The 71,683-nt window shown below is 46.8% G+C and overlaps 2 protein-coding genes and 2 non-coding genes across 4 annotated transcripts; 1 reads left to right on the forward strand and 3 right to left on the reverse strand.

Moving 5' to 3' along the window:
• Positions 1-9,690: 9,690 nt before the first annotated feature.
• Positions 9,691-11,291, forward strand: NANOS1 (nanos C2HC-type zinc finger 1). The gene has a single exon (XM_075534403.1). It carries the CDS (start codon positions 9,946-9,948, stop codon positions 10,723-10,725), a length of 780 nt encoding a protein of 259 aa, XP_075390518.1. The 5' UTR covers positions 9,691-9,945; the 3' UTR covers positions 10,726-11,291.
• A 2,338-nt stretch (positions 11,292-13,629) lies between these two features.
• EIF3A (eukaryotic translation initiation factor 3 subunit A) lies at positions 13,630-53,177 on the reverse strand. Its single transcript, XM_075534174.1, has 22 exons — positions 52,976-53,177; positions 45,818-46,008; positions 45,515-45,651; positions 44,873-45,036; positions 41,990-42,189; positions 40,838-41,046; positions 39,339-39,510; positions 35,999-36,103; positions 35,408-35,506; positions 34,027-34,143; positions 33,640-33,825; positions 32,511-32,858; positions 32,016-32,120; positions 25,191-25,304; positions 23,545-23,667; positions 22,219-22,372; positions 21,654-21,838; positions 20,522-20,604; positions 18,824-19,689; positions 17,465-17,666; positions 16,655-16,848; positions 13,630-14,879 (listed from the first exon to the last, which is right to left on the reverse strand). The coding sequence occupies exons 1-22, from the start codon at positions 53,022-53,024 to the stop codon at positions 14,647-14,649; spliced, it is 4,236 nt and encodes a 1,411-aa protein (XP_075390289.1). The 5' UTR covers positions 53,025-53,177; the 3' UTR covers positions 13,630-14,646.
• On the reverse strand, positions 34,463-34,592 carry LOC142430088 (small nucleolar RNA SNORA19). Its single transcript, XR_012780562.1, has one exon. It is a non-coding gene; the product is annotated as a small nucleolar RNA SNORA19 (small nucleolar RNA).
• LOC142430089 (small nucleolar RNA SNORA19) lies at positions 35,662-35,790 on the reverse strand. The gene has a single exon (XR_012780563.1). It is a non-coding gene; the product is annotated as a small nucleolar RNA SNORA19 (small nucleolar RNA).
• Positions 53,178-71,683: the final 18,506 nt, after the last annotated feature.

Raw genomic sequence — 71,683 nt, forward strand, 5'->3', positions numbered from 1 at the left:
TGGGCTGCCTGCTGCTTCCTGGCGGCCAGTAGTTGAAGGAAATCACTCCAGGCCAATCGGAACCCTGCAAGCCCGGAGGACAGTGCTTCAGTCAGGGAAGGGCACAAGACCTAAGACAGATCGAGACGGTTCAACCTTGCGCCTTGTGCTGAAACTGTCCGGAAAGTGACACGATCGCTGGGCTCCAAGGATGACCGCCTGGAAGCTTCGATATGTAGTGGCCATCTCTGCTGGTGGTGAGGGGCCTTGCCTGAGAAGGACGGTCGCTCAGGGGACAGCAGCCCAGATAAATGGAACAGGCAGCCAAGTCCTAGTGACCTTCTTCAAAGCTCTGGATCCAGCTACGTCTGCGGTCAGTGCCACTCTTGAGTTTCCAGTTTCATCAACCAAGCCCCTTGTTGGGTAATCTGAGGTGGTCCTCTGTCACCTGCCACTAAGAGTCATAGCTAGGTCACATCTGGCTATGGCTAGGTCAGCACTCCGGAGCCAGGGGACCAGCCAGTAAGCTAAAGGCAGATTGATGACAGATAACTGCCCCACCTTGGAATAGAGTCTGGATGTGGATTTGCCCTTGCTGGCTGGGCTTCTCACCACCAGATGTTGAAGAGCCTGCCTCCGGCTTAGACTCCGGGTGCCCCACGTGTCCCGCAGCAGGACTGTCAGCGCTGCACAGGGCTTTTAGGGGCTGTTACCTTTCAGATATCAGCTCCCAGGAGACTTCTGGATGGATTCAGACTCCCACCCTTTCTGTCCCAACTGGGCACGAAGCAGCCCCCAGCACCCAGCATGCTATTTTCCAGGACTTACTGGAAAAACCACAATATTCATTAGTAACAATGGATGTATAGGTATGGACTGTGATAAGAGTTGTACGAGCCCCAATAAAATGATCACCAAAAAATGCAGGAAAGGATGAGTTCCAGAAATCAAAATAAAATATGGGCAAACCATAGAATGCCTAGTTTATCTTCCTAAACTTCTGGTCTACCAAGGGGTTTTTTTTCTGGAGCCCAGCAGATGCCAGGTTTTGGAGAATTCTTCTTCTCAAGAATTCTCTCCCACCACATTGAATTACAAAAGATTAGCTAGGAGGAAACATGTTCTAATTTATGAAAGGAAAACATCTCTTCAACTGTCTGCCAAGCTTTCTACAAGGTGCAACCCTGAAAATATGTTGATGCTTTAAGCCATGTTTTGTAAAAAGCCACCGTAACATCTATTCTGGCAGTCACACTGAAAAAGTGCTTATGCCCCAGAATTACATCACACCAAATAAACCCAGCCACTCCCCACGATGGCGGGGGAGGGTGGGGAGTGCAGTTGTGTCTTGCGATCAGAAAGGCGGCATTGGAAAGCAGATGGGTGCAGATGGCCTTGCGTTAAAATTGAGCACTTTACCACGAGCCCTCCCTTTGGACTTATTGCTTTCTGCTTTCTTTTGGACTGAGGCTTGTCTGTGTTGTATTTTGTTATGGTGGTATTGGTGGTGTTTTTGTTTTGTATCATTTTCTTTATATGAAATCCAACACAGGTAAACCTATAGGGGCAGTAAGGGATTGCGGGTTTCTTAGGGTCAAGGCAGGGGCGTGTTGGGGGGTGGGGAATGGACAAAGAATAATAATTGGCACAAGAATGAAGGAAATGTTCTAAAATTGATTGTGGTGATGATCATACAACTCTTTTTAAGACATTTAAACCATTGGATTGTATGGTACGTGGATTGTAGATTGATAAAATGGTTAAAATTTTATTTTTATTTTTAAATCCCAGGCAGGAAGTCAGCTCTGCATCCATTCCAGACCCCTTTTCCTGACTCGTGGTTAGCTCCTGGCTGCCCTTCTAGGGGCAGGGCACAGTCAGGATGCCAGTTTGGCCCCAGCAGGTGCCAGTGCTGTGACTTTGGACTCTCCTGTTACTTGGCAATGGTCTGTCTGTCCTTTCAGCCTGTGGCAGGTCAGAACCGGAGCATCAAGGCACTGCCCAAGCCCAGTGTCCCCCCTGCAGCAGGAATGTTGGCCAGGGGGACAAACACTGTTTGTTTCCTTGACGGGCTCCCTGAGAGCTAAGTGCAGACCCAGTTATCCTGGCGCAAAAGTAGCCTTAGCAGCTGCAGAGAGGGGCTCGACATGACCCCAGTCAGTCATCCCCACTTCCCACCCCCCGCCCCAGCTTGGTTTGCTCAATCACCCTTCACTCGCAGGTGTGTGGGGTCTCCAAGAAGGGGACCCTGCTGAGGAGGAAGGCAGTTGCAAGCAGCTTCAACATGACATTGGCAGACGGCATCGAGTCTGTTCCAACTCATCTCGACCCCATGCACAGAATGAGGTGGCCCCCGGTCCTGCACTCACCTCACAATGGCTCTCAGCCCCCGTGTCGGTCCTTCTCAACACAGCATGGCTATGGAAACAAGAGTTAGTAACTCCAAAGAGGTGCAGGGTCGGGGATGCTAGGACACAGAAGGCATGCTGGTCAGGCTCCTTTCAGGCACAAATAAAAGAATCCTAAACAAAATCAGCACTGACAAATGGGGGGTTCTTGGCTCATCCCTGAACCAATCTCTGTGGGCAGAATAGGATCCTCCGATTGGTCAGCCTGTATCACATGCCCACCCAAGCCTGGGCAGAGCCCATGGCAGACAGTCTTAGCAGGACCACGGGGAGTGAGGGTGGAGTTTCTTGTCCATACGCACATGCTCAGTGTCAGAATCATGCTTGGTAAAGTGGAGGGGCAGCACCAAAGAGGGAGATGCCCAACAAGATGGGCAGACCCCGGGGGCTGCAAGGATGGGCTCAAACTGAAGAACCGTACAAGGAGGGCACAGGGACGGGGCACAGGGCAGAACTGCTCCTGCTGGTGTCTGAGACGGTCGCTGTTCACAGGCGTAGAAAGCCCCAGCTCTCTCCCACGGAGCGGTGGGTGGTTTTGAACTGCTGACCTTGCAGGTAGCAGCCCAAGATGTACCCATTACACCACCGGGGCTACTTTGAGATCCTACAGCATGCAGTTCTTTTAGATTGGCTTCTTTCACTGAGCAGCATGCTCCAAACTCATCCTTTTTGGGTCTGCCCGCATGTCTCAATGAATTCCGCTGCAAGTAAAAGAACCCCCAACTCCCAGCCCAGCGGCTAGAACAACTGAATCCCTTCCAGTCCATCATTCTGTACCACCAAGTCATCGCGTCACCAAGAAATATGTCACTGAGGGCTGAACCACATGAGCATGGTGACTGCTACTGAGGGGGTGTGTGTGTGTGTGTGTGTGTGTGTGTGTGTGTGTGTGTGTGTGTAAAAGTAGTGGAAAAGGCAAGCCTTTTGTTGCCTAGAGCTCTGCCTAAAGTCACCAAAACTTCTTTTAAAAAAACCCTTTCTAATTGGTCAGATATTTTCATCTCTGAGTTGCCACTCCCGGGCTACCGCCATTTCAAACACTGCTCAGGGCCAGGAGGAGGTGAAGGTGCCCCGATCTTCTTTTTCAAAAAAGAAAGGAGCAAAGCCCTTCTCACCCATTCCCTTCACAGACATCTGTCCACTCCTCTCCCATTGGCCAGACGGTCTTGCCGGCCCTTAGCCCACCCAAGCATAGCCAGCGGAGACAGGGTGATCCTGGCCCAGGTCATGCCCAGGCCAGAGGGAGGGACTTACTTGGTACAAAATTACAAAAGCAAGAAAGGGATGATGGCTGCCTAGTGTCCCCGAACATGGTCTGTCACTTAACCTCAGGTCTGATGGGAAGGAGCCAGCGCCCAGAGAGGTGAAGCACCTTGTATTAGTCCAGGTTGACTAGAGAAACATTCATTGACACTCACATATGTGTGAGAGAGAACTTTATATTGGGAGGTAATTATGCATCAATAAAACAGCCCAGTCCAGATCAGGTCCATAAATCCAATATTAACCCATATGTCCGATACTAGTCCATGGATTCCTCTGCAGACTCACAGCATGTGCAATGGTGCTGAGTGCAGGAAGATCACGGACCCGTGGGTGGAAAGTCTCGTGGACCCAGTGGCAGTGGAAGCATCCCATGCAGCTCCTCCAGATTTCTGAGTGTCCAACCACAGGAAGGTGAGGCAGAGAGGTGACCCACCTCCGGGGAGAAAGGAGAGGCAGTTCCCAGAACCCTCAGGAGACAGCCACATGCACTGGGAGATGTCATCAGGCTGTGACCTGACTGAGAGGCTAGACTCCACCCCTTCACTCTCAATATCCTCAAGTTGACATGATATTATGTAACTACCACATACCTCATCCAAGGTCACATGTGACTTTGCAGAAGGACCAGGATGGAAACCAGGCCCTGAGAGTCCCCTCCCTATCACCGCTGGCTTCTCAGCTCTGGAAGACCCCAGCCCCAGGCTCTGAACTTGGCCTGCCAAGGACATAGCTGATATCCTGACACAAGATGGGCCCCTGAGCACCCACATAAACCACCCACTGCAGACCCCCAGCTGGAGAAGAACATATAGAGCTTGACAGGTGGGTCAGCAGGAAGCTTGCCTGGTAAACAGCATCTCTTGAGCTGCCTGGATGCCAGCCACACCACCTCATTCCCCAGGGCTGACCTCATGTTTAAGAAGCTCCCAAGAAACCTGAGGTCGGTGGAGGGGGGGGGTGGGAGGGGAGGTCGGGGGAAGGCCCTCCCGGGGTGCCAGCGGAGGAAGCAGCCAAGGCAAGGGCTGGTGCCCAGTGAGCAAACAGGTGGAGACTTGGCAAGAAAAGAGGGACACAGAGTCCTAGTCACCTCCCACTACCCCACCACCACCACCACCAAGCAGGCCCAGTCCTGGCCCAAGCCATCGGGGTCACTGCAGAAGAGACTGCCACACTGGGCAGTCCAGCCTGCTGTCTCCCCGCCTCCAGCAGCAGGAAGGGACCCTTGCAGAACCCTGTGCATGGTGGCTTTTCCGGATGCTCCGTCCAGGCTCCTGGAAAGAGAACCGAGGGCACTGAGACTTCATGTCTGAAGTCAGTTCCACCGCCTCAGAGGGCTGACGAGCTCAGGTGACCTGCAGTCAGTGCTCCGTGACAAAACACCTGTGTAGCTGGACCAGGCACCCACAGAATATTTCCATTGTGGCTGCCAGAAAGGACTTCCCCCATGGCTGGGCAAAACCCACCGGCCACCTCCACTTTTTCACCTCTTCCAGGCATCCTTCCCGAGTGAACCACGCACTCGGGTTCACAGCTGAGGCCAGGTGAGCTGCCCTGGGAAGCCACCCTTGGCTAGCCCCCTGCAGCTTCCTTCCAGAGCACCTCTGTGCCGCAACGGCCACCTGCACCCAGGCTGTAGCCTGACTCCCCTAAGGTCCCCGAGGGGTGGTGCAAACCGTTTAACTCAACCACTAACCTCAAGGTTGGCAGTTTGAACCCAGCCCACTGCATCTTGAAAGAAAAGCCTGGCAACACGCTTCTCTGATGATTTAACCAAACCAAACCAAACCAACCAAATAAACAAACCCTATTCCAACGCTTGGGAACCCTATAGGACAGAGCATGGAACTGACCCCAGGGCTCCCAAGGCTGCCACCTTCAGCACCTGTGCCATTAAGGCTCCTTCTGTGAAGGTCACAGCCGAGAAATTACCGCTGGGGAGCAGTTCCATCCTGCAGCACGGGTCCTCAGGGGTTGGAATCAACTTGGTGGCACCAGCAACGACACAGATCCGTAAAGATTCTGGATGAATGATCTCAAATTCCACTCTGCACTCAAGGTCGCTGGGTGGCACCATTTGCAAACCCTGGTGGGGTAGGGGGTTACGTCTTTGGCTGCTAACCAGAAGGCCAGCAGTTCAAAACTGCCAACTGCTCCTCAGGAGGGGTGGAGGGACAGAGAGAGAAAGAAAGAGAGAGAGAGAGAGAGAGAGAGAGAGAGAGAGGATGCTTTCTACTTCAATGAAGACTTACAGTCTTAGAAACCCATGGGGGCAGTTCTACCCTGTCCTTGTCCTCTCTGGTCACTATAAGTCACTTCTATAAAATATATAGGAAGCAGAGATGACAGTTACGAGGAGTGGGTGGGAGAGAAAAGAAGGTGTTTTTGTTGGGGGGACATAGTGTGTATGTTCAGGAGCATTCGGGGCAGAGTGGGTAAGCACAGCCTGAGAAAGGGAATCCCAGGTGTCAACGTGGCAGGTGCTTTAACATCAACACGTTCATCTCAGTTGTTTTTAAGAAGGTTCTCCACCGAGAGTAAAACCCTACAGGAGGGAAAGAAGAGCTGGGCCCCTTTGCTCCCTCCCTGGCCTGGCCCCAGGACTGGACAGCTGATGGCAGGGTCACTCTTCCCGTGCAGCAGCCTTGCTCGGCACGGGGGTGCCCACTCACCAGCCTAACCTTGAAAGCATGCCGGCACCAGTGCCGTGTGGACCGAGTGGAATTGTCCATTGATAGACGACTCCTCCTCAGCCCACTCACTCGTGTGAGAGCTCAGGGTTCAGTGTCAGCCAAGGTGCCAGGCTTCTGCAGAAGCCCGGGACATGCAGGTGCTAGTGGTGACCTTGGGTGGGGTGCAGGGAGGAAGCAGAGGAATAACTTTCCATTCAGGGGGCAACACAAACTTGAAAAGGGAACTGGGTTGGCAAGAGTATTCTCAATGCTTGGTTTTGGACTTAAGTCAACTCCTTGGGGGCAGGAAGTGAGAAGCGACTGGACAAGGTGTCTTCACCTCCTAACACCCAGAGAGATGGGCAGGACTGGCATCGCCTCAGTGCCACAGCCCATTCCTGTCCTGCATGCCCAGCCCTGGGTGGCTTCCAGGGGGCAGGACCCTCCAGCCAAAAGCCCTCGTTCCCATCTCCCCTACCCCCTTGTGCTAGCTTCCCCGTCTCTAACGTGTGACCCCTGCTGATGCAGACGCAGACTCCCAAGTCAGAAACACCTTCTGGGCCCATGAACCAGTGGCATGGCCACCAAGCCAGGAAGGATGGGTCACTGTGTGACCTTAAAGAAGCCACCTTGCCCGAGTGATCATGAGTTGTCGACGGAAAGAGGCATTAGAAGTTCAAAAACAACCTCATAGAAGTGAAGGAGAGGGGTCAAGGTAAAGACCCAGAGCCCATCAGGGATGGGGAAAAGACCCACCTGCCCTCCTGGTCTCGTTTTCCTCATTGGCAAAATAAGACCACACTGAATGTTCCCAAGGATTCCTGCCACTGCGAGCATGTCTACTTCCCTCACTCATTCCTTCCGATATTAACCAGTATGCTCTCTTTCCAGGCCTACGTCCTGGGCATGCCCAGCTGGGCACAGTCAGCCCCTAAGCAGGATGGGAGGCCCAACCAGAACGCCAAATCTCCTGTTAAGCCACAGCTGCCCAGCTCCTGCAGGAAAGCCCTACCCCATCCCACAAGAAGCCCATGCTACTGCCTGCAGGCCCAGTCACCAGGGAGGCCATTTCTGTAAGCCCAAGGTGACAAGCTTTCCTACTGTCTATGAAGAAAAATAATACTGCCTTCTGGCCTGGGGTGGATATAGCACCTCACCCTTTCAATGAAAACCCTTATTCTGACCTTGACTTTCCATTGTTTCTTACCACCAATCAAAAAGTATTCAAGGGGATTAATAGGGAGCTAATAATAATGGGTTCAAGAATGAACAGAATTCAATGGAAGAAAAGTCATAGGATGCCTAGTGAGGCGCAGTCAAGGGCAATGTAGCAGTGAGTAATTACTACACCCAAAGGAAGGCCAAACATGATGGTGGGACAAGAGGGAAGTAAAAAGGAAATAGAGGAAAGAACCAGGAGGCAAAGGACATTTATGGAGGCCTAAATACAGGCATGTACATATATATATATATATGTATATATATATATGGAGAATAGAACTATGTACACATATCTATATGTTAAGATTTAAGGTTGCAGATGGACATTGGGTCTCGACTCAAGTACTCCCTTAACACGAGAACACTTTGTTCTAACAACCCGGCACTCTGTGCTACTCACCTTCCCAATACAATCGCTGAAGACAAATCTGGTGAAGAAAGCTGATGGTGCCTGACTACCAAAAGATATAGCACCTGGGGTCTTAAAGGCTTGAAGATAAACAAGCAGCCATCTAGCTCAGAAGCAACAAAGCCCACATGGAAGAAGCGCACCAGCCTGTGTGATCATGAGGTGTCGATGGGATCTGGTATCGGGAATCTAAGACCCAGCATAAAACCATACCCAAGGTGAATGGATGGGGGGGCGGGCATGGAGTGGAGACTCAATGCCCATCTGTGGACAATTGGACATTCCCTCACAGAGAGGTGACAGGGAAGAGATGAGCCAGTCAGGGTGCAGTACACCACCAATGACACACACAACTTTCCTCTTGCTCTGTGGTGCTTTCTTCCCTCCACTATCATGACCTCAATTCTACTTTACAAATTGGATTAGACCAGAGCATGCACCCTGCTACAGATTAAGAGCCCTCAACACAGGGAATCCAGGATAGATAAACCCCTCTGGGCCAATGAGGAGAGTAGAGATACCAGGAGGATTAGGGGAGGGTGGTGGGGAGAAAGGGGAAATCGATCACAAGGATCAACCTAGAACCCCTTTTCAGGGGGACAAATAACGGAAAAGTGGGTGAGGGGAAACAGGACGATGTAAGATATGAAAAAATAATCTATAACTTATCAAGGGAGGGCAGGCAGGGGAGGGAGGGAGAGAGGGAGGAGAAGTGGGGAGCTGATATCAGGAGCTCAAGAGGGAAGAGAATGCTTTGAAAATGATGGTGGCATATGTGCAAAAGTGCTTGACACCTTGGAAGAATGTATGGATTGTGATAAGAGATGTAAGAGCCCCTAATGAAAGTATTTTTTAAAAAATGAACAGAATGTTCTAAAATTTATTATGGTGATAACTGCACACCTATTTTTAATATATTTAAATCATTGAATTGTGTGGTATGTGAATTATATACCAATAAAACTTTTTTTTAAAGGAAAAAAAAGTATTCAATAATGACACAATGTGGCTCTTTTCGTATTGCACATACGCCCCAGATTTCCAGATGGGGCTACAAACACACCCGTGGGTGCGTGCAAACACACGAGCCAGGGCACTCAGGGGCTGGTTTTCAGCACAGCACCCACCGGTTCCCTGTCACAGGTTGGCAGCCACCTAGCGTCCGTGTGCACACCTGTTGGAAGGCTGCCTGGGCCCGCGGGAAGTCCTGCGTCCCTCTGCCACGTACTGGCTGGAACCAGACCTCTGAGCCTCCAGGGCTGGCGAAAGCACTCCAAAGCGCTGGGCACGCGGACGTCACTGGAAGGCTGCGCAGCAGCAAGGTGAGGGCCTCGCCCAACCCACTCTTCCCCACCCCACCTCCAGCTTTCCTCACCGATGCTCAGAGATTGGCGGGGGCTGCTGAGAAGGCTGGTCCGGGACCCTTGCAGGCCAGGCTAGGGGGCAGAAGGCTCAGGCCAGCCCGGGCCGGCGCCCCTGCCCCGTCCACGGCGAGCCTCCCCACGGGCCTGGTCAACGCTGCAAGCCCCAGCCCAGCGTGAGCGTGAAGGCGCCTCGGCCCCGCCCGGCCCACCCAGCTGCTCGGGGACGACACGCCCCCTCCCCGAATACGCCAATCAGCGTCCGGAGCGGCGGCCGCGGCGCTGGGGGTCTGTGGTCAGTAGCCAATTGACGCCGGAGCCCGAGGCGGCGCCGCGCCCGCCCCCTCCCGGAATGGAAGCCGCCGGGCCGCGGGAGGAGCTGGCGCAGCGCGGGCGCCGGAGCCCCGCGGGCCGGAAAGAACGCGCGCACAGCTCGCCGCCCGGCGCGGCCGCCTCCGCTGCGCTCCGCCTCCGTCCCGGCGCGAGCGAGGTAGCCGGGGCGGGGAGGGCGGGGCCGGGAGCGCGGGCGGCCCCAGCGCAGGCCGGCCGGCCGAGGGCCGGGAGGGCAGGCGGGCCAGCGCGCGCCCTCCGTCCAGGCGCCGGCGGCAGGGAGGCGCGGCCCGCAGCCGTCCATGGAGGCGTTCCCCTGGGCGCCCCGCCGCGCCCCCCCGCCCACGGCGCTCGTGCCCGGCGCCCTCCTCGGGACCGCCACGGACCCGGCGCACCCGCAGCCCTTCAGCTCGTGGAACGACTACCTGGGGCTGGCCACACTCATCACCAAGGCGGTGGACGGCCGCCAGCGCGGCGGCGGCAGCTCCGCGCCCGCCTGCTCGCCGCACGCGGGCGCCGCGCCGGCCGCTCGAGCGCTGGAGCCGGAGGACGACGACGACAGCGAGGACCCGGGGCCCGGTGCCCGATATCTAGGCGGCGCGCTGGAGCTGCGGGCGCTGGAGCTGTGCGCCGGCCCCGCCGAGGTCAGGCTGCTGGAGGAGCGCTTCGCCGAGCTGAGCCCGTTCCCCGGCCGCGCCGCCGCCGTGCTGCTGGGCTGCGCGCCCGCCGCCACCGCCAGCACCCTGGCCACGGCCGAGGCGGCGCGGCGCGGGGAGCGGGGCCTGGCGTGGGCGGCCGAGCCCCGGCTGCACGCGGCCTCCGGGCCGGCCGCGCGGCTGCTCAAGCCCGAGCTGCAGGTGTGCGTGTTCTGCCGGAACAACAAGGAGGCCGTGGCGCTGTACACCACGCACATCCTCAAGGGCCCGGACGGGCGCGTGCTGTGCCCGGTACTGCGCCGCTACACCTGCCCCCTGTGCGGCGCCAGCGGCGACAACGCGCACACCATTAAGTACTGCCCGCTCTCCAAAGTGCCGCCGCCCCGCGGCGCCCGGGACGGCCTGCCCGGCAGGAAGCTGCGCTGACGACTGGGCGCCCTGCATCGATGGCATCTTGAACCGTCGCTAGAGAGCGGGGCCTGCTTTGCAAGTGGGACTTCGGGGCACTGTTTATTGTAGATGCGCCATCGCTCTGGAATTGTCCCGACCTAATCTTCAAGTGTTTGCCTGTACGAGCTGAGGCACTTTCCTAGGTCTACAATATTTTTTAAGAGCCTCTGAACTTGAGATGTCGGCAGTGACTTTTTGTTTGAAAGCAAGTCGTCTTTCTTCGTTGCTCTTCATCAGTTACTCTTAAATGCGGGTGGGGCCAGCCTGGCCCATCCCCGTGGAAGGTGGGGTTCCTGGCCACCCCAGCATTAGCCTGGGTGGTCATTTCTGTTCCCGTCCCAGCCGAAGGTGGTGTAAAGGCGAGTCCGTAGCAGGTGGCATACGGCTCGTTATCCTTTTATGTGCCAGGTCTTTTAGTACTGAAGTGGCTTAGCCTTTTCCACCTCTAAAGATTGTGCCAAGTTATCATCTTGTGTATATACTGGGAAATGGTGTTCAAGATTGTGTGTATTTATACAGTAACCATCTATGAATTCATTAATATAGCCTAGAACTTTCTACTTGGCCTTTTCTCTTACCACCAACCCCACGTGCAGTTCAAGAGACATTTGTGGAATTAAGACCCAAAGGGAAACAAGTGCATGACTGCGCTTCTAGGTTCCCAAGGAGCAAAGTAAACACCCATCCTCCTTGAAGATGCTCATAGGAAAATGGGAGCCCTTCAAGCCTGGGAGGTAGTGCAATAATCTTTCTTCTCTCCCCCCCCCTCACCCCAATTGGTCCCGCTGAGCAAGGGCAGCCGCCAGACCGGCACTGATCCAGGTAGTGAATTCACTGTGGAAGCTGGAGGCATTTGCTCCCTTCTGGTCTGGAAGAACCTTAGCCATCTCGTTTCTTGAATACTAGTTATCCATAAGATTTGGTCTCCCATTAAAATTCATGAATCTGCTAGATGCCACTCCCGCCCCTGGTGGTGGTTTGCACTTTAAGCCCACGTGGCTGCCATCAACACATTGGGGGTGACCTGGGTTGAAATGCAAGATTATCACTACCTAAAATGACTAAGAATCTACATAGGACTCCCAGCAGCAGGGTTCAGGTAGGGTATTGAGGTTACCCACCCCCAGCCACGAGCCCTATCCTGGACACATTCATTTTAAGGTAGCTGGGAGCTTTTGATTTTTAAAAGTAACCAGTTTGGGGGGGGAGGCACGCCCCGCACGTTCCAGGCCTATATGGATTCCCTCGGTGCTCCCTTCCCCCCCCCCCCCCCCGTCATCAAAAATTGGGGCACTTTGAAAGGACAGTGGTGGGTAGGGCAATCCCGATATTCAGTGGTGCCTTTTTTTTAAGAGTGCCTTACTCCGGTGTCCGCCATCTCCCCCAAAACCAATTAGCTTCCATCTTCGAGTTGAACTCCAGAAGGGTAAAATGACTTTGGTGGTGGGTAGTCTCCCAGTTTCCTGAGAGTTTGTGTCACTTAAATGTCACTTGTTTTCCCAATTTTTAAAAGTACAGAAAAGTTGATGGGGTGTTATCTTAAGAACCCCTTGCTAAGAAAACAGCACATGGACCCTTGTTCACCGGCTGTGGTGGCAGAATGCCACAACCTGGCTGGCTGCCTAGTGGGCGAGTCCAGATGCTTTGCCAGTGTTTTACTCCATTCTCCTACCAAATCCTTTTGGGAAGATGTGCAATGGTTAGAACAATTAAGCCAAAACTACACTCTAGAATATAAACTAATGTGTACTTCAAGCAAAAAGGGTCCATTGTCAGTCACAGCAGGATGGCTGATGCCTTCTCTAGTGGCCCGTGTGAAGTACATGTTCATAAATTTAAGCCTCTGGTAAAAACACAAGTCTCTACATGCAATCAGGACACAGAGGCCTGCCTCGCTGCTGGCCATAGAGGCATCGAACAGTCAGCTGGGTGGCTGGCTCCCCTTGGAAACACATGCAGAAACTGCACCCTTCTTCTCAAATGCAGAAAGCGCTTGACCATGTGCATTGTGGTTGACTTTCCTGTGATTGGCTCCCAAAGCAGGAGGGGGCTGGGAGGCATTGACTGGCTGCTGGTGAAAATGAGTTAACTCTTCCACCTGTACTCTGGATCCTGCACAAAACATGACTTAGGGCTAACAGCACAAATATGAGGAGTCCCCAAATTTAATGGAAAGCCAGGATTAAAACAATGGAATTTTGATGCCATTTGTAGACATGAAGGGTGGGTCTACTGACTTGGTCTGGAAACCTGTGGACCATGCACATACATGTATTTCATCCATTTGAGTGAGCCTTCATGCTGGGGCTCACCTGTGAGGTCTCAAGCTGGTGGGTTCTAGTACTTCAGTTACCCTCTCCTCCACCTAAGGTTTTTAACACCTCCCTCTATGTGAAATACCAGAGCGTTATTTGAAAAGCGGACCTTCAGCATCTGGTGATCCAACCGTGAAAGCGGCATCACTGCGCCCCCTCCTGGCTGTATGGTGGTGGCAGGAGTCCTCACTAGCCAGGCCCTCCATAGGCCTACTACAGCCACTCCACATGTTCCAGGCATTCTCTCAACGCAACCAGGGTTTTCCAATCACATGAATACACATGTTCGCATGGAAGCCAGCAGGCACAGGGCAGAGACACTGTGGGGGCCGCATCACAGGCACATCTGCTTCCTACAGCTGAGGCTTCACAGCGTGCGTGACAGTTCTTCCTCCTGCCAAGTCCCTTTCCCCACCTCCTTTCTGAAGGCCTCTTGCTTGTGATTATCTTCTGGCTGAGACATAAACCACTGGAAACCTCGAGAAACATGGGCCACAGGTGAGGCCAACATTGGCGCCACTGACCCAAAACCTGGGACCACAGCCGTAAGATCACCACCGAAACCAACTGTCTAAGTATTTTATTTATCACTGAAGAAAAACACAGCAGCGGGTTCTGTGTTGGCTTCAATAAGACCAGAGTTCATCTTTAACACAGCTACAACACCCCAAAATTGAAGTCAACACAGTCGTTACTACAAATTACTGGTTGAAAGAATCTATCCTGAAAAGAAAGAAAATTAGGAAAAAGAATTTAAACAATTCCTCCAAACCACACATTTATAAATATTGTCATATTTAAAATGCTTCAAAGGCATGAATTCTCCGTTAATGGAAAAGCAGTTTGCTATTGGCAACAGGAGAAAAAAAAAACCCTCAGTAATAGTTTACCATATGCTTTAAAATTTAAAAGCGATAGTTTGGGATTCACACTTTCGCAGTATTTCTTATTGTTATAATTTTTTCTGCAAATTGCTTTATACTCACCTTCACTCACTTAAAATCTATAGAAAGCCCACTGTATCCAGGTGTTGTAATGTTTACTGCACTTAAGTAAATCTAAAAAAGAATTTATATTTTTTTTAATTTAGTGAATAGTAAATACCTCAAAATACCTAAAGAGGTATTTCAACAGCTAATGGTGTGAAAACCGATCATTCCACCACTTTGGAGAGTCTTCAAATACATTTGTGTATTAACAGAACCTTACCTCATTCCAAATTAATATTAGATTATTTCAGAAGAAAAAAAAGAGCAGTTCTATACACCAAGATATAGGTGTTACTCAATACCTGAAGAGTTCACATTTTCAATTTTATTTTTTAGTTTGTCTGTTTTGTAAACAAATGATTGGTGAAATAATGCAACACCTTAAATTTCAGAAAATGGCATGGTTTCCAACCTTCTGTGGGTACTGTGCATGATCGATCTATTATATAGGATTAATACAAGTTCATGCTTTTCGTGTTATGGTGAAACATTAGTTATAGAATCCAATTTAGACGGGCTGAAGCACAAGTATAGAATCCTTGAATGTGATCAAACCTATGAGAGACACTAGTCTGACTCCAGCATTTTCAGACTTAGCGTCGGACTGTGGTCCATCCGTCTTCATCAGTCTCGTTCTTAGTACGACGAAGGGAGTCCTTCTCTTTCTCGGTCTTCCATGCGGCCTTCTCTTTGTCACCCTCTCTCTCTCTGTCTCGTTCTCGATCTCTGGAGAGAGCTGGGGGAGGAACACGACGAGGGGTGTCTCGCTCTTCGGTCCGGTCTTCTTTCCTGTCATCAGCGCGCCTCCAGGAGCTTGCTAAAGTTACTTTAAAAAACAAAACACATTTGTACTATTTTCTACTGGCTCAGACTACACAGGCTGAAATTAAGCTCAAACCACGGACACAAGAAGTCCAGTGAATGGAAGAAAAAGTTTAAATGAAAAGGCTTTTTGGGCTCTTATTGAAGAAACTTTAAGCCAATTAGCCGTAAAAGCTCAATGTTTATAGCTACAGCTATCAAGAGAAATAACATTACGATCGTAAAAGAAACATCGTTATGATCCAGCTGGGGCTGTGGGCAAAGCACTGACAAGGTCAGTCACTCCACAGGAAAAAGACGAAGCCTTTGCCCTGTAAAGATTTTAGTCACGGAAACCTTTATAAGGGAAAGCCTTATATTAGGTCGCTAGTGAGATGGTAGTGAATTCTAAAATACTAAAAGCTCACAAAAGGCGTTTCATATGCAGCCATTTTTAAAATTACATTTCAGCTGTTAACAGAACAAGAACACCAACACTGTGTTCTACGTCACCTACCAGGTCCTCACCCAGAAGTATTTAATGGTCATGGGTTTCGTATCTGTGCCACCACTGCCATGGGGGCGAGGGGGCTGACTCACAGGGACCGATGTGGGCTTCTTTATGACTGGCATGCAGCCTCCTGTGACTCCTGAAGTGCAGTCCGGCGCTTAGAGCGCTTACTCAACAGTGTGCCACCAGGGCTCCTCATTCGTCTACCGTGGCTGGTTTGATTTCATTTCAGTGATCCCATGAGACCAAATAGAGCTGCCTCGTAGGGTTTCTTGGGTTATAGGCTTTCTAGGGCCAGGACTGTCTCATGAAACTGAGCTCAAATCACCATGCTTTTGGATTAGGAGCAAAGTACAGTGAAACCTTAGTTGTCTAATTCAATTGGTTCCAAATTTACATTCAAACACTGAGAACTGAACATATTTTTCCCAGAAACCATTGATAACCAAAAAAATCAGTTTCTAGGCCCCAGTATCACACTTACTAAATTCACTTTTCCAGAACTCTACAGCACTACGGAGACCTTTAGGCTTCTCGCATGTCCCTGCCTCAGATACGCTATTGCCATTGAGTCGTTTCGATTTATCCAAACTCACAGCAACTCTTCAGCCTCCTTGATGGTCTGGATTCTGTTTCCTGGTTAGGATGTCACACCTTTTGCTCTATTAGCTGCTTTTATCACACCCCCCTCCACCAACCCCCCAAAAGGTGCTGATAGTGTTGACTTAGCCACGTTGTGTTCAGCGGCCAAGTCAGACAAGGGGCGGCATGAATCCAAGTTAGCAAATGGTCCCTTTCTTTGACTCTATTTTAGTTCTCGGTTTTCCTTAGCTTTACAGCTGGAACTCCTAATTCTTCTGGAGGTATGGTTACCCTGTCTTATGAAACTAAAGTGTCAAACAAGCACAATAAGGAATGTGTTAACACACTACCCAGCTATCTGGAGTCTGAGCGGACTGAAGGTCAGTCACCCCTTGTGTCTACGGAGATACGTGCCTGTGACTCGCTCTCGGGCGTACAGGCGTTCAAGTTGGCTTTTCGGTTCGACTATCGAACACGGGACAGTTCTGGCGTGGAGCCGGTCAACAACTGAGAGAGCACCCTCCTGTGCTCTAACGGCGAGATGAGCTTGTTTCACAGCTTAACCATCAAGTAGTTGTAAGGACCCAGGAGTTCATTCTAAACTGAATAAATCTCTAAAATCCTACTTGTGGCGTATATAAAATTACCAGATCATTTACAAACACCCCACACCGGGCCCATGATCCGCGTGGGGCCAGCCTCCCTACCTTCTTCGCGATCTGATCTGAGGGGAGGGCCCCTCCGCTCTCTGTCATCCCGCCGATCTCGTAGGTCCCTGAGATCACGGCGATCGTCTCTCTCGAGCCGGCGGCGGTCATCCCTGTCCCAATCATCCCGGCGGCTTGAATCTCGCCAGCTGGAAGACTCCTCAGCAGGTCCTTTTCTCCAGCCACCCTCTTCCCTGTGGCCATTTAAAATGACAGGGCAAGTTCTGTGGTTAGACACTGTGTGGATTCAGTCGAGTATGGCATACATAACCAAACTGGCACTGAGAATTCACAATGTGCACCTGTGAAGAACTGGAAAAAGCACCATATGTCCTCAAGAGCGCTACTCCCACGCCCGGGTGTTCAAGGGTGAAAGTGATTACTATCACGGGGGGCAGCGCAGAGGCAAACACGGCATCTGCACAGAAAGGTATGTGAGATGGCGCTACTCTGAACCGATCAGGATACAGCCGCGTGGTCAGAGGAGCAGGCTATGTCTGCTGCTGCTGCTAAGGCTGATAAAGCCTAAAGGATAAAGCAACAGACAGCTGGGTAGAGAGACCTGTTGGCTCCCTCTTCATTTTCATGCAGCCTGCAGAACTCCAGGGCCTAAACGAATCACATTTCTTTCTCACTTTGCTTAGAAGGAAGATCCAATTAGATGGTCTCAAAAATTTTTGGAAAAAATTACTTTGAACACGCTATTCCCAACAGAAGAATGGCGTCGAAGCATGGCTTGGTGCCCTTAGTAAAGCTCAGCACTCATGGCAGCCTCCCGGGCGTAACCCAACCACCGCTCAGGTGCCAGACCTTGGTCGTCGAAAGCGATCCTCTCGCTCCCCGTCTCGCTCCCGCTCTCGGTCTCGCTCTGGATCCTTGTCGTTCTCCTCTCGCTCTTGAGTATCTCTGTCCCTGTCTTTCTCTCTGTCCCATTCAGAGTCCTCTGAGGGTCTTGACTCCTGGCGTGGGCCCCAGCTGTTCTCTCGGGCTTTTTCTCTGTCTCGCCATCCACCTACATTGTAAAAAGTAACACAACAGTTTTTGTCCACTAAGCACACACAGGCTGGCCCTCAACGCTGATGTCACTCCCTCAGCATCCTAAAGGCTAATGCCACTGCTCCCAGTTTGCCTTACTCCACAGAATCACACTGCGCTCCTCCATCAGTACATTTGCTTCCTCACATCCTGAAACTTAGAGGAGGTCTGGGTTGTGTGCTCTACTGACAAGGCAGAGATTTCAGATGATGGGCAGGGTGGTGGACAGTCACACACACTTAACACAGCCACTGTGTTGGAAGGCCTGTTTCCACTGCATCATCTGTCTTCACTGAGAAACGACTGGACAAGGGATTCGGCATCCCACATTACATGTGCAGCTCCAACATCCCAGAGGACTCAAGCCGCTTCCTGCATGACGGCCAGGAAAAACAAGACCCTCACACCCCTGTTCTGAGAGACCCGGGTCACTGAGGAGCAGACCTGGCTCAGCACCAGGGCCAGCCTGGCATGCTGCACTAGCACCAGAGTAAGTGTGAAAAGGCGAGCAGGCCTAGAGCGGAGAACGATGGTGGTTCTGGGACTCCCCTCGCAGGCCAGGGCTCGGAGAAAAGCGGATGCTGTGTGGTGACTTTTCGTGACCGGGAGAAAGCCCTTCAGCACACGCACGCTGAAGGTTCCGGCAGTGGGAAAAGCACAGCGTGAATGCCACCAGAGCAGAACTCGGGGTCCTCATGGTTTCGGTGTGTGGGGACCCACACACACCACACCACACACAACACACACACACACACACAACACACATAAAAAAAAACACAGAAGCCCTGCAAGGGTATTCAGGATGTGGTACCGGGTTTTCATCTAGAACAGGGGCTGCAAACTGTGGCTCCCAAGCCCCTGACGGACCAAATGGAAAATGAAAATAAACCTACCACAGCTTCCTCTAAAGGACAGTATTCAGATAATGGCTATTTCATTTTGTTTGTAAAAGTGTATTTATGGCTTTCGAATCCCTTTTAAATTACCTTCTCAAGGTTGCCGGCCATTGCTAGAAGATGACAGTGCTCAGTGGCCGTGCCTCGCCGTTCCTAACTGTGCATTAACACGCTGCCTTCTACCTGTCAGCACACAGTGGGCTCTATGAAACACCCAGCCCGGCTCTCGGCACTGTACCTGGCTTCCCAAATGGCCTCCAGGGCCCAGGCCTGGAGTCATCGCCCCGCCGAGGAATTCGGTCATCATCAGCACGCCTGGAGAGCCGGTCATCATCCATGTTTCGCCAAGGGCCCCTGTCATCATCCGCCCCACGCCGGGAAATTCTATCATCGTCAGCATTCCTCCAAGGTCCGCGGTCCTCATCCATGCCTCGCCTGGGACCGCGGTCCTCATCCATGCCTCGCCTGGGACCGCGGTCCTCCTCCAACCCTCGCCTAGGACCGCGGTCCTCGTCCAACCCTCGCCTGGGACCACGGTCCTCGTCCAACCCTCGTCTGGGACCGCGGTCGTCATCCATGCCTCGCCTGGGACCCCGGTCCTCGTCCAACCCTCGCCTGGGACCGCGGTCATCATCCATGCCTCGCCTGGGACCCCGGTCCTCGTCAGCATTGCGCCAAGAGGACCGTTCGTCTTCGGCACCTCCTCGCCTTGGGCCCCGGTCTTCATCCATGCCCCATCTTGGACCTCTGTCCTCATCAGCTGTCCGCCAGGTCCCTCTGTCCTCATCCAGCCCACGTCTGGGGGGCCGGTCATCCTCGCTCTGCCGCCAGGTGGGCCGATCTTCATCTCCAATGCGGCGGGGGGGCCTGTCCTCCTCTGCATTCCGCCAGGAAGGCCGGTCTTCGTTGACCCCACGGCGGGGGAAGCGCTCTTCTTCAGGCCCCCGCCTAAGGCTTCTCTCATCCTCCACAGCCCGCCGAGGAAGCCGGTCCTCCTCAGGTCTGGCCGGGGACTCTCTCTCTTCCTCATCACCCAGCCGCCGTGGCCGGTCTTCATCTCGCCGCACAGCCCGTTCCTCATCCCTTGCCTCCCGTCTCCACTCCCTGCAGAGCAAAAAAAAGCCAACATGGTCACCAGTGAATCAAACGAACCTGCTCATTCTCATGAGAATTTTGTTTTTCAACTCATTTCTAAGAAACACTCCACAAATTTGGGGTCAAGAAGATTTTTGACAAGGAAGCAAAGTCCAACCAATGGGACAGACTCAGTCAATGGGTGTCGGGCTCACCTTCCACATGCAGAAAAGAAAATGAGTTAAACCTATAAACCAGCATTACCTCAACATGCAGCAAAGAACAAACACCAGAAAAACGAGTTCTTGGTCAGGACCTATTGCTAGCTACAGCAGGTTCTTAAAAGCACGAGCAACATAAACACAAAATAAAGTGGACGCTGTTTCAATAACTAAAAAGTGGAAACCTACTCAGGTGCCCACCCATAAGGATGCCACGGTAACAGACATCTGTCACCATACAATGGGCTACAGGCCAGCCACAAAGAGCAATGACCGGCCACGAAGAAAGAGGAGGCGGGCTGGAGTGCGTGCTTGGGAGCTGGAGCCTGGCAGGCAAAATTCCCAGACCCGGGACACCAATGCACATGGAGAGTGCTGGACCCATGGGTGCTGAGAGGTGACAAAGGCCTTTTCTCCAGAGCCTCTGGAGAGAAAGCTTTTCTCTAGCGCTAGTGTCCTCAGTCCAGAATTCTAGTCTCCTGGGTAGTGAGAATGTTAAAAGTCAAAGCACTTTCACAGCAGCTCCCTACATCTTGGATCAACTCTGAAACCGTGTGCTAAGTAAATTAAATCACATACAACAGGGAAACATTACAGAACCCGGCGTGGTTAAAACACCCAAAACAAGACAGAACACTCACTTCTCGGGCGGACCTCGACGCCACTCAGACTCCACCTCCGACCCCTTTCTCCACGTGCTGTCCGACTCGCCCCAGCGAGAATCCTGCAGGGAGCAGAGGTATTAGCAAGAAACAATGCACTGGCGACACTTTAATTACGAGCTGCTGTTATCAAACATAGACTACACAGGGAAGTGAAATCAGTATTGTGGAATGCACAGGTTTTGACTTAACATTCCCTTGGCAGAGTATGTGAAAAGAGCCAAGTATTCCTAAAAATGTTCATCACCCACAACTGTTAAGATGCATGGACAAGGTGTGGGGAGGGGCACAACAGCCACCCTCTGTGTGAAGGCAAGGCTGGCAGTGCTGAGAGCCCTGGGATGCAGCTACCAAGGTGGCCATGGGAGCCACTTCAAACTGCTACTCTGTGTGAGAGAAAAACTTGTGAGGAAACACGAGGATGTTTTTATAAAGCATGAAGATGGAAAATCCACCTGAAAAGGAGAAAAATGTGACATAACATAAAAATTTTTTCTAATAAATAACGTTTGTAAAGCTCAAAAACAACTGTTAAGCGGGCTCTCAGTAGGATACGGAGTTTACCCACAGGCAAAAAACCAGCCAATTCCAAGAGGACACCAACAGCAGAGACCAGCTTGATTTTTGTGTTTGTCTTGTGTTCTAACAAAGAGAGTGAAGGCGCAGGAAGGGAGCTGCGGTGGATTATCTATAACCACTATAACAACAGAAAAATCTAAAATTGTATTGAGAAAACCTTATTAATGTTCCTAAAGGCAGTAACAGGGGCATGCTTACGGACAAGTAATCCAAAACCTGTAAAAACCCAGGTCTGCCCACCTTTTGCTTACAAATCCTTCATCTTTGAGAGGCAAACTAATAATCCAAAAATCACGAAGGAAAAAACCCTACTACCATCAAGTGAGTGGATTCTGACTCACAGCAGCCCCCTGGGACAGAGTAGAACGGCCCGCGCCGACGCCCGTGGGTTTCCGGCTGTGAAAGGTTTAACCGAGTGCTGACCTTGTAGCAACCCAGCGTGTACTACCCGACGCGTACAAGGCCACAGTACATAACACATACGACACACAGTAAGTGAACCCAGTGTAAGTACAATGGCTCTTGCACTCACCTTTCTAGAAAGCGGATCATCGCCCAGTCTCCTCTCCTCCTCTCGGCGCCGTTCTCGCTCCTCAATCTCCAGCTCTCTCTGGCGTTTCTTCCTCTCGACTTCTTCTAACTTCTTGACATGCTCCTGGTATTCCCGCATCTCCTCCTCGCGCTTCTCTCGCTCTGCCCGCTCTCTCTCTTCGCGCTCTAGAGCAGTGAACAGGTGAGGAAGCAGGCCTTTCCCTACAGCTTGCCCACTTTCCAGGGATCGCACGGGCAGCACTGTATACAAGCAAACCCCTAAAAGTACGTCAAGTGGCCAAGTGGCAGAAGACACTGAACAAAGCATGGCTTCACATGGATGAATGAAATGCAGCCTGTTGTGTGAGAGCATCTTAAAAATGACCGCTAGCTGGCAGAGGTCTTCACAGAACTGAGGACACTCCATTATCCGTTCCCAATTTCAGAGAACTGGTCAGGGAGAGTTCATTAGAAGTCAATTACCTTTCTAAAGTTAGACTGCCCTCAGCTAACCCTCCCTCCCGCCGGCCCTTCCCCCCTCCTGTCTCAGTCCACAGCCACCATACCTTTGAGCATCTGCTCCTCCGCCCTCCTCTGCTCCTCCTCCTCCTTTTCTCTGTAGTAAGTGACTCTGCGTTCTTCTTTCCTTTGCCTTTTACGTTCTTCCAAGCGATTATGTCTTTCTTCCGCTAGCCGCGCTTCAAACTGTTTAAGTTTCTCCTACCATTGATTAAAGCCCCCCAAAAGCATTTTTTTCAAGAGCTAGAAATGAATTGTAACCTTCACATTTATTTACGAGTATTGTTTAAAATGCCAGAAGAGAAACCTCCTCGCAAAAAAAAAAAAAAAATCCCAAATGTAAAACATTTTCTGGCATGCCCGTCTCTTAAGATTATTAGCAGAAGCAACAAAGTCCATGTGGAAGAAGCACATCAGCCTATGTGATCATGAGGTGTACATGGTATCAGGCATCAAAGACCCAGAACAAAAAAATCTTATCATTGTGAATGAGGTGGAGTGCAAAGTGGAGACCCAAAGCCCATCTATAGACAACAGGATATCTCCTTACAGAAGAGTCACAAGGAAGAGACGAGCCAGTCAGGGGGCAGTATAGCATCGATGAAACATGCAACTTTCCTCTTAATTGTTTAATGCTTTCTCTCCCCACTATCATGATCTCAATTCTACCTTACAAATCCAGCTAGGCCAGAGGCATGTACAATGGTACAGATAAGAGTTGGAAACACAAAGGAATCCCAGACAGATAAATCCCTCAGAACCAACAATGAAAGTAATGATACCAGGAGGGTAATGGGAAGGTGGGGGGAGAAAGGGGGAACTGATCACAATGATCTACATATAACCCCCTCCCTGGGGGACGGACAATAGAAAAGTGGGTGAAGGGAGACACTGGTCAGTATGAGACATGAAAAAAAATGATAATTTATTATATTACCAAGGGTTCATGAGAGAGGAAGGGTGGGAGAGGGAGAGGGAGAAATGAGAAAGAAGCTAAAACCAAGGGCTCATGTAGAAAGAAAATGTTTTAAAAACAATGATGGCAACAAAATGTACAAATGTGCCTGATGTTTGTGGATGTACGTATGGGTTGTGATTAGAGCTGTCTGAGACCCCAATAAAATTTTAAAAATTATTAGCAACAGTACCAATCTCCAATGTTTTCATATAAAATAATCTACATGATTAATGCAAATTTAAAGCCAAGACACTATAAATTATTATTTTCTCTTATCCAAACAGCAACATTTGTTTCCATAGACTGCATACTTTCAACATTCAAGAAAGCCTATTTCAGCCTTTTTAAACCAGCGTCAGCAAAACTGCCAGCTGAATGACCATGATGCCTTGCATCCCTCAAGCCGGGCACTGACCTCATACACTGACTGCCGGGCGTCCTTGAGGCGCATCACAAAGGAGTCTCTGTCCTCGAGCATCCGGGACATTCGGTTCTTGTGCTCAAGAGCTTTCTCCCGTTCCAGCTGCATGGTAGTTATCTGCGGATTCATGACCCAATGTTATGTTATAAAGCATTCCCTGGGATTACAGATCTGACCAGATATAAATAAATTCATGATACATATCCTTGAAGAGCTAGAAGCAGCTTTTTATTTGGCCACTTCCAACTTGCCAACAAACAGAGAGGAGACTAAGATAGATCTGTGGAACCAGTCTCCCGGAAGACAAGCAGGCGGAGATCAGCCGTGGGGTATCTGTCAGAATCAATTTTTACTCAGCCCCTAATCAATCCCCTGCCAACCTTACGCGCCTCTAGCCCTGTGCGACAGGAGTTGGTCTGCTCACTAGTGGCGAGGTAGTTCCTCCTGCAAGTCGGCTGCAGTCTTTCTCCCAGGGAGTGGCTGGTGGGCGTGAGCTGTCAACTTTACAGTGAGCAGAGATCCCAGTTCCAGAAATCACAAAGGAACAACTCTTAACACGTACGGGGATAACTGAACACTATCTGGTTTTCTTATAATGTGGAATTACCCCCATGTGGGTCTCATGGCTTTGTCTGTAATCAATCAACAAGCCCTTTCTTCTGGGACATCACTGGGTGGATCTGAAATACTAACCTCCTCAAGTTCATAATCAAGTACAAACTGTGTGTGCCACCCCAGGACCAAACCACTTGGTAAGAAAGTGGTTTAATGAAAGGCATTTTTTCTTGCTTAAAAGCACCTGGAAGATGAGCCAGGAGGCATTTCCTGTGGGCTCAAGGGTCGAAACAGCAGACTTCAGGGCCAAAACGACAGCAATAAGGCCGGCACGTTTCTCCCTCCAGTCCTGAGATACTAAGTCATCATGAAACACTGACCTTTAAGAATCAGAAGACCAGGCAACACTTGCTGTTCGAAGTTCCCTGAATGGTAACAATGCAGTAGGACCAGGTCCTAGAATGGCATGAGTCCCAGTCCCTGTGTGTTGAGGGGACAGCTCTCACATTGTTACAAAACCCCCTGATGCCTGCCCCCATATTCCGAGTTTGCAGGCATATGCACACCCTGCTTTTGATTTACCGAGTAAAAGTTAACACAGACTAACAAAACTCACAGCGTCACGCACAGCAATACTACAGGAGTCCACTAAACAGAATGACTACCCGCACTGAAAAACTAGGGTCATAAAATGTATCAGTGACTGCCTAGTGCTGAGGGGAGGCAGGTCACCATAGACAAGGAGCTTCTTCTTGGGTGAAAAAACTGCCTGAAAACTACAGGAGGGGTGAGGAAATGCATGAATTGTATGCTTTACATGGTGATTTGCATGGCACATGAATCAGTTCACCAAAACTACTTTCAAAGGAGCTGTCAGGCTGTCCCTGTATTACCCAGCTTCGGTTTTAATCACTCTGAACTGCGATGCCTCCACTCATCTGCAAGCTAAGTCACTGAAGCACCATGTGAGCAAGAGAATAGGAACTGAACTTTGAAGTCCCAGTCCCCTTAGTCACTAAGACTTAGTGACATGACAGAAAACTGTTACAATCTAAAAATACTACTGTAGTAAATTAACAACTTACTCTTTCTTCTTCTTGTTGTTCCCACAGATCCATGTCTTTAATTCTCTGCTCTTCATATGCACTCTTTATCAAGGGAATTTCTTCCAAACGTTTAGCTCTCTCGAAGTAGTCAATCTGAATGGTATGAAAACAAATGCCAGGTAAATATGTGTGTACAGATGGCTTCCAGGATGGTGGTGCCAAAAGAGAGCGTGCTACTTAGACCTCTCTTCCTGTGAACCAGAGAACAATTGGTAAGGAGGCCAAGTAGGAGAACCCAGACACAGGGCCTAGATCCGCAGTACTGTGGGATTTGGCTCAGGCTCTAACACCAGCACACAGAAACTTAGAACTTGGGACTCAGGTCCGGGCACCGCAGGAATGACACCACAGGGAAAGCAGCACAACCATGCTGAGGTCCCCTACCCCCAGCCATTGTGGTTCCCTGGCTGGGGCTGGCATTTTCCCTAGAAACAAAATTTCACAGCTGCACACTGTTCTCTTAAATCGGCCATCACAAAAAACAAGGTTCAAGCAAAAGTGCTTTCACAACAAAATTCACTGTGACCAGTGAGAACCTTCGCAGCCTGAGATGCTACTGGGTGCACTCAGAGCAGGCTGACCAACGCTCGCCTAGCGGGGAAGGGAGCACAGCCAAAGCTCCGGTCGGCCAGCACAATCCGGGTTATTTTTGCAGAGTGCCCTCCTCACACGTGCCCAATCACAGCCCCATGAAATTTGCCAATCAGAGCCTTCAAAAGATGAAAACGGAAATCATATCAGGAGATGTCGATACAACTCTCTCCAAAAGACAGATCAGCAGGAAAGAAGCTCAAAAAGGAGGCTACAGCACTACATTCTACAATTAGACAGCTCAACCTGATAGACATATTCAGATTTCTCCACCCAACTACAAAAAAAAAAAAAATCACATTTTTCAAGCGTACATGGTAACACATTCGAAAACAGACCACATGCTGGGACCTAAGTCAAGCTTAAATTAAAACATACAGAGATCACTCAGACGTCCTTCTCTGACCACGATGAAATAAAGCTGGAAATTAATAAGAGCAAACAAATACTTGGGAGGATGAGCAACTTTCTTCTTTCAAAAGAAATGGGTCCTGGCCAAATTAGAGATTAAATTAGGAAGAAGTTTCTAGAAACTGATGAATGAGAATATAACATACCCAAATCCCATGGGACATAGCAAAGGCAAGTTACCAGAGGGTGTTGATAGCAATAAATACACATACGAAGAAGGAAGGGACGCTTGTGCTCAATACTCTATCACAAAACCTTCAGCAGTTGGAACAGTCAATAGAATAATCCTTCTAATAGCAAGAGAAATTATAAAAACCAAGACTGGGAGATAAATTAGTGAGAAAACAAAAATAAATGCATAAAAACAGAGTAAAAAGCTGGTTCTTCAAAAGGATTAATAGAATCAACAAACAGTAGGCAAACCTAACAAAAGGAGCAGATGTCAATATCCAGGATGAGGGATGAAGCGGGACATCACAACGGATCCTAATGAAATTAAAAGACTAATTACAAAAGAAAAAAAAGACTAATTACACAGTACTACAAAGGCCTGTACTCCAGTGAATACAACTTGGAAGACATGGACAAATACCTGGAAATACAAATCCTCTCAGATAGATGTCAAGAATTTGAACAGGCCATAGCAAAAGAATAGATAAGATCATCGAACTAACAACTAAAAAAATCACGGTATGAATTGTGATAAGAGTTGTATGAGTCTCTAATAAAATGTTTTATAAAAAGAAGAAAAATCACGGAACAGGTGACTTCACAGGATTCATACCACGGAACCAAGGATGGTTCAACATCAGAAAAATTCATCGACATTATCCACAATATGAGTTCACTGTGGTCAGTTTAACCAGTAGATCGGCATAGAGGAAATATGCAGCTCCTGGACTGGGGATCAGATAACTCTAGCATGAGTCAGACCACACTAACTGATGCATACGAGAGGGAAATAAAAGGTGCAGACAACACCTATGCTGAAAGACACTTTCCCCACCCCAGCCCATGCCTTTAAGGCCCACAGAGGAGTGAGGGAAGAAAAAAGGTAGAAATGGGGATCTAGGGCACTATTCTACCCAAGGGGAGGGTATTGTTTATGTCTCTATAAGAAAGGGAGAGAGGGGGTAGACCTTTTTTCAGTGCACCAACCCTTGAAAGTTGGTCCGTGGAGAGGACTGCAGAGGCAATCCAGTCCCCTTCCGTCCGTAACCATGCCCCCCACCAGCCCTAGTTAATGCTACAGAGGACAGCAATGGGAGCAGAGCCACAAAAACCCTGAGGAATCCCAATTGTAAACTGCTGACTCTGACTTGGTACCTCATCTGAATTGGTTAGGGGTACTCACTCACAAGGGGGCCACACTGAAAGTCAAAAATTGGTTGGGGGGGGGGGAGCTCCATCCCTGACTGCAGGAAAGGCAACGGGGACTTGTAAGAGGCACGCTGAGGAATAAAAGGGTAAGTGCTGTTAGGTAAGCAAATCTGGACATGGAACCCTAAAAGAAAGGGGATTGGACTGATAGATTATAACAGATCTAGCTCGCTATTTAACAGAGATACCCAACTATGCTGGGCTTGGAACTATTTGTATCATCTTTTTCTCTTTTTCTGGTGTCTGTCTATGTAAGATAAGCAGGACAAGCAATTCCAAGGAGACAGTAAAGGAAACGAGTGGGGGGATGGGGGAGGGGAAGGTGAGCAGCGAGCCACTAACGACAGGGACAGCAATGGCAAGGGTTCTAAAATTGACAGTAAGGAGGGTATAGCATTCCTGGTCTTGTTTATTCCATGAAATGTACCGTGCTGGAATTACTGAGGTGAATGATAGTGGGGCAGGAGAAAAAAATGGAAAAAAGGAAAAGTAAAAATCATATATGAGCTATAAATATAGAGTTATGTGTGTATAAACATACAGTTAGGTCTGTGTGTGTGTGTGTGTGTGTGTGTGTGTGTGTGTGTGTGTGTGTACACAAGGAATAAGATGGACTTCGGGCCTCTACTTTAAATCTGACCTTATAGGAGAATAGTTTGTTCTAACAATATAGCACTATGATGCTCACCTTCCAGACATGATCACTGAAGACTAATGAGTGCATATGCAAATGTGAAGAAAGCTGATGGAGCCCAGCTATTAAGATATAGCACCTGGAGTCTTAAAGACGGGAAGTTAAACAAGCGGCCACCTAGCAGGGAAGAAAGCCCACCAGCTGGTGTGATCATGAGTGTCTACGGGGATAGGTTATCAGAAGTTCATAAACAAGCAATCAAATTGAGAGTGGACAAAGCAGAGACCCAAAAGGCACCTGTAAGATAACTGGACAGTCCCTCACAGCCAAAGAGAAGGAATGTTAAGTCTAGAGAGTTACATGAAACATGTAAATCTCCTCTAATCCTCTAGTATTTCCTCCCAATACTATTATGGTCTTTGTTTTACCTCATAAATCTTAAGACCTGTGTATGTTCATAGCATGAGTAAAAGCATTCAATGCATGAAAGCCAAGAAAGCCAAGATATATAACCCTTCAGAAACAGTAACGGGAGTAATGATTCTCCCTGAGGGTTGAAGGTGGGGGGCAGGGGTGGAAGGTGTCACACACAGATGACTGTACAACCTTACTGGAGGAGAATGGGTAACAGAATTGGAGGTGATACTGGGGAATGGATAACAGAAAAGTGGGTCAAGGGAGACGTCAGACAGTATAAGATATGACAAAATAATAACTTAGTAATTATCAAGGGTTCATGAGGGAGAGGGGAGAGGGGAGGGAGGGAGGGGGGGAAATGAGGAGCTGATGCCAGCAGCTTAAGTGGAGAGCAAATGTTTTGAGAATGATGAGGGCAACGAATGTACAAAATGTGCTTTTCACAATTAATGTACTATGGATTGTTATAAGTGTTGTATGAGCCCCAATAAAATGATTTAATAAAAGAAAAAAAAAGAATTGGAGGTGATACACTGAATGGTGTTCAGATACGGAAAAACATAACGTATAATAATAAGGGTTCCTGGGGGGTAGAGGTTGGAGTAGGAGAGGGTAAAGGGAAGCTATTATCAGAGTTCAAGAAGGAAAAAAATGCTTTGAATCTGATGGTAGTTGCTTATGTAAAATTATGCTTGCTCTAAATAAATTATGGATTGTTAATAATATCTGTAAGAGCCCTCAATAAAATGATTAATAAAAAGGAACAACTAGATTTTTAAAAATTAACTATAAGTGTGCACATGTCTAAAGGAGACTCAGGGAAAAAATTCAGTAGTTTTATAAATAATACTCCATTAATTTAAAAAAATAGTACTAAAAATTTTTTTTAAATAGTACTACAACAAATCCGGCTACACCAGAGGCTGGATGTACACTGGTACAGATCGGAACTGGAAACACAGGGAACCCGGGACAGATAGTCCCTTTCAGGATCAGTGGTGACAGTGGTGATACTGAGCGGGTAGAGGGAAGGTGGGGTTGAAAGGGGGAACCAATTACATATAACCCCCTCCCAGGGACAGACAACAGAAAAGTGGGTAATGGGCAACATTGGACAGTTTAAGACATGACAAAATAATAATCATTTATAAATTATCAAGGGCTCAAGGGAGGGGGAGGGGGAAATGAGCTAATACCAAGGACTCAACTAGAAAGTAAATGTTTTGAGAATGAGGGCAACCAATGTAAAAATGTGCTTGACATGGATGTATGTATGTATGGATGGATTGTGGTAAGAGTTGTACAAGCCCCCATAAAATGATTTTTTTTTTTAAATAGTTCTCCAGTAAATCGTTGAAGGCGTCTGGAAATAAACACACCTATTTGGGCATGGTGTCATTTTAGGGAATTCAAAAGGCAAAACAGACTAGGAAAAAAATATCTGCAAAGTGCACATGTGACAATGGTAGAAGGGAAAACTCAACACAGAGTAAGAAAACAAACATCTGGGGGGAAATGAGGAGCTGATACCAAAGGCTCAAGGAGAAAGCAAATGTTTTGAAAATGATGATGGCAACAAAAGTACAAATGTGCTTGACATACAATGGGTGTATGTATGGGATTGTGTATAGGATTGTGATAAGAGTTATACACGCGCCCAATAAAATGATATAAAAATAAAGAAAACATCTAATTTAATATGAACCTGAACACCAAGCAGACAGCATTTATGCATCTGAAATCAGGCCTATACCATGCCCTGTCATTATGGAACTGTAAAGAGGAGCCACATGCTACCACAGTTGTTAATGGTTAAAACCCAAACCACTCCTGACTGTGAGGGAGTCAATGCTGGCGGTGTATGGCCATTCCAGGCCAGCACCTGGGAGGTGCTCACAAAACTAAACCTAAGCTTCCTCTGTAACTTACAATCACACTAGATGGCATTCTGTCCACCCATCAGCCTGCCCAACAATGTTCTGTATTTATAGTCACGGTATTCACAACTGCCCAAACCAGGAGCTACCAAACTGTCCACCTGGGGAGCACATAAATGCTGGAACTCACACAATGGAGCACGGTTTCGAAAGAAAGCGGCCGTCATCAAGCTACAAAAAGAAAAGTAAAGCTGAAGGGACAGAAAGCTGAACTGTTGCGGGATATGTGGAGAGAGGACAGGACGGACAGATGGAGCACAGGGCATCTTCAAGGGAGTGGAGCTATGACAATGAAGCATAGAGTGACGGCTATTGTAAACTAGACACATAGTAACAATTTAGCAACACGGTCCATCAAGGCACACCCACCAGATGTATCACCAAGTGTATACAAGAAAGAGAGATATACATGTGAACCCTGTATTGTCTGTGCAGTTTGTATACATTACTAAAACTCCTCTCTGAAAGAGCAAGTGTGCTTTTGTTTTCTCTTAAAAGGTTACTGGTCCAGAATAGCCTCTGGGATCCTCAAGGTTTCTCTTCAAACAAGCAGTTGGGAAGTCAACTAAATCCACATAGACACGCACCAGTCTGTGTGACTCAATGACTGTAAATAATATAACCCAAATACCAAGGAGGTGATGGCAGCAGAGTTAGAAGTATGAGCCTCGTTTTGCAGGCTATGGACAGTGAAAGCCCAAAATCCCTTGGCCGGGTCCACGTGTAGATTAAGCCTCTCTACCAGTTAAGGGACTATTCGAATAGCCTGTTTTATCAGACAGCAAGTATTATAGAGTGGATTATGGCCGTTATAGTTAGGGTGAAACCTACTCTATCTTAGCCTTCGCTCTCCCTTTTGACACTTGTAAACCTGGTTTGTTTTTCTATATAGACACAGATACATGTATCTGTGTGTATATATACACACATACATCTGTGTATATGGAACAAGGTGACGTCTCCAATGAACCCCCTGACCAGGGAGGTGAGCAGCCTTTCACCCAGCAGATGGCAATGTAATGTGGAAACCTGTAGGTGCAGCTGGTTTAAAAGTTAACTCTTTAATCATATGATCTTTTTGTCCCCTAGTAAATTTGTTCTAGTTTTTCATGTTTTCTACTTTCTTTTAGGCTGATGTTCCTCTGTTTTACTGGTAACTGTTGCTATTCTCAAAAGGAAATCCAAGAGAAGTTAATCCAGTGAAACAGTAACTGGATTGATGGTTTCTTGAAGGTCTGACAGAGGTTGGAAGGAATGAGTACCAGAAAGAAAAAAATGTTCTAAAAACAACTCTCTTTGATATGATTGAACTGAATTCCAACATGTGAATTATGGGCCAATAAATTTTTAGAGTATCAGAAAAATAAAAACAAAAAAAATCAAAGTGGAGACAAAAAAGATTTTTTTTTCAACGTTACTGATCCACTAACTCACCTTCTTTTCTTGATTTTTTAGGCGCTCTTGAAGCTCTTTCTTTTCTTTCTCCAGCTGTTCAACCTGTTTAGCCATGATGAAATCTGGATCCAATTCCTCAAGATCCTGAAAGAATGAGGAAAATTTGACTGATATACTGAGGGGCGGGGTGGGAGGGGGAATAAAGGTTAACATAGCTGCTTCACAGAATCAAATCCTAGCTAGGATTTGAACACTTTTGAGTGTTCATTTAAACAGAAGGTGGGGGGCGGGGGGGGATAAGCATCCATTTCTCACAGCACTAAACTGCGACTGCCATGATGAACAGACTCAGACGTGAACAGAAAGGAAAATAAAGGCGTGCTCCACTCCCAGCTTTTAAGAATGAGTCTACCTCATTTTGCTAATAAATAACGAAGTAGCCCACAATGAACCGGTGAATGTTCTACAGTCGTGGTTCTGACAAGGCCAAAGACCTGAGTAAAAGCAACAGCTCAGGAGTAAGACGCCACCTACTTCAATGTCGATATCTTTGAAGGCTTTGGCACCCAGTTCCGTTTTCTTGATCTGCTCCAAGCGCTCGCGCACGGTTTTCTTTTTGATTTGCTCATGTTCTTGTAAAATACGCTCCTTTTCTCTCTCCTTGGCTTCCTGTCGTAGGCGCTCTTCTTCTGCCTTGCGCACTTTCTGGAGTTCAGCTTCCCTCTGTTCCAATTCTTCCTTCTCCCGCTGGATATTGAGACTCTCAAGCCGTTCTTTCCTTTCCTCGATGGTCTGCCGCCGAGCCAGGATGCGTTGGTGCTCTTTCCGTGAATTTTTTAGGTACGCAGTGACAGCCAACTGATGCTGCTCTTCTTTCTCTTGCTTCAAAAACAGAACAAAAACGCATGAAAAATAACATAGCATGTAGTATTATTGTGCGCCACAAAACTGACAAAACCAACATGATATGAAAATGTGCATTACCCTTTGCAGGTGTTTGCGCTTCATAAAAAGAAAACGGCATTTCCGTGTTATGAGTTCCCAGTATTCCTATCAAATGCTGTGGTACAGAACCAGGCACCAGTGAGTCCATTCTGACCTTCAGCAACTTTAATTGACAGGGTACAACTACTCCACAGGAATTCCAAAACCAGAAGTCTTTCAATAAATAGAAAGCCTCACCTCTTCCACGGAGCTATGCATGAGTTCAAACTGCCTGCCTCTCAAGGTTACAACCCAGTGTTTCTACCACTATTCCACACGGAGCTATTAGTATCCTCGGTCACCGATTTCACAGCAATGAATCTGGAAAATCTACTTACTCGTTACCTTTCTCTACCCCAAAACTACCTTGTGCCCAAGGCACGATGGCCTACAGAACCCACCAAAGAATTAGCAGAGCTGAAAAGGTCAAGTGTGTAAATGGGCTCTTCCTTTCTGAGTCATCTGGGGAAGGGGAAGGAGGGTGCCATGGCTGTGAAGCCTGCGAAGACACAAAACACTAGCCATCGGCTATGAGCTTCCGGGGGCCTGTTGCATGGAAGGCAGCTCAATCCTCCATCTATCTGAAGAAAACAGCAGTACAGGAGCAGGGCAAGCCCTCCCCTGAGGCACAGGCTCCCAGCCTGTTGAAAGGCGTGACGTTTCCCACCCCGATACATACCAGTATGTGGGCCGGCTTAATGACCTCCAGTGCCTTGGCGAGTACGGAGGACATGGCTGTCAGCTGATTTCTGATCTGCTCTGATGGCATGCTTTGCAAGTGCGGACCCAAGGGAGCATCTTCTCGGGTTGCATAATTCAAATCAGATCCAAAGCTAAGGGTCCGGGAAGTGTGGTCAATACGAACCTTTGGAAATTAAATGAGACTCTCATCAGTAGAGAACCTAGATGCAAATATCAAGTCCTACCACAGAATCAACTTTTGGATGAGAAGGGAAACTAACCCAGCTTACAAAAGACCCTCTCGGTCAGGGGCACTGCACCTAAAGCTAAGAAAGCAGACTACGTACGTGGCGCTCTGCGCCTCTGGGTCCCCTAGCGCACGTACCTGCAGGTCACAGTGCCTGGCTGCATCTACTATGGCCCGTTCCAGTTGGAAAGCATCAACAAAAGGAACCAGAGAGGTCAAACGAGAAAACTCAATGCTCTGATAAATCTGTGCCACCTGCATAGAAACACAAGGTCAACAGTAAGGGTAGCCGCCCTTTCCCCAACACTGTCTATGTGACGCTGCATGACAACCTTGAGAAGGAGAAATTAGTCTTTTCAGGGGGAAAAAACGGCGTTCGGAGAATTGATTGACACAAAGGACTTTGGAAACTGGAGTTTTCATGCAACACTATCAATTCTAAATCCCTGCTTTAAAACATCCTATTAGACAACTGCTCAAAAAATACTCTTTTCCAATCCAGTTTAGTACACAAAAGAACTTACTAGTAGACAAAGACCTGCTGCTTAATGCACCTGAACAATTAGCGAGTTATTTTTGTATGAAGGAGACTGGCAGCATTACTACGTTTAGTTAAACTGCTAATTAACCTTCAACTACTTGTTTAGCACATAAGAAATAACACTGCTCACATGTAAATGGAAGCAGGTCAATGAAATGTGCACAAATACAACAAAATGCCAAAGCGAACCCCCAGCCTGTGGCCTCCGGCGACAGAGCAGAACTACGCAGAGCATCGGAGGGTGTGATCTCTACGGAGGCAGGCACATCTTTCTCCTCTGTGGAACACCCGCGGCTCAGAGTGCCCATCTGGTTTCAGTCTGCAGTCATATGCTTAAAACACTGCACTACCAGGAAGCTACACAAAAAGGCTCCAGAAATAACACCGAGAGAAACCAAAGCTACAACATGTAAGCCATATCATATCAAAACTCACAATATTCCAAATCCCTCAAGAAGTTGGAATAAATCATGTTAAGAGTATGGTAACACTTGGTGTTAAAAGACTCTTCTACTGGTGTTAAGAGACTCTACTATTGATGGGAAGGATTCATTGATTGGATATTAAACAGCTATTAAATCTCTAAATATGTAACACCTATGCCGAGTAGACTTTTCATGCTCTAAGAAATTAGACATACTCAAGGATGTGCCGTGTATGGGAGATGCTCACTGACAATTCTTATCAGCCAAGCGCAGCAACAGGGCTCTATCAACAGAGACTGAATAAAAGAACGGTACACTAGATGGGAGTCACTTGGGTATCAAAAGATATATATAATTTACTAACCAAAAATACCTAAGGCGTCAATAGTAGTTACAAGTTGTATAAATGTTTTTAAAACAATTGTACAAATAAGCTCTAGTTCTGGCAGAAGGTAGAAGCCAGAGATAGAGAGGTCCTGGTCATTTTTCCCACTGTGCAATCAGGACAACTGAGGGCCTTCAGCCCCACGTGGGTCAGTCAGCTGTGCTTTACCTGCTGCAGGAGGCGGAGGATGGTGTTGTTCTGCAGCTGAGGGACGTACTGCTGCAGCTCAGGCTCCTTTTCCGGTTGCTCCCTAACCCAATTTAGAACCTACAAAATCCGTTAAATTGAAAAAGAATTATACTTTCTGTAACAGATAGTAGAGCATCTGTGGCATTTGTTATTTTTCTGTGGATTTCTCTTTTTTAAAACGCACAGAAACATTGGAGTACCCAAACATGTAAGCTGTGGTGAGAAGCTGCAGGCAATGTGTGGAGGTGACTGACAGCGATGGCTAGAGTAGCCACACTGCTAATTTACCTCCAAGGATTCATCTGGCACATCAGAAATATCCTTTTCCTCGATATGAAGAAAAAAGACAATGAAATGTGCATTGAATGCAAACACATCAGAAAATGCTTTTTAACAACTGTGAGAGGGCATCAGAATGTCTGGGGAAATAGCGGGGTCTCTGCGTTCCATTTCTCCACAGACTTTTAAAGACCTCCCTTGGATAGAGAGCCCGAGACACAATGGGAGCAGCTGATATTCAGAGGGGAGCGTGGTAGGTAATACACCAAAAGCAGAGATGAAAGGGCTTACCTTTGTGACTCTCTCACAGAGTTTCAGTGGGTTAAATTCCACTTCCAGCCAATTGTAGAGATCTTTCACTTCTGGGACAACATATTGTAGCACATTGAATCTGACCTAATAGAAACAAAGCAAACGGCACAGCTGAACTGGGATACTGGACACAGTGTTAAGATTTTTAAAAAATTGTAGATTTGAAATCTGGGGAAATGATTTAGAAATTCATCTAACCTCAAGCCTCTTATAATTTACCAAAGAGGAATTCCAAAGTACTAGGGTCAATCTCATGACCCAAGTTACTTACATACTGAGGGTGAAAAGTCAACAACTAAAGTTGAAATTTCAAATCAAAACATCACTTGCCAAAAATGTATTTGGGCCTATGTAAACTAGCTTATTACCAATTAACAAATAATATATAAGATCTTGCTAATTAATTACTCTTACATTACATGCATGTATAACTGAAGCACTTATTTATAACTGCCCCAAACTGGAAACCCAAAAGCTAAACAATCAACAGGATGAACAGTGGGACAGTTATAGATTATACAAGGATGTCAAAAGAACACTTACATACAACCTAAGATGGTACATTGCATCTCCACAATGGGTGGGGAGGCAGTGGTTCTAGCCCACCAGCAGCTCTGCAGGAGAAAGATGCTAGCTATCCGTTGAGCATGTGCAAAGCCTCAGAGACCTATGTAGGGCCCGGTATGGGGTTATTGTTAAGTTAGAATGGACTCGCTATCAGCGGGTGGTGGGGTTTGGTTTAATGGCGAGCAAAATATTCACCTGCGAGGCCATGTCACATGTTCTATTATGATGCACAAACAGGCCAAACTAATCGACAGGGGATACAGTCAGAATAAAGGCTATGCTCCGGAGTATTAGGGAGGAGTGACAGGAAGCGAGACTCTACCCCAAACTATGGATTTCTTTTTAAAATTTACACTGAATAAAACTCAACTCCTTCCACAATAGACTTACGTAACTTTTCTAACAAAGGAGATAAATACAATCATTTCACATAAACCAAAAACTTGCCATAACCAAATCCTTTTTTCCCTGGGCTTCCCAGTAGTCCACACAGCCCTACCCTTCACATAGCAGGAACTGGGGCCCGAGTACAGAGCTGCTACTGGGTCAGTGCAAGACCTGATTGCAGGACTGGTAGGCGGCCTCCTGGGCTGGGTCAGACTGCAGCACGTGCTGGCAGGGTCCTACCTGGAGAGTAGGATGACCTCACACTTGGGCGGCTCTAGTCTAACTTGCATGGCAATGAAAAATGGGTGTGTGGCTGATATCCTAAGCACTCATAAAATACACTTTAAGTTCAGTCCCACCAAACAAACCACTCAGAGTCTCCTTGAAGCTCCCTCGCTAGATAGGGAATGAGGCTGGAGGGTTATATGGGGACGTGCTCCTGCGATGGGACTCACTCTGTGCTCTAAACAGTGAACTTGCCAAAACAGAAGCAACCCTTGGAAACCAGCTGATCACACCAACCTGTACCTTTTAAACATCCACACTTTCTATGCGCAGAACGAGAATCCAAATCTAACTTCACTGATGGTGGGTCCAACACCCATCCCCAGACCAGTCTCATCTCAGAACAAAATGAGGCCCCCCCCAAGGCATGAGGCGCATACACAGAGGCTCCAGAGCAGGGCACATTTTTCATCAGTCTTTAAAAACTTTGCTAATGAAACTGCTTCCCAAAGACATTGCCCTGGCCTTTCTGTCACACTTATCCACTCCTTAAAATATTTTTCTAAACGTATACAAAGTTGAACTTTGTAGGCAGGAGCCATAGGACAGACAATCTGGTAAAGCGGATTTAGAAAGTAAGACTTTCTAAGTTGACTGGTGAGAACCTTATGCAACACACAGGGCAAAGACAGCAAGCAGCCCTTATGATAGGATGACATCCCCAAGACCCAGTCATAGTCTAACATTTGTTTTCCAAGTTTCCATGATCACGTTGGTTTTTGATATTCAGTGCCTTGTCTTTCAGCATCACATTTTACTAAAAACAGCAGCAAAAACAGGTGCCATCTATCATGTAACTCCTATCAGCTGTTCGTCAGAGACAACCTGCATAGCCAAAACATACTGTTCTGACCTGAATTGACAGCTCTCCCCGTGAAGCCTGCTGTTGGCCTCACATTTACCAGCGGGCTGGCCCCACAGTTGTCTCTGTCCAGGCTAGTGTGGACAACCCTCGAGAAGAGCAGTGTTTCGGGCCCTCTCACTGCCCTGGTAACTGTTCACATTTACATGTCCTATTTCTTTTTTGTTTTGTTTTGATTTAAATCATTTTATTGGGGGCTCGTACAACTCAACGCAATCCGTTGTGTCAAGCACATTTGTACATTTGTTGTCCTCATCATTCTCAAAACATTGGCTTTTCACTTGAGCCCTTGGAATCATCTTATTTATTCCCCTCCCTCCTGAACCACAGATAATTTATAAAATATTATTTTATCATATCTTACACTGCCCGACATCTCCCTTCACCCACTTTTCTGTTGTCCTATCTCTAAGCATTAAGCCAAGCTGCCTTGTCCTTAGCACCCTTCTCCTAAACTTGCTCCTTTTAGCCTGCTCTTCTGCTGGAGAACACTCTGCTGGTTACTGTCAATCAGAATGTCTAAACTCCCCTAGAAGTGTTAAGACATAAAACTCTACCTTCAGTATGCAACTTGCCGATAAGCATCTGATAAATGCCTGCCAATTTAAAGATCCCATCAACATGAACACTGCAGAGATACAAATCGAAGGCTTAAGAACCACGGCCATAACAAATTTCAACGGAAGCAAGAACATTCAGTATTTTTACTATTCAACCACCTCCCTCCGCCCCCCCCCTCCTTTCTGCACTTCATTCCGCACACATTTCAACTCAATCTATTTTCACAGCAGGAGCTAAGGACCTTCTTGCCACCATTCTGTCGAGCTGGTCAGTACTATTCTGCAGGGGCACGATGGTGGTCTGTCTACATCGTTAAAGCCCCGGGAACTGAAATCTCCCTCTCCTACCAGAAAAGAAGTGCATTCTCTGAGGGCTAGTGCTCACTCACTGCCATTGAGTCAGTACCTACTCACAGCAACCAGAAAAGACGGGCCAGAACCGATCCTGTGGGCTTCCAAGACTGTAACTCTTAGGAGGATAAAAACCCTTATCTTTCTCCCAAACACTAGTACTATTTCTAGTTCATTCCAAGGTTCCCAACCTGCCTGTGCACCTAAAATTCTCTGTGAAGTCAGAATTCCTAGTACTTAACCATAAATTATTTAACCTGACATGTTTTCTGCCCAAAACAATAAAGATGCTCAAATTGATACCAACCATATCATTAATAAGGCCGATACGTGTCGGTGGGGCCTGAAGGCCCAGAAGCGTTGCCAGGCGGCGTTGTTTTTCCACTATAATGCCATCCATATCCAGGAGACGAGCTATATCCGTGCGCTCTGGGGTGATAGGGATGGAGAGTGTGGCCAAAAGAACTCTGGTAGACATCCTGTGGAGAAGCAAGTTGCATGTGTGAAAGTTGTTGCCTGACAGGCGGAAAAGCAACTCTATCATCACCAGCTAAGAGCTGCATGGACAGGATACACACATTCCCACGGTCGACCAAGACCATCGGTAAGTGTGAGGCCATCACCACAGAGGAAGGATCTGAGAGGAAATGGAGCAGGCTACAGTGAATATGTGGAAACCCCGACTTGCTGTTTTGCAGATTTTTCAGTAAACGGGGGAGAAGGCGAATTCAAATGTCCCTTGGTGCTGCCTCCAAAAAATGTATGAAAGCTCAAAAAACAGGAAATTCCTAAGAAGCATACACAAACACAAGTATGAAAGACAGCAAGGGTGGATTCAGAGCACAGGAACCCAAGTCTGTGGCCCTGGAGCTCAGGAGATAGGTGGAGATAGGTGTGTCACCTGCAGCAGACTGGGGCCTTGGCTAAGATCCTTTGTCTAGAGACATAAGGCTACTATAAATAACCAAACAATGCCCACAGAGCTACAGAGCTGACCACTGCTTACTACAACACTCCGTGGAGGAGTGTGCTTCAGTCTTGGATGAGAATTAATCCAAGTCAGAATGACATCAGGGACCGGGAAGGGCACGTCCTCAAGGATAACAGATACTATCAGAACTTAAGGTCCATGCTTTGCTGTGAAGCCTTAAAAATTGCCTGAAATCACCTGAAATACACACAAATACAGACATGAGTGAATGAAACTAGGCTCCGTGTCAAAAAGAAAAAAGGTTTTAGGTTAAATGTGTTACAGATCCTCCTCCTGCATCTGCATGTATGTGAGGAAGCGTCAAAAGGTTCATGGAAATCTCCAATTATCTTTTCATCCCATCTTCCCACGGGCTTTTTAAGGTACCCTCACTTACAATCAACATGCTTTTATCATCAGAGTGCCCAGACAATATCTTCGTAATTGTCTCATTTGATCGAAAAATCCACTCTAAGGAGCTAAAGGGCTTTCACTTTAAGTCGGCCTTTCCTAAAATCCACTTCATTCCTCCTTTGGGCTTCTGGTGGTGGTGATTATCAGACGGCTACTGAAAAGCAGCACTGATATCCAGAGTGGTGCACGGGGACATGTTAGTGCCCGATCCAAGGGCTGCCCCTGGCACTTAGTAGAGAGCAGCCGGAGATACAGGGAAAACCCCTCCCCTGCAGAAGACAGCCCTCCACAGGGCAGGAGCTGGCACCAGTTGTCCATGAGGCTGCCCCCAGAAACCCTGCCTAGAGCCCACTGTGCCGTGCCAGAGCTCTTGGCAGAAGGTGGTTGTAGGCTCATGTGAGCTCTAATGGCGACATTCTTACCTCTGCATCTCATCTTGGGTAAGATTCTTCCTCATTTCTCTAGACAAGTGATAAAGACGATGGAGCGTAGATGCATGAAACAGAGCGTTTCCAGATTTCCAAAACACAGTGGAAACTTTGTTATAGTAATTGGCCATCAGCTGCGGCTTGGGTGGTTTCTTAGACAAGGAGAACAGTCCATGTATGTCTTCCACGGCTTTGAATGCTTCCTAAAATCAGAGTAAATACGGTCATCACTGTGCCAATAAAAAATCTCATCCAAATCTTTGCAAAAAGCCTAAACATAAAGCTGTCTTGGAAATGAAAAGCAACAAATAAAATGCTTCGTGTGGAATTCTGCAGGACTGGAAGAAATGCTCTTTGTAACTCATCCGTTGCTCTCCCTACAGGAGGTTAACTTGTCTCTTCTACAAGCTTTTTTCTTTACTTCATCAGGTTGTGCTTTAAGATAGGTGTCTCCACACAAAAGGAAGTAATTTGTGTGTACGGGGGGGGGGGGGGGGGGGGAATGAAAGCTCAAATCACATTTTTCACTGTTAAGTTTCTTCATCCTCTGCTAACTTTAATCATATTTGGGGTGTCCAAGTAGATAAAAGCTTCACATTGTTTGGCTAAGTTCTGTGACAACACAGGGGTCTGCTGAGGGAACCCAGGCTGAGGGCGGGAGACCCAACAGAGCACTCCTATCCAATCAGCCAGAGCAACGTGACATGATCCAGGCCATCTAAGGCACCGCCAACTGTCGCCAAGGACGGACTTCTTTTCCAATGTAAGCCAATCAACACTTTCAATGAAACACCAAAAAATTCTACCCCAAACCTCGGGGAATGACATGCTCATTTCTTTTTTATGCTAGACATGAAACACAAAGAAATGTGCTGGGTGCACATTCACACTTGTCCATTTTAGGGATTAGTAGGCAACAGTGGCCAGTGCAGGACCTGTCCGTCCCTGGAGCCACCTGCAGTGATCCTGACAGTGTACTGTTTTATCCAGGTAAACACAGGGTCCAAAAGAGGCTACGCAAAACCGTAATAGCCTGAGATTCTCTACTCATTACCCAATATGTAATTCCTCATTAATCTCGTGGAGTGACAGAGATACACAGATTCTATAACTAGAAAGAAAAACTAATCAGAGTCCCCAGCATACCTGCCATAACTCCATGCTGATGGCACTGTCCAACTGAACAAGCCTCGTTTCCAAGTGCATGGACTGGCTCTCTGGATTATTAAGATTGATTGCCGTACTCTGGTTATGGTGGCGCTGAATCTGCGACAAGTGCATTCTCAAATTGTCACACAGCTTACGGAACTCAGCCTTACGAGTGTATTGGAGGCAGAATTTGAAAGCTACAAGCATAATTGTAAAATAGATTATATCCTTTCCATCATCAAACTCAACATACTTAAAAGGCTTTATTTATCAAGATCAGGTACCTTCACATCATCCACCAAAGGCATCACCAGTCTTTAGAAGTGCTTACAGCTCTTCGCTTCAAGTGCCCTGACTTTCTGACTGCATTCTGACCAGAGGAGGAAGCAAGTGGCTGTCAGAGCTGGCCTAGGACTGAACTTGGAGTGTTTGCAAATGGGAAAACTATGAGAATTTAGGTTTAAAAATTCACCTTTCAGAGACCTAATTATTTCAACTTTTTTTAATTATTAAGAGTTTATTGGGGATTCTTACAACTCTTTTTTTTTCCTGATAATTCTTACAACTCTAACTGCAATCCAAGTACAAAATTCTTGTCTCATCTACAGTGACACATTTTGTTTCAGGATCTCAGGCTAGAGCCAGTTATAAAACGTCAGTAAGCTGGGATGAATAAACCAGAAAGTAAAATGTTAGAAGCCTGGAATGGGAGACTCAGATCATGCACAGAACTCCTCCTCCAGCCTGTCGTAGAAGACTGAATTATTGCTACAACCACAGGAATTGTACATTATTCACAGCTTGTCATCTTTGATCTGCCCGTTTCCTACTTTGTCAGTCAAGAAATCTGGTTGCCAGGCAACACAGACACTGCCCTTGTTTACTATTATGGTGCTGGCTCAAGATTGGTCTCATTCTGGTCATGTTAGAACTGGGGAGAATCACTTCAAACTCCTGTTTTGTACTAATTAAAGCTGCTGCGTAACATAAACTGAAAACTGATGGTAACCTAACTTCAACAATATTGTTCTTGTCAGGTGCTTGAGAGTCAGTTTCTACTCATAGCAACCCTGTGTACAAGAGAACAAACCCCTGCCCTGCCCTATCCTACATCCCCACAGTTGTGTAACACATATAAACTACTTGCTCAGCCATTAAAATTCACTATCATCTTCTAATGCTATCAATATGTCATACTAGTTTTTTCCTTTGCTCTATTCCTTTAAAGAAGAGATATTTATTCAACAGGCTTAAAAGACAAAGATGGGATTTAACTCCAGGTTAATGTATCAATAGTAATTTTTTTAAAACCACACTTAACTGTAGTAAATGAAAAATTACTACTAGTCACCTACACAAAACACGGGTTCTATTATTTCTAGTAAAACGTTCTTAGTCACAAAAAGTCATTTAAATTTTAAATGGCTTGATGCCAATCATGCCTCCCTATTATAGAGACTAGCCACATAAGCTCATGCTAAGGCCCAAAGAGAAAAAGCAGAGAGCCTCTCTCAAAGAGTTTCCCAATGTGACTGAAAAGCTGCAGTGACAGCAGGAAAGGATTATCGTGTGACAGCAAAGGAGAGAGAGACAAAGTTAGAACCATACTTTCAAGGTGCTGGAGGCAATGTCATAACTGGATGTTTATGATGATAGCCCCAAGTCACCAAAACCCATTAATTCTACATTCAACCACCCTGTTCAGGTAGGCACATCGCCAAGCCCAGAGCGGGAGGAGGCCTTAGAGACAATGTACTGGCAAGTAGCAGGCCCAAGGCTACAATAACAGAAGACAAAGAGACTTCTAATTTTTCAAAGAAAAAAATGGAAATAAAAGTTCATGGCATTTTGCCACAGACTTTCTAAAGCCCCTTGGAGAAGTTAGGATAAACAAAAAAGGAAGCAAAAGGATAAAACTTCACTTTTCCTGCCACTTGGAAAACCCTCAGGAGTTTGTAAAGTCTTTCCAACAATACTGGAGCACATTTTCTTAGTCATTTATAGTATTTACACTTAAGGGATATTTTAAGTTTGTGGAAATATTTTACTAAAAAATAACTAAATTTCCCCCAAAACTTTCTGAAGGTCTTTCATATACCATATATACTCCAGTATAAGCCAAGTTTTAAAGCACATTTTTAATGCTGTTTTTGTGGTAAAATTAGGTGTCTTGACTGTTAATTGGGTCAGTTTACACTCAAGTATATACGGTATTTACATTTAAAAAAATAAAGTCACTGCCACAGAGTCGTTTCCAACACACAGTGACCCTAGAGGACAAGGTAGAGCTGCCCATGAGCTTCTGGGCCTTTAAGTTCAAAACCACTAGCTGCTCTACAGGTGAAAGGCAGGGCTTTCGACTCCCATAAAGAGTTATAGTCTTGGAACCCCACAGGGTCAGTTCTACCCTATCCTATAAAGTCCTTATGAGATGACATCAACTCAATGGCAGTGGGTTTTTAATTTTCTTCATTTTTAAAAAAGATTTACATTATATAAATTTTACCTGTAAATGAGTAAGAAATTACATAAGAAAATGGTTTACTCGTTAAAAGTAGAATTGAATAAACTAAAATCAACAAAAGTAAAACTAGTCCATTTTTTTTAACTACCAGTAGTTCATTTTTTAAGTACTATGGAGAAAAGATCTTACCATATATACTCGAGTAAAAGCAACCCAAATATCCGAGGCACTTAATTTTATCACAAAAACTGCATAAAAATGTGCTGAAAAACTTGGCTTATACATGAGTATATGTATGTATGTGTGTGTGTATATATATATATACACACACACACACGGTACTTAATTTTACTAAATAATCTACCAAATTTTGTTCAAATCAACTTTCCACACCAGATTCCAAGCTCCTGGTTTACCTTGCTGGGCGATGTCATGGTAGAGGCGCTCCACTCTAGAATTGTTCCGCAAGAGGTCCAGACATTGCCGGTATGACTCCCACAGGAACTTAACCCAGGGCGTCAAAAGGAGTCTGTCAGTCCGGTCCTGCGTGTCTTCCCCACTAACCGCACTCAGGAGAACACTGTGAAGACACACATGCAGACACTGGAAACCATTTCTGGACATTATGTTGACTTTACCAACTGACTAAAAGGAACAAAGTCAGGCAGGGTGATGGCCATACTGGTGCTCACTGTTACCACACACCTTTGTGTGTGCGGTAAGGTTGTCGGCATCTCAATGCTTGGATTCCCAATCTGCATTAGAATGGTTTGAATGGATGCACATACCCTACCACTTTTATAGATTTTAAGTAGTCTTTATGTGACGTCCTGGGTTACTATACATTTAAAATCCAAAGATAATCAATCTGTCTGATAAAGATCTACTTCAAATAGGGGGAATGGAGACACATGCAATGAAACTCGCTGAATGAACCATGGAATAACTCTCGAAGCACAAAGCCCTTTCGACTTCTCCAAAGCATCCTCCTTCAATAAACTCACTCTTTCTGTTCAAACCTTTAATAAAAAACACTATCAGATGCTTATCCTAAATACCTCTCAGGTGTTTGAATATTATCCAAATCTTCTATATCTAACACCATCTGCTGGGATTCTTCTTTTGCAGCTTCAGTTTTTTCTTCTGCCAATTTCAAATATGCCCTAACAACATCCTCTAGAGATTTGATGTTTACCTAATCAAACAAACAAACAACAAAAATTAACCAAAAAGTTTTCTAGGCAGTAACAAAATGCTTTTAAAAAAACCAGGCTGTATGAAGTATGAGATTGATTTGAAAGGTAAACTGAAAAATTACTTTAAACACCTATGAAAAATGCAAAACCCAAATTACATCTTACCTGTTGACAAATATTTTTATACTGATATAATCCCTCCTTAGCCAGGTGGCTCTTGCGAAGATCCACACAAAGCTCCAAGTATTTCAACATAATTGGCTCGTGTATCTTTTGCCATGTTCGATGTTTTTTACTTTTCATAACATCATAAAGAACGTCCAAAGCAGGTTGCTTTTTGCCAACTTCAAGAAACTCTGAAAAAGTGATTCAAGGAAATTAAATCAGTTAACATAATTCACAAAATTCAAAACTCTCCCTTTTTAAAACTGGCTACTTTAACTTCTAAGCTCATTACCACCTTATTTTCAGGGCTCACTGATTTGGAGCTTATCAAGCTATGCCTTCATAATGACCCTAGCTACCAGCTGGCTCTATTACAAACATGATCTCCAGGTTACACTCAACCTCCTGGCTGGCCGGTGTGTCGACCCTATCTTTCTAAATGACACAAAAATACCAAAAATTTAGGTCACAAGAAAAAAAATCCCCATTAACCTAGAAAAAGTTCAGGTCTGACTTCAGTCACACTGAGCCAGCTGATTGGTTTTCTGCTAGCTCATGCTACACACCTTGTGGCAGGACAACAACTGGACTCCTTTGCTCCTTTGTCAAAGACTAGTTTGACCACATTTGTGCGGTTAGTTTCTGGGCTCTCTAGAATGATCCATTTGTCAACTCTTCCCCCCTCCCTCCCTTTACGCTGTCCTGATTAATGTACACATATAGTAAATCTTGAAACAAGATAGGAGGCTTCTGATTGTTTAGTTCTTCAGTCTTGTGTCCTTGGAAATCAAGTTGTTGCCCGTTACAAATACCTCACTGGAACTTTGACCTCGATTGCACTGAATCTAGAGATTCTGCATTTTAGCAATATTGTCTTCCAACTCATGAACATGGAACCTCTTACCCTTTTGGGGGACATTCTATGAAACACCTGGACCAACACTCCTCAATATGGTCCTGGTCATCAAAACAAGGGGAGTCTGAGACCCTGTCACAACCAAAGGCAACTAAGGAGACTGAGGACAGCGGGGAAAGGTGGGGTAGGGGGGTGAGGGATGTTTTCCTAGTGTGGACTTTGGTGGATAATTAGAATACAGAGCAGTGAAAAAGACTGCTCTTTTTAATTTACTTTTCTTTGAGCAGGAAGGCATTATTGCTGGTCAAGGCTTCAAATTTCCTCTTCTCATCTTTATTTTCTTTTGCACTGTTATCTTTCTTATTAAATTGCTAATTAGATGACAGTTTACAGAACAGAGAGTTTTACATTCAACAATGCACACATTCTGATTCAATCCGTCCTTTGCAATCCCCTCAATTGACCACTCACTGCTTATCCCACTTCCTCCTTGTGTTTCCTATTCCCATTCCTCCTGTTTCCTAACCCTCTGAACTTGGACCAAGGGTAAATTAAATGTTGCCCCTCTGATCTTAAATGGTTGGTTATTCTAATAGAGACAGTTCCAGGCCTGAAGGACATAAGGGTCATGTCTTGGGTGGCCCCACCATGCTGTAGGCAACCAGTGAGCCTGGTCACTTTTGATTCTGGGTTGGTTGTACATTTTTCTTCCACTCTACCCAGGACTCTCCTAATGTGACCCTTTTCAGAGTGGTTGGTTTTGATAGGCAGGCACCATTCCAGTTCTCCTGTTCTTAATGTCTTAATGTCTACAGGATCCATTTGGCCACTGGACTCACTGCAACTGTGTCCATGTTGCAAAAAGATCCTACACCCTCGGGTGGGAATATCCAGTGCTTGATGCTCTAAGTCCCCAATACTGAAGAGAAGCCGTTCCAGCCATCACATTAGGGGTGAGTTCATTCAGTGTTTGACCAGTGTGGCCTTCAAATGATGTTAGAAATATCCAGTGGCCCTTGGCAGGAAAAAAAATTCCCCACTGCTGTTAAACTAAAAAGTCATGACTAAAACCAACTTGAAATTTTATAATCGTAAAAATCTCACATAGATGCTACAAATATAAAAAAATAATCAGGAAATTAATATGCTAGTTCATGCTATAAAAAATGTCTCAAAACACACCTCCGTTTTAAAAAAAAACATATTTATTCGCTTCCTAATTCTAAGTGTTAACCTCATGAGATGTATCCGATCTGCAGACCAAGGAGCTCTGGTTGCACTGTGGGTTAGGCACTGGAATGCTAACTAAAGACAGGGCCCCCATAAAGATTTGTAGTCCAGGAAAGCCCACCTGCACTGAGTTGCCATGAATCGAATCCACTCCATGGTAGGTTTGGGGTTTTTTCTTCCACCTTTATCTACAGGATGAGCCCTGATGGCGTGGTCGTTATGCATCAGACTACAAGCCTCTCAAGTCAACTGTTTGAAACTACCAGCAGCTCCTCAGGACAAAAATGAGACTTTCTACTCTTGATTCTCATAAAGAGTTACAACCTAAGAACCCCACAGGGGCCATTCTACCCTGCCCCATAAGATAGTTATAAATCACAATTTTTTTTAAATCGAGTGGATGGCAGAGAGTCTGGTCTTTGTTCAATGATGTTCCTGTCTGTGACCCATCAACAGCCCTTCTCATTGGGGGCTTTGCTAGTCTGCAGGCTTCAGAATTTTCTACCATTTCTTCCAACTACCACATCTTCCAGGAATCTTGTGTCCCAACATTCCTTCCTCCAGGGAAGGCACACACAATTTTCTACCCTCTAGTATATCACATCTGCCACGGGATAAATTACAAGGTTATCCCTTAAAATACTTTAGGTCACCAAGTATCAATCCACATCCATCACATGATAATGAAAGCCAAACTCTTCAATATCACTTATGAATAATCTCATAATTTTGCTAATACAGGATCAATAGTCTTACTACAAAGAAAATCACTGCCATAGGAAACAAAAATGTAATACAACTAGATACTCTGTTGGACTAATAAGCCTTTCCTATCTTAGATGGGGGCCTTATTTTCTTCCAGAAGGGTAGTAAGGTTATTTTCTTCAAAACCTACACCTTCTAGGTGTTTTCCACTAACTACTTTCACAAAAACTACATTTGTCAAAATTTGGGAAGCAACGCTTGGGGTTTTGTTGTAATCAAATCATAGTAAAAGCACAGCAGCAGCCCTAAAAACAACAAAATAAGTCTGTCTTGAAGATGAGGGCAATGAATGTACAAATGTGCTTTACACAATTGTATGTATGGATTGTGATAAGAGTTGTATGAGCCCCTAATAAAACGACAATAATAAAGAAAAAGAGCTCACAGAAAAAAAGGTAAAGTCACTGCTGACTCAGCAACCCTACAGGATTGGGTAGACCTGCCCCCTAAGACTTCATAGGAGTAGACTCATCTTTGTCCCATGGAGCGGTTAGTAGTTTTGAACTGCTAACCTTGCAGTTACAGCCTAACACTTAAAAACTGGGCCAGCAGGGCTCCCACCAACACCACTAAAATGACCCGTAATATACACCTCCCAAGCCTAAGTATTCAGATCTTGTCTGACTGCCCATTACCAGCATGCTTAGAACTCAGGGACAGTTTTTCAGTTGAGCTGGTGTAGTAAGGATGGTAATGAATGACAAAATACCAAAGTATGTAAAAAACGATTTACTTTCCCAATCTCATATTCTCAAAGGACACATAGTGTAGTTTCTCAATGTCATTCTAAAATCTCTTCGGGGGAGCCAAAGGATTCTTTTACACTTTCTCAACAGCCAGGAGAGCAGCCAAGTAGTATTGTGAGTTCAGTTCACCTGCTGGGCTGCTAACCTCAAGGTTCAAAACCACCAGTCACTCTGCAGGAGCAAGATAAAGCTTTCTATTCCTGTGAAGATTTTGTCTCAGAAATCCACAGGGGCAGTTCTACTCTGTCCTGGAAGAGTATTTTTTTGTGTCAGACATCAACTTGATGGCAATGAGGTTGGTTTTGAGCTTGGGAACAACCCATTCAAATTGTGTGATTTGTAATTCCCCACACTTTCAAAAAAGTCAAAGCAAACATATTAAAGAATGTCTAGAAAATCTGCCCCAAAAGGCAGCAGACCCCCCTCAATAAAAACAAAACTAAACAAACTTGGGATACCAGGCAGATTTAAAAGAAACTGGGCTGGCAACAAGACTTAAAAACAACTAGCAAACTGGTATATATGAAAATGGCAAACAAATTCAGTAATTTATTCCTCAAAAACCTGCTTGATAGTAATAGGTTAGTGATAATCTATGATTTGAAACCTTTTTTTTAATAAATCATTTTATTGGGGCTCATAGAACTCTTATCACAATCCATACATACATCAATTGAGTAAAGCACCCGTATACATTCGTTGCCCTTGTCATTCTCAAAATTCGCCTTCCACTTGGGTTCCTGGAATCAGCTCATTTTCCTTTTTTTCCCTCCCCCTCCCTTCCCACTCCCCTCCAGTCTTCTAACTCACACATAAGGAGAGTTAGTTGATGAGAATTATCAAGTCAGAAGTTTTTGAGGTCCCGAAGAACTGTCAAACTATAAAGCTCCTACTCTATCTAATATGTAAGAAATGTTCACTTCCAGATGGATAGAACCTCGAATTATAATGTACTATCAGGACTTCTGACTGTACCTTTTAGACACAATGATTGGAAACTATGTATCAAGAAAAGGTGGGGGGGATCAAAATGTTTTTTCTTTAAAGAAAAGGCCTGGGTCAACTTTGCACCAGTTATTTACTACTTTACTTGTGCAACAAGACTGGGTAAAACATGCTATAATGTTACTCAATTTGTGGATTTACAACTTTTTTTTAAAGTCACTGGTTGTTGAGGATAAGATTAAGGGCTTTTTAAAACACTGTAAAGAGAAGCCACTTGGCAATACTGAAAATATAACCTGGAAAAGGTGCTTCCTTCAAATGACTATCTGAATGATTACCATAATTCTTAAATCATCGATAAGTCAACTTATGGTGACCGGGAGGATTACTCTACTTAAAGTGCAATGAACTGAATGTCAGTATGTCTGGGGCCATACGTTCTGTCGACAAAACATTTATTTAATAATTAGTTCCACGGAATGAAATGGACTTAAAAACATCCACGTGAAGTCCTGTAAGGGCGCAGCCACAGGACCTGCTCACTTGGACTCTGTGAAAAGGAAATGCCTGTCTTCTGGGGGGGGGGGGGCGCAGAAGTTACTACTTGGAAAGTTTGAAAGGAAGGCACCTCTCACAGAAACCTCACCCCACAGCAGAGTCGCTACACTTTCTGGAAACTGTTTCCTTTCTTCTTCACTTTTGGGAAACTGTTTCCTTTCTTCTTCTTGCCTATTTTAGTTTGGGGTCAGAATAAGATTTGACAAATTACATAGGTCTACTAACTTTGCAAATAACCCAACTGAAATACCTAGGGTGCCCACAAAAAGAAAGCTGGGGCAGCCTGAACGCACTCAACCTGTAGCATCTGGCCCACTGAGACCAGGGCTCCCACTTGTCTGCCTGCCCAGGGAAGGAAGCCCATGGCTGGCAAACACACTGAACTCGAGCATGATGCCCATCTAAATCGAAGAACTTCACAAAAAAGAAAAATCATCCTAAACTCTATTACTAGCTCTAGTTTATTTTATCGTGCTTAGTTGTAACTCCTTTATTTCCTATACTTTCATAAGCATCTTTTATTATGTATGACAGTTCTTTGGGACCTTAACAACTTTTCTTCTAACTCAATTGTAATCATTAGAATGAGCAATAACAAAAGATTTTTTTTATGAGCAATAACCAGACCAAAATTGTAGTTTTTTTCCCCACCTTTTCGTTATATTTAAAGGATTACTGTATTCCATAGTCTGGGACTGGCCTATTAAAAAACGAGAAAGGGGGAAAAGTACATCCACAAGTATGAGGGGGCTTCAAAAAGTTAATAGAATTTGATTCTTTTAAGTTCACTTGCCAACGAACTTTTGGAAGCCCCCCCATCTATGTAACCCTCACAAATCTGTCCACAGGTTCTTGATCGGGTTACCTACTTTTATAAACTAAGTGAAACTGACCTCTTCACAGGCTTTTCAGACACTCACAAAACTCTCGGAGACAGAGATTGCCCACACCCGGAAAGGATGGAAAACGTGTCTGGGTGGGGTTAGAGTGGACAACGTCTGCGTGCCTAAAAAAATTAATAACCCCTACAGAAGTAGTTTCGTGAGGTTTGGGCATTTTTTAAACATCAGCGACAAGCAGAAATACATTTGCACAGCCACAATGCAGGATTAACCAAAGCCGTCTATACTAGCCGGCGACTCGAACTTAGGAAGGAAATTCACTTGAGGACACCCAAGTTTGCCCGAAAGCGCCCCTGGCTTCAATTCACATAGGAAATCGGAAAGCGGCAGGCACAGCTGGCTGAGGCGGAAAAAAGGCTGGTCTAGGCATCAGGAGACTTTGGCTATGGTCTCCGGGCTCAACAGCTAGCTGGGAGAGTGACCTTGGTAAGCCAGTCTCTGCCAAGGCCTCAGTTTCGTTATCTGTGGGAGAGGACCCAAGTCTTCGGGCAGTGTGGAAACTCTGCTAACTTCCTGCAATTCCGGAAAAATGGTGGGACTGGCCCTCACCTACGCCTAGAAAACCCGAACTCTGGTAAAGAGATCGGTGGCCGCGAGGCGGAGAGCAAGTGGCCGGGGGAAAGGTCAGGGGACCTTGGCCTGCAGGGGCCGGGCGCGGGGTTCAGGGGGCGGCGGGAGAGCTGGAGGTGGGCCTGCCAGGCTCCCGGCCGCGGCGGGAGGTGGAGCCGAGGTTCTCGCGTGCATTGTCCCCGGGAGGGAGCCATGTTTCTTCCTCCCCGGCACTCCCAGATGGCGGCCGGGGGCGCGGGGCCTAAGCACTCGGCAGCCCCGAGGCCTGGGAGGCAGGCGGCGGCAAGCCCGGGCGAGGAGGTCCGGCCCAACTGCGGCCAGTCTCCTGGACGGCGCCCCCGCACGCACCCCGAGGCGGCGGCGGGAGAGGGCGCCCCGGGCGACGGTTCCCGACTCCGGGCTCCCACCCCCAGTCGGCTGAGGCGAAAGGAAGCAGCCCGGCCACGGGCCGAGTCGGTGGCGGGCAGGCCGCATCGGCCTCCTCTCGGGCCGCAGCCGGGGGCGGAGCAGAGGGCAGCAGGCCCGGCGCCTCGGCCTCCCAGGCCTCGGGCCGTCCCAGCCCGGCGCGGCCCGATCCCCTGCTCACCATTGGCGCGTTTGAGAGCATTTTCCGGTCTCTGGAAGTAGGCCGGCATCTTGGCGGCGGGCTCAGGTCACCCGGCGTCAGCGAACTCCGTAGCTGCCCGGGCCGGGAGCTGAGACCAAGGGGAACCGGCGCGGGCTTCCACGCGCCTCGCCAGTAGTCGCCCGCGCCCAGCCGGCCAGAGACGGAAAGGAAGGCCCCACGTGACTACCGCGCGGCGCCGCCGCAGCCGCCCGGGCCCCGGATGTAGGAGGCGGGCCTCTGCGCGCGCAGCGCCCCGCCCCGCGCACGGGCGCGCTGGCGTCACGCGGGTGCGCTGACGTGGCGCTAGCTGGCGTATTGCTGGCTGTGGGGCTTCTGCAGACTTCCTTAAGAACCCGGGGTAGGTCCTTTCCTCTCCTCCAGCGAGGATGGGGCGGAAAAGGTGGAGTTCGGTTCCGAGTGTCTGGCGAAAAGCAGGAGTCTGCCTAGTTTCTTTTTTAACTTGATTTCTGCGAAGTCATGCAAACTTTACAATAAATAAGGTCTCCCTCCGACCCCCAGCATGGCCTAACTTGACTGACCTGTCCCACGAGGGATAAGCATGGGGAGTTAGAAAGCAGGAATTAAAGGATGTTTCTTGGTCAAATGAAAGAATTCATGCGACTGGAAGAAGCAGAAATCGTGAAACAATAGACTTGCATAAAGTCTGCAAATACAGGGGAGCGTCCTCACTTTTACACCGCACATTGATTGTATTAAGAGAAAAATGGCTGTTGATGGCTAAGTCAAGTTACAAAAGGTTCTGTCCTCCAGCCTTTTATTATTGAGTAGCAATTTTGATGCTCAAAGATCAATTAGCTTGCCTAACTTAAAAGCCATTTAAACAATTTAATGTCACAAGGCTTTAGTATGACATCCATAGGAACCAGCTTGAGTCAATAGGAATCCACTCAACAACTGGGTTTGGGGGGGGGGGTTGTTTGTTGGTATGACATTGAGATGAGAGTCCATAGGGGAAGACAGAAAGCAGCAGCGAAATAAAACATGGTGAACTGTCAACCTGCTTTGGCTGGCGGGGATATGTGAACTAATGAGAGTGTTAATAATAAGACCGTGTTCCAGTTCACAAGGATTTCAGTGGCTAATTTTTCAGAAGTAGTCCACCTCTTCCTCCTTCCTAGTCTGTCTTAGTCTGGAAGCTCCACGGACGCCAAGGTGCTAGCATTTGAAATACCAGTAGAGTAACTTCCAGCCTCACTGCAACACATAATCCACCACCGTGTGACACACTGACAAACAGTGGGCAAGCTAATGAGGGAGTATTACATGAAAGAATGAGGAAACCACAGTACAGACATGAAAACATTTTCGCCTCAATCCTTCTGCCCCAGCAAAGAGGCCTGTGAACTAGATGTATCACTATAAAGAAAGATGTTTGGGAAATGCAGACAGGAACCAATGGATAAATCACTTATTTTAAAAAAAGAATAATTGAAAAATTAACTTCAGACTGTCCTTCTTCCAAAATGCATAAACCATTCTACATAGGAGACTCCCAGCGATATTTGAGCCATTTCGCAAGGGTTGATTTAAAAGCAACAAGTACTAAGAAGCTGTCAGAACTGTTTTATGGGGCAGGATCAAGAGACTGGTGTGTTTGGATGTAATAATTAAGTCAAAATTAAAGAGCTAAACTTAAGAGCCAGTCTTGCTTTAAAGCACAGTAGATAGAAAAATATTTAGGCCATAAAGAGATGCAAGGAGAATAAAAAGGAACCAGGAATGTCAGAGAAACTGTTCCAACATTCTTACCTTTTCACTAACGTCACAAAGAAAATGATAAAGTGGTCTCATTGGCTATTCCTTGTTACTTGGTAATCCCACAGCAAGCCAAACACTAGAAAACTGGAAGGTAAAGTGACATCCAATATCCTATTCCCTTGCAAATCATTTAAAGTATAGGAAGCATCTGGTGATCAATGAACTATTGTAAGTACATTGATTAGACTTATTTAGAATCTAGCTCCGTATTCATGAATTAAAGGTATAATGTCACTTTCCAGGATGGATTGACCTGTTAAACCTCATCACAAGTACTCAATCAGAGCAAGAGGAATCATGTTGGAACCTTTGGGTCCAATCTATTCATAGTGACACTTTCTGTCAGAGTAGAAATATACTCACAAGGTTTCCAATGGCTGATGTAAGAAATAGATTCCCAGGCCTTTCTTCCAAGGCATATGAGTGGTCCCAAACCTCCAACCTTTCAGTTCGCAGTTGCCAACCATTAACAATTTGCACCACCTACAGAGGCCTGGGGTAAAGGTAGCCTATAGAGAGATGCATGATCCCTGCTTTTTAAGGTGTTTGTGGTGATTGCTTGAAGTAAATGACATAAAGGGACGAGACAGGCTCAGTCTGGAAGAGGTGGTGATGCTTAGCTGCTGTGGAGCCCATTCTGACTTGTGCTGACCCACTGTGTGCAGAGGACCCATCATCAGCAGATCTTCAGGTCTGTCTTTCGAGGCTCCTCTGGGTAGTCTGGAACTGCCAACCTTCCAGCTAATAGTGGAACACTTAACACTTTGTGGAACATGGGGACAGAATCTGGAGCAGGAGGGAAACATACTTACTTACTGTTGACTGATACTTCCTTAGAAACAGATGATCAGAATATACAAAAACCATTTTAGCAAATGGTCAAAGGAAGCAATCAGGTGGATGAAAGTGTTTTCCCTAATTAAGCTACTTTCATACTAATAGATGAGGAAGTACCCCCCAAAAACCTGTAATTTTTTCCCAAAGCTACGTAGTTATTTTTTTTTTTTTTTTACAAAACAACCTTATCACCTTCAAAGTACTCTCCGTTACACAATACATTTGTCAAACCTGTGATTCCATTCTTGGAAACATTTTTCAAACTCATCTGCTTGGCTGGCTGATAGCACCTCCCTCATTTTTTTTCCTTCATCTCTTCTACATCGTCAAATTGCTATTCTTTCATGTCCCTCTTCATTCTCAGAAATAAATAGAAGTCACACTGAGCAAAGTCAGATGAGTAAGGTGCGTGGGGCAAGAGAGGCATGTTGTTTTTGCCAAAAACTGGCAAATGAGATGGTTGTGTCAGCAGGTGCAATGACTTGTGGCAAAACCAGTCCCCTTTCTGCCACAAATCAGGGCTGTATTTTTCTTGTCACAAACTTACATAATCTTTTCAAAACCTCTAAATAGAAAGCTTGACTAACAGTCTGACCTGGTGGAATGAACTACAAGTCGACATTTCCATCCATTCGGGAAGTTGACAGACGTCCAGAACGAGGTTTCACCTTTTTTTGAAACGAGAAAACCACTAGTACACTTGTGTTTTTCCCATAGTGCTGTCTTTATAAGCTGTGTTCAATATCACAACAATTATGTGGCATTTTTCCCGAGCAGGAAACAAAATTTCACAGCCACATGCTGATCTCTTAAATCAGCCATCACAAAAAAACTAGGTTCCAGCAAAATTGCTTTTACAAAAAAAAAAAAAATTCACCGTGATCACAGTGATCCCTCCACTGGGTGCACAACTCAGAGCTAGTTGCTTGACGCTGGCCTAGCTGGGGAAAAATGTGTACTACAAAAGGTCCCCCCAGACTTGGGGTGGGGGGGTAGGGGGGTAAGGAAGTGGTGTTAACAAACCCAGGGACAAGGGAAAAACATGGGACCCCAAATGGTAGAGAAGGGGGAGTGGCAGGCCTGGTGGGAAATGATCAAGGGTAAGGTTGCTTAGAGAAGAGGTATACTCTAGCCCAGGTGGTGATGAAGCATGGTGGTAGGGCAGGAGGAAAGTCAAGGGAGATGGAGGAAAGAGCTAGGAGTCAAAGGGCATTCATGGAGGTCTAGACAAAGACATGTACATGCAAATATATATAGGAGGATGGAGAAATAGATCTATGTGTCTATATTTATAGGTCAAGTATTAAGGTGGCGGAAGGACCTTGGGCCTCTACTCAAACACTCCCTCAATGCATGAATACCTTCTTTTATTAAATTGGAACTCTATGATGCTCACTCTCCCGACACAACGGCTGGAGCCAAAGTGGGTGAACAAGTAAATGTGGTGAAGAAAGCTGATGCTGCCCGGCTATCAAAAGAGATAGTGACTGGGGTCTTAAAGGCTTGAAGATAAACAAGCGGCCATCTAGCTCAGAAGCAACAAAGTCCACATGGAAGAACACACCAGCCTGTGTGATCGAGTGGTCCCAAAGGGATCAGTTACCAGACATCAAAGAACAAAAAATCATATCATTGACTGCACACCTCCATGATAGGATCGCTGAAGACAAATGGGTGCATAAGCAAATGTGGTGAAGAAAGCTGATGGTGCCCGGCTATCAAAAGAGATAGTGTCTGGGGTCTTAAAGGCTTGAAGGTGAACAAGCGGCCATCTAGCTCAGAAGCAAATAAGCCCACATGGAAGAAGCACACCGGCCAGTGCGATCACGAGGTGCCCAAGGGACCAGGTATAAGGCATCATGCAAAAACAAAAAAAAAGATATAAGTGTGTGTATGTATGTGTATATGTATATATGTATGTGTATATATGTATATATATATCATATTAAATGAAGGGGGAAGTGCAGAGTGGAGACCCAAGGCCCAAGTGTCGACCAATGGAGATCCCCTCATAGAGGGGTTTAGGAGAGGAGATGGGTTAATTAGGGTGTGAGGTAGTATCGATGAAGAACACAGCTTTCCCCCGGATCCTGGATGCTTCCTCCCCCCAACTACCATGATCCGAATTCTACCTTGCAGGGCTGGATAGGACAGAGGCTGTACACTGGTGCATATGAGGGTTGGAGGTACAGGGAATCCAGGGTGGATGATACCTTCAGGACCAAGGGTGTGAGGGACGATGCTGGGAGAGTGGAGGGTGAGTGGGTTGGAAAGGGGGAACTGATTACAAGGATCTACATGTGACCTCTTCCCTGGGAGAGGGACAGCAGAGAAGGGGGGAAGGGAGACTCCGGATAGGGCAAGATATGACAAAATAACGATGTATATATTACCAAGGGCATATGAGGGAGGGGGGACTGGGGAGGGAGGGGGAAAAAAAAGAGGACCTGATGCAAGGGGCTTAAGTGGAGAGCAAATGCCTTGAGAATGATTGGGGCAGGGAATGTATGGATGTGCTTTATACAATTGATGTATGTATATGTATGGATTGTGGTAAGAGTTGTATGAGTCCCTAATAAAATGTAAAAGAAGAAAAGAGAAAAAAATGATTAGGGCAAAGACTGTACAGATGTGCTTTATACAATTGATGTATGTATATGTATGAACTGTGAAAAGAATTGTATGAGCCCCAATAAATTGTTAAAAAAAAAAAAAAGGTCCCCCAAGTGGAACTTTTTTCTGGGGTTTTTTGGGTACTCCATCATACAGGCAACTCTAGTGGCACAAGGCCAGGAGCCCACGTGGCGCAGTGATGACCCTTTGAGCTGCTAACTACAAGGTCAGCCATTCCAATTCACCAGCCGCTCTTTGGGAGAAAGACGAGGCTCTCAAATCCCAGAAAGAGTTACAGTCCTGGGAATCCAGGACAGATGAGCTCCTCGGGAACAGTGGTGAGAGTGGCCATATCGGGAAGGTGGAGGGAGGGTGAGGGAGATGACAAGGTCTACATGTAACCTCCTCCCTGGAGGTCGGACAGCGGAGAACTTGGTGAGGAAGACGTCGGATGGTGTAAGATATGATAAAATAATATTTATAAATTATCAAGGGTTCAGGGGAAGGGGGTGTGGGGAGGGGGGTTAGGAGGGAGGGGAAGATGAGCTGATGCCAAGGGCTCAAATAGAAAGCAGGTGTTTTGGGAATGACGATGGCAACGTATATACTAATGTGCTGGACACCAATTATGTATGTACGATTGTAAAAAGAGTTGTATGAGCCCCTAATAAAATTATTTTTTTAAGTTACAGTCTTCAAGGAAGAAAATGTTCTAGAATTGAATATGATTACCATTGTACAACTCTTCTCGATATGATTGAATTATTGAATTGTATGATTTGTTGATAAAGTACTAAAAACTGGCTGGTTTGTTTTTAAATTACAGTCTTGACAACTCTCAGGTGCAATTTCAATCTATTTTACTGGGTCACAATCTGTCTTACAGGGTCACTATGAATCAATTTGATAGCAGTGAGTTTAGTGTTGGTTTGGCTCCTCGCTACAAGCTAGTCACTTGTGCCTTGTGTGACTCTGGGTGTTCAAAGCAGGCTTCAGAAAGCCCACTGAGCCACCCTCGTGGACACAGGTGCCAGCTCCACCATCCCAATGGAAGGTGCCAATTGGAATCCACCAGATGGGCATTGGCTGCTGTCGGTGTCAAGATTCTAAAGGATCACAGACAAACCTTTCTCGTTGAGAACCAGCTGAGCCTTGCAGATGTGGTTCTACTGTGAACCATTTAGGCTCTAGAAGACAAAGTTCCTAATATCCTCTCTGATTCCTCGCCTCAAGGAGTTCTCGGTGAAAATAAGTAATGTTCCTACAATTCAGAAATTCCTCCCGCCCGGCTGCAAGAAGGCTCCCCAAAAGGACATCTCCGTGAAAACTGTCTACACCGTCTTTGCGTTGGAAACAGGATCCATCTGCAGACAAAGGCAAGAGCTTGGCCGAGAGTCTGCTGTGTCCACAGTGCCCAAGCTGACGGCAGGCTGCCGTGACCCCAGCCCTGTCGTGGCCTCTTCTAGGAATAGAGATTTTTTGTTTCCCTGTCTAGTGAATGTTGTTATAATTGGGCTTTTTTCTTCAAACCTTTTTTGGGACACTAGTGTTTAAGTTGGATCAGATCTGGTTGTTGCAAGTAACCAGGATCAGTGGACTCTCCTGTTCTCACTTGAGCATCCTTCCTCCTCTCCTGATCCCATTCTGAAAGCTCCCTGGTTTTTCCTGATGGTTAATGCGTTAGTCTGGGTAGACTAGAGAAACAAATTCATAGACACACATATGTGCATCAGAAAGAGCTTTATGTACAAGAGCAATTGAGCATTGAGAAAACATCCCAGCCCAGTCCAGATCAAGTGCATAAGTCCATTCTTTTTTGTTGTTTAAATCATTTTATTGGGAACTTGTACAATTCTTATCACAATCCATACATACATCCATTGTGTCAAGAACATATGTACATTGTTGCTATCATCATTCTCAAAACGTTTGCCTTCTACTTCAGCCCTTAATATCTGCTGCTCATTTCCCCCTCCCTCCCCAGTTCCCACTGCCTCATGAACCCTTCATCATTCATATATTATTATTTTGTCATCTATTACACTGTCTGACGTCTCACGTCCGCCCTCTTCTCTGCTGTCCCTCCCCCAGGGAGGAGGCTATATGTAGATTCTTGTAATCAGTTCCCCCTTTCTACCCTACATTCTCTCCAACCTCCAGGCATCGCCACTCTCACCACTGGTCCTGGAGGAGTCATCTGTCCTGGATTCCCTGTGTTTCCAGTTGCTATCTGTACCAATATACATCCTCTGGTCTAGCCAGATTTGTAAGGTAGAATTGGGATCGTGATAGTAAAGGGGAGGAAGTATTTAAGAACTAGAGGAAAGTTATATGTTTCATCTTTGCTACCGTAAGTCCGTTCTTAACCCATATATCCAATACCAGTCTACAAAGTCCTCTTCATACTCATGAAACACATGCAATGACGCCGAATGCATGTGGATCACAGGTCAGTGGGCGGGAAGTCTTGTGGCTCCAGTGATAATATAAGTATCTCAGGGCAGGCAGGGCTCTCCACGTGGTTTCTCCATCTCAGGGCACTTGCAAGGCACTAGCGTAGCTCCATGTGTCTTCTCAGCTGGAATGTCTCCCAGGAAGTCTAAGAGTGTCCCCACCTCCAGCGAGCTATTCATCTCCTTAGCGCCTCCAAATGAAGTCATCAAACTTCAATCTGATTGACAGGCTAGACTCCACCCATTCCCTCTTAAGCCTCAAATTGACACCAGATGATGTAACTACCACAGCTCATGTCGAATGACAACAGAGTAGCCACTGAAGGGCATCCCTCTCAGCTGTAATCATTCAAGAGGTAGTCCGGAGTGCAGTTCATATCTGCTGACATAAAGAACTTACAAATCCAAAGAGAGAAGACAAACGGAGGCCCGGTACATGTCACTCCATGGCTGAATCTTGAGAACACAGACTAACTAAAATACCCACCACAGTTGTCAAGTGGGCCCCGACTCAGAACGACCCTATCGGGTAGCAAAGAGCTCCCCCGGTGGATTTCTGAGGCCGTATGTCTTTCCAACAGGAGCAGAAAGTGTCACTTTTGTCCCATCACTGAAATCAGTCTGTCACCACACAGCAACAAATATTATATGAGCCCATTTAACAAAATACCTAGACTGCAGCAAATGGATAGAGACCAAACTTTATTAGTGGTGACCAGAGGCAGAAGAGGGAGGGCCGGGGGAGTCATTGCTTGGGGGACACGGAAGTTTGGCTAAGAGTGATGGAAATTGTTGGGAATGGATCGCCGTGATGTTTGCAAATGTGAGGAACATGAGTGATGTCAGAGAACGGCAGGTGTAAAAAAGGTCAAAATGGCAAATAATTGGGGTTTACATATTTGTACCACAAAAAGCATCTCTTCTTACCACGTACAGTGTGTTTTCACATTCCCCGGTTTCCTTATAGAGATACCCTGGTGGAGATCTTGGCCCCAATGGACATACAGCATCTCACAGGACACACTCAGCAAGCCATCACCACTCGCCCACAGCATCCCCGGCACAGAGATTGGTACCTGGCTCACCCCGTGAACAGGGCAAACTGAGCTCCTGCCTCTGTGCACTTGGCTATCCAAGATGAAGACAGACCTCAGACAGTTGTTCCCTGAAGACAGAGGCATGGCTACAACCCAGGACCTCCTCACTCCTGTGTTGTTGTTGTTGTTGTTAGGTACTATCGAGTCACTTCCAACCGTAGCGACCCAACCCCATGCACAGCAGAACGAAACACTGCCCAGTCCTGTGCCATCCTCACAATTGTCCCTATGCCTGAGCTGATGATGGCAGCCACTGTGTCCATCTCTCTCTTTCACTGCCCCTCCCCATTTCTGAGCATGATGTCCTTCTCCAGGCACTGGTCTCTCCTGACGATATTTCCAGAATATGTAAGATGCAGTCTTGCCCTCCTTGCCTTTGAGGAGCACTCTGGTCTCACTTCTTCAGAGACAGGCCGCTTTGTCCTGTAACCGGTCCCATAGGATTTTCCATGTTCTTCACCAGCACAACGCAAATGCGGTAATTACCCCTGCCCCAATCGAGAAAGAGCCTCCTGACTGCTCTCTCCGCCTCCACATCAGTCTTCCGCCACGTCCTTCTCCATCTGGAAGCCAGAGGAGTTTCCTAAGATGCAGATCTGCGTGAACTGGCTTTTGCTCTGCTCTCTCGGCCCCTCTCTCACTTCACTCACCATCTACCTGCACCTGGAACAGGCCTGGCCTCTCCTCCCCCCAACCTAATCCATGCCATCCTACTGACACCATCCTTCACCACCATTGCTTTCCAAAGATGCGGGAGGGAGAAACGAGTGAATTTCTATCCAAAATTGTATACAGATACGCACCCCCCCCCCCATGAAGCTTTATAAGGGGGCGAGAGCCAGTGTTTGGTCCACCGCGGTGGAAATAGAGCGGTTTATAATCTTCGGTCCTCTGCCTTCCTCTAATGACACTCCTCACGGGGTGCTTACTCGCCTTTGACTTGAGAAGTCATGTCTGTGCTCGTGCTTTCCAGTTATATCTCTAGCTCTTGACCTCGGTCCTGAAACCAGCTGGTCTCCCAGCCAGATGCCCATTTGATGCATCCACTAGATGCATGCGCGTCAGCATGCAGCCCACCAGCCCCAATCCAGGCACTGGAGCGCCTCCTCCTCCTCCTCCCACCTGCTTCCCTGATCCTCCTTCCCCAGCAGTGGGAGAGTTCATGGAAACTCCATTCTTCCTCTTCTTCAAGTAAAAATAATAGTTATAATAACAATAATACCAGAGACGTCCTTGACGCCTCTTTTTTTGCCAGGTGCCCACATCCAGTCGCTTCATCAACAAATCCCTTCTCCACCACCTCTGCGAAGAAGCCCTGGTGGTGTAGTGGTTGGGCCACTAACTGCGAGGCCGGCAGTTCAAAACCACCAGCTGCTTCGTCGGGAGTTACAGTCTCAGAAATTCCCCGGGCACTTCTCCCCTAGCCTATAGGGTCACTATGAGTCAGCAGTGAGACCACCTCTGACTATCCCTGTGGTCCACCCACATTTCTCAGCCGGTGTACCTAATAATCTCCCAGCTTGTCTTCCTATTCGAACCCTGGGTCCCTTCTCTTTGGTCTCTGCACAGCATGTAGGGGGTTCTTTTTAAAGCAAGAGTGAGCTCAGGTCATCTCACTGCTCAACCCTTTCCTGTGGCTCCCGAGCTCGCCCAGAAAAACTCAGCATTCTTACAATGACCTGCAAGGTCCCACATAATCCAACCCCCCACCCACCCTGGCTACTACCCACAGCCCCTCTGCAGGGAGGCCCTCCCACCTCTCCAAACTAGCCACTGCCTCTTTGCCCGCAGGCTTCCTAACTCCCTTCCCTTCTATATGCTCCTGCTCCACCTGACCCCGATATGTTTGTGAGACGGCTTCTTTACTGTCTACCCCTCTAGAATATAATAATACACTCAATGAAGGCGAGGATTGGCATCCGTTTTGTCGTAGCAGCTGCAACAGTGCCTGGCACACAGTAACTGTTCAATGAATATTTGTTCAATAAATGACTGAATTAATTAATGCAAACGAGCCTCCAACTGTAAACTGCCTGTTTGTGCCTTTGCTGCAAAAACGACTTTTTAGTGTTAACCAGCAAAGATGTCCTTGAGAGGGCTGAGGTGTGCCTAACCTACGTGGTATTTCCAATCACCTCATACGCATGTCAAAGCTGGACAGTGGAAGAAAAAAAGGGGGGAGACTGGAGACTGGATGCTCCGAATTAGTGTCAGCAAAGAATATTGGATCTAGCACGGTTGACCAGAAGAACAAGCCGAATGTACCTTAGTAGCGAGGATAACAAGACTGTGTCTCAAGTATTTTAGATATGTTATCAGGAGGGGCCATTCTCTGAAGACGGCTGTCATGCTTGGTAAAGCGAAAGTTCAGAGAAAAAGAGCAAGATGGGTTGACCTCGTGGTTGCAATGAGGACTGCAAACAGAATCATGATGAGGGCGGCACAGGACCGGGCAGTGTCTCATTCTGTTGCACACACGGAGCGATGGCACAGCGCCTGACAACGACCATCTCCAGCTCCGTCTCTCCCGTGACGGTGGCAGCCCCTGGAAGGTAGTGATCAGGATAGTTAGTTGATCTGTGTCATTGTCTTGTGGACGATGTCTGGCACACAGTTGACATCCAGAACACATTTGTTCCATGTATCTGTCAGAGGACCTGATGATCCCGACTTGGTGATAACCAGCAAGCCCCCAATCTGACAGCCTTGCACGCTGCCTCATGAAAGTGTCCGTGTGGGGTTGGAAATACTGACGACCGAGGGGTCCCAGGGCAGGTGAGGAACACCCTCCACCGCTGCCAGGAAGGTCTCTCCAGGGACCTTGGGGTCCTACTTTTGTAAAGCAGGAGAATCAGCTTCAGAGTGAGGGGACTGTGTTTGTAGCAGGAACAGGTCCCAGCGGTATTTCTTGCTTATTGGGAGAAATGCATCTTCTGCCTGGCCGTCTTCTCCTGCTTGGAATACCAGCCAAACTACAGGAGAAGCTGAGGGGGAGAGGCGCATATTTGTGGCAAATGACATGCACACGCCCACCATTTGGGGCTTGCTAGGAAGGCCAGCGCCTGCGTGGTGATGAAGGAGGTTCTGGCCGAAGCTTCCCTAACCAGCTAGGGGCAGGGACGCAGAAGGAGCAGGACGCTGTGCATTGTGGTTGGGGTGTGGTTTGAAAGAAGCTTCCCTGTTAAATTCGATAAGCATGATTAGAAGGAGCCCTGGAACGCAAGGGTGTGGGCTTTCACCCTGGGGCCGATGGGGCGTGGATATCAGACCATCTCCTTATGGACTTGGAGGGTGGGCATCTGCTCTCTAACTTCACAAGGAAGAGAGAGAATCCACTGGGATCATTTGTCACAGTGGTCAGATAATGGGGTCTATTGGAGAAGAAAGAGGTTACATTTCAGGATCAAGAAAGACTCGGGATACAGTTCTTAGGTCAGCACAGCTTCTCAGTCAAGACCTCAGGCAGGCCTCTCTGTAGCCCTTGTCCTCTTAGCTTGTGGCCTCTTGGTTACACAGACTCAGACTCTGCCCTGTCCCAGTAAATGTCACAAAAGCTCTTTAATGCTACTAAGAAGTTCCCAGAGGTACTCCGCTCAGATGGTCAACCTCCTGCCCACAGGCACTCACAGGTGCCAGCCTCTCTGTAAGCCTTGCTCTTGCCAAATACCTGGAAGCATCCCCTGTACCAGCAGGCCTCTTGGCCTTAGGCTTCTCACTCTTTGGCCAGGAAGTCTGCCAGGCCATCTCTGGCCTCTCTCCTCGTCCTACTACAGCTAGTTCTGTGCCAGCATTGCCACCACTGTTTGCTGTCCTGTGCTGTCTCCACTGCTACAGCTCTCAGCCTCTTGGGTCTAGGAAATTCTCAACACAAGGACCCCAGGACCACAAGACACACTTTGATCCTAGCTCTTTCTTGGTGGTAGTGAATTTTTTCCTGCCCTCTTCCGCCCCAGAGATGGTTCATTTGAAGCCTAACAGAATTACAAAATGGACAACCCCCTCATTAGGGCTCTAGACAGTTTATGTTCAGGGTCCTCCACTCACAAGTAGGAGCCCTGGTGACTCGGTGGTTAGTAGGGGGCTGCGATTCTCAAGATCAGCAGTTTAAAGCCACCAGCTGCTCCCCCAGAGAAAGACAGGACTTTCTACTCACAAGGACAGTTCTACTCTGTCCTATAAGGTTACTACAAGTCAGCATAGAGCTTGCGATGCTCACAAGGGTGTCCTGCATCTGATTTATATTATGAGTAGGTTATCCAACCCCCTTGGTGATTTTCAGGACTATACAAGCATCTCATTTGTATAGACTCACCCAGTCACTTGCTCTCCACAAATGAGCTCAACCATCAACAATTAGGAGGATGGTGCAGAACCAGGCAGTGTTTTGTTCTGTTACATACTGGGTCACTATGAGTCAGAACCGAGACAGTACCAAACAACAAGTCAGTCACTTGGTGTGAGTTACAAGAAATGTAACTGTGAGAGATGCTATGTAAGAGTTACCCTTCGCACTGCAGGAACTTTTTCTTGTATTATCTTAGCACGAAGCAGCTTCAATGTCACAGTGTTCAGCTGCTAACTGAAAAGACAGCAGTTTGAAACCACCAGCTGCTCCGAGGGAGAAAGATGGAGCTTTCTATTCCCGTAAAGGTTTACAGTAACAGAAACTCACAGGGGCCATTCTAGTCTGTCTTGTGGTATCACTGTGAGTCAGAATCGAGTTGATGGCAGACAGTTGATTTTGGGGGTATTTTTAAGTCTAAGTCTAAAGGCTACCCTATTTTGATTCTGTAGAGATCAAAGACTGCAGCCACCAAAGTAAGAAAATCAAAATCCTCACAACTGGACCAACAGATTGCTTCATGACAAATGGAGAAAAACTGGACGCTGTCAAGAATTTCATCTCACTTGGATCCGCAATCAATGCTCATGGAAGCAGCAACCAAGAGCTCCAACGATGGATTGCCAATGCAAATCTGCTACAAGAGACCTCTTTAAAGTATGGAATAGCAAAAAAAAAGGAAGTAACAAAGAGCAACATGGCACTTTCAGAACTAAGGTGCACCTGACCCAAGCCCTGTTTTTTTCTTTATTTCCTTGTTACTGTGTGCCTTTCTCTACTAAACAGTTAGTATGACGGAGAGCATTCTGTCAGTTCCTCCCCTCTTTCTCTAACTCCTGGAACGGAATGGAACCATGCTTGGCACGGGGCAGGGCCCCAATAACTACCTGATGCATGGATAAGTGAATAATTCTGGCAGAACTGTGAGAAGCCTCCCAAGATTCCCACCACCAGCTGGATATCAGCAGCCCAGTGAGTGTAAATATGAAGAGATCGCATTCCTGTGATTCGGTTTCCCTTCAGGGCAACACAAACAGGCAGATGATCCAGATCCACTCCACCAAATCACACAAACTCTTCCAATCTAGGCCAGCAGGTTTTAGAGGAAGCAGGAAAGTCAAAGCCGAAGAGAGGACCAGTGACGGAGAACTTCAGTCTAGAAGCACCCCACTCCACCCAAGTCAGCAGCCAGCAAGGGGATGGGAGCCTCATCCTGCACTCCCAAGACCCTGAGGCCTGACAGCTTCCTGAACAGCAGATTCTCAAGGCAGAACCTACAGACAGGGGTGCAGCCTGAGTGACAGCCCAGCAGGAACCTGAGCACAGACAGAGCCACCCTATGGCCTGAGGAATGACCCCGAGTTTGGGACTGAATAGAACAAGAAGTGTTTGACATCACGAACTACTTAGCAACGGGACACAAATCGGAGGCTTTCATGGTTTTCTCCTTGTTAGCTCTTAGAGAAACAGGAGTGAAACACTAATTGACTCTCACATTTTCAGGGTACCAAAGGAGTCAGAAACAATCCTGTTTGAGGTTGAACTGTACGCATTCCGGCTGCTCAAGCAGCAACTGCATTCAGGCCTCTCTCACTCACTGCCTCCAGGGCGACCCTGACTCAGCAATCCTGGAGGACAGGCTAGACCAGTCTAGAGGGTTTCCAAAACTGTAATCCCTTCCAGGAGTAGAACATCTTGCCTTTCTCCGGAGAGACCACCGTGACTTCGAACTATCGACCTTGCCATTAGCAGCCTCACTGATAGCCACTATATCACCAGGGCTCCACAGGGCCTCTAGCTCTGTGTTACTGAACTCACTTTCGCAGGATGAAGGGTGCATGCCATTCCCCCCCAAAAATAGGATGATAAATAGGTTTTAGTTCATCCCTGTAAGTATACAAGATTTAGAATCAGATAGAACTTCACACCCACTTTGCCATTTACTTACTGTCAGTATGATGAGAAATACAAGTCTAAATAACTGAGATGCCACCTTAGCCCAGCATGAAGAGCAAAGTTCAGAGTTTCCTCTTGATGGTCAAAGAAACAGATGACAACAAATGCTGGTGAGGGTACAAAGAGACTGTTATATCACTGGTGGGGCTGTGAAACAGTGTGACCATGTGGAACCTGGTAGTATGGCATGTCTTAAAAAAATTAGGAATAGAAATAGTGTATACCCTAACAATCCCTTGACTTGGTATACATCCCAGAGAAAGAAGGGCTGCTGAACAGATATATGCATATCCAGGTTCATTCATAGGAACACAATGGAATACTCCACAATACTCACTGCTATCGAGTCCACGCTGCCTAGTGACCCACTGTGGGTTAGTGACCCCTAGACTGTAACTGTTCACAAGAGTGGCAAGCCTGGTCTTTCTCCCACCCCACAGAGCTGCTGGTGGTTTCGAACTGCCGATCTCAGCAAAACCTGTAACCACTACACCACCACCAGGACTCCAAAGGAATATTATGCAAGGTTAATGAATAATGTTGAATGTGTGAAACACCTCCCAACATGGATGAGCCTGGAGGACATTATGCTGACTGAAATGACTAAATCACAAAAGGGTAAGTAGTTTATGAAATCACTATCATAAAAGTCAAGAAGAGGGTGTCCACACTACAAGAAACATTCTTTGATGGGTACCAGGAGGGGGAGAGGAAAAGAAAGGGTGAAAATCATGGGCTAAAAGATAGACAAAGGTTAACTTGGGTGAAGGAGGCAATGCATGGTAATAAGGAGGTTAGGGGAAAATGCTGGAGGCCAAAATTGCTGGAAGGTTTCGCAAGCATGAAAGGCAACAAAGGCCAATTCTGCTTTATACCCAATCCTGCAACAGCAGGGATGTGCTTGGGTAGACACACAGGCTGAACACGTTTCCACATATTCAGGGAGGGAGGATGGAAGCATGCTCACACAGGTAGATATAGACATGGGTTGGATGGGGGATATTTGTATGCATGTCTTTACTTCTGCTGTTTGGTGTTTTCAGTTATCTTTGATAGTGTAGCTATGCGATATATTAGGGCCCCTAAACTTACCTGTATCTTTTCAGTGGTGACCGTTGTAGTTCGGGTTTTACATTTAGGTCTTTATCCATTGTAAGCTTGTTTTGCATACGGACTGAGATATGGGCCCTGTTTCATTCTTCTGTAAATGGAAATCCAGTTTTGCCAGCATCATTCACTACAGCGAAGGTCTTTCGCCCCATTGATTGTGTTTCAGCCCTTGGTCAAAGATCAGCCGTGGGACTTCATACAGTTCCATCTTTCTTTCCATGCAACGTCCAAGTATGCCGCTCATGGCATAACACCTTGTTCTGTGATACCCATCTCTGCCACTCAGTCCCTCTGGAATACGGCCATCGTTGACTTGTTTCTTTACGATGTTTCTGTGACGGGACTGTGTGGCAATAATCCAGGGAGTGATGTTCAGGGACCCTCTCCACAAGACCATCCTTGTGTATATAATGGCACAATGACAGTTCTAGATTCAGATCGGTGTTGTAAGAGGTATCAAAGAACGTGCCATAGCTCCATCCGACGCCCAAGGAAAGAAGCACAGAGAAGACAGGCAGCATGAGGAAGGCTTTCCAGAGAAGGTAATAGGGTTGGCACTTGAACCAACTCCGTTCTGTCTGTTTCCAGACCCCAGCTCCGTGGGACACCCAGCAATCAGGCCCATTGCTGGAGGTTGGCTGCCTCTCCTGCCCCTCCCTCCACCTTCCCGGCCTTCCTTCCTGCTATGGACCTGTTGGGCAGGCCCAGCAGTACAAAGTGGTGAAGCGGGAAGGAAGCTGGTAGGAGGTCTTGATTCCTGTCAACCTCCCTCCTTCCCAGAGAGGACCTTCGAGTCTGACATGGTCCTCTCCTTGCACTCATCTCCCTCTAACCCACTGGCTTATGGGCTATTTGCCATAATCTATGGTCTCGGATATTTACTGATCGCTTCCCGGGTATGAGACAAAGATGGCATCCATGGGCCTGCTCAGTGGCTGGTTGTTCCCTAACGCATTCATTGAGAAAATGTTTTGTGTGCCTACCACAGGGTCAGGGGACTGCCTGGAACATGGTCATGAATGAGTAGTTAAGGAGCAAGGGAGGCCTGTCAACCTAAGACACACATCCTGTCCCACCACTGAGACTTCTCATTCAAGTTTGGATCTCTGTTCACGTCACGCTACCCAATAAGCAAGGTAAACACAGGCTTACTTGTACTTAGTTACTAATCTGTAATACACAATTTCATATTTTTCACATCAGATATCCTGCTTCTAGGTTTGGTTGGCACCTGTCTCTCCCTCAAGTCCATAGCACCTTCCTGTAGAAATAGGAAGACCGTCAGGGAGATGGATTGGCAATGGGTTCCCATTTAACACTGTTTGTGAGGACGATGTAGTGTTTTGTTCTGTTGTATGCAGAGTCACTACAAGTCAGAACCAACTTGATGGCCACTAACAGCAAGCATTGAGTTCTTCCATGAGAACCACACCAACATGGCATCCTTGAGGGACACACATCATGTATCTTTTCAGTATCCTTTGAGTTTGGGAACAAAAACAAACCTGAAGGGACAAAATCAGGGCTGTAGGGTGGATGGGCCAAGGCTCCCCAACCACATTCTCCTAGGACAGCCCTTGTTCCCCGTGAGGAATGAACAGGTGCATTATCATGCTGCAACGTCCCTGGCCTTTTCCTCCTCGGTGCATCTGTTAGTGTCCATCAAACTTCTCCCTAACAAGTCCTCCTAGTGGACCCATGTTCTTTGGTGGGGGGGGGGGTGGGAATCCATCGAGATGACCTCTTTGGATTACCCAGAAAAGCAGTCACTGTAAGTATCTGAACTGATCTCTCTGCCTTGAATCTAATTAGCCTGGAGACCCCTTTGGAAGCCCTAGTTTTGCATCAACCTCTTTTTTCAAAGGCACCTTAATCAGCACCAAGACAAGTGCTTAAGTGTAGGAGCTTCTCCGGAGCCATCCACTGAATGTGGAGGCATGTTTGAACACATTTTGACGGAAATAAACCCACACAAGGATGAACTGAATCCCTGGCCGCAATACTTTTGGATTTGCCCTTGCGTTTAATGCATCCCATTCAATAATAATAAATGAAATGGAATACTTACATTTAAATCCTTTGGACACCTGTGTTAGCCCAACAAGGAGTCATAGCCTGGATTTAGTTCGGACTGGGCTTTTTTGCCCTTTTGAAGCTTCTAGAAAAGATTAGTTTTGCTTCGGACGAGCCTTACCCCAACACCTCTATAGGTGCTCTCTGTCCCACAGCTCATTGTCCTCCCGACCATCCAGGACGGCATCCAGAGACATGTTTAATACAGTGGATCTTAATAGCTCACTCCTTCAGTTGTGGCCTCAAACTCTGGGGAGGTCACCCATCCTCTCCTAGCCCACTGCACCATCTTATTGTACTCAGGGCATGTGTCACTCTGGGCTGTTGTTAGTCTTTTGCTCCGTAATTAGTCCACCTGCCACATTGGAATGCACTGTGCTGCCCAATCCTATCTTCCCAATGTTATAGTCAACCCAACCCAACCCAC

This window comes from Tenrec ecaudatus, chromosome 16 (genome assembly GCF_050624435.1).
Source record: "Tenrec ecaudatus isolate mTenEca1 chromosome 16, mTenEca1.hap1, whole genome shotgun sequence".
In the NCBI taxonomy this organism is placed as follows: Eukaryota; Metazoa; Chordata; class Mammalia; order Afrosoricida; family Tenrecidae; genus Tenrec; species Tenrec ecaudatus.

What these genes read in the sequence shown, in the direction of transcription:
- NANOS1 (XM_075534403.1), top strand. Translation starts at nt 9,946, where the DNA reads ATGGAGGCGTTCCCCTGGGCGCCCCGCCGCGCCCCCCCGCCCACGGCG.
- EIF3A (XM_075534174.1), bottom strand. Translation starts at nt 53,024, where the DNA reads ATGCCGGCCTACTTCCAGAGACCGGAAAATGCTCTCAAACGCGCCAAT. An exon ending in TTAAGCCGGCCCACATACTG is followed by an intron (nt 32,859 to 33,639) that starts GTATGTATCGGG and finishes CTGTTTTTGAAG; the next exon opens with CAAGAGAAAGAAGAGCAGCA. An exon ending in CGTCGAGGTCCGCCCGAGAA is followed by an intron (nt 19,690 to 20,521) that starts GTGAGTGTTCTG and finishes TTTGCTCTGCAG; the next exon opens with GGAGTGGAGACGGGAGGCAA.